This window comes from Mchenga conophoros, linkage group LG16 (assembly GCF_057382185.1).
Source record: "Mchenga conophoros isolate Kocher_MC1m ecotype Shallow Benthic linkage group LG16, M_conophoros_male_GT1.1, whole genome shotgun sequence".
In the NCBI taxonomy this organism is placed as follows: domain Eukaryota; kingdom Metazoa; phylum Chordata; class Actinopteri; order Cichliformes; family Cichlidae; genus Mchenga; species Mchenga conophoros.
This window is the reverse complement of record NC_140541.1, coordinates 31,541,483-31,613,093: the sequence shown is the minus strand read 5'-3', so window position 1 is coordinate 31,613,093 and position 71,611 is coordinate 31,541,483. Positions and strand designations below refer to the sequence as shown.

Here is a 71,611-nt window from a genome sequence, read left to right as displayed (position 1 = left end):
ATTTAAGGTAAATTTTAGTGGTGGTAACTACAACCGGTTAAGTAATAGCTTGAGTTATATGTTTAGTTAGGTCACTCAAAGTTGTTACACAACATTTAAGTTAGCTTATCAGGAAATCGTAAAAGAGAAAAGGTTCTTATCTAGCTAAAAATGTTGTTTTATCATATCTAATGCAGTGTTACTAGCATGCTAGTAGTGGATTAATAGACCATAGCTAACTGAACCGCCCCTTTGTTTTCATTATTCAGGTTATACTTGATTAACTTTAGCTTAAATTTTAGTCAGTGTAGGTTAAACCAGCTTTCTGCTAACTAACATCAGTGTAAATATGACTTTAGTTACAATTAGCCTTTTGCTAATTTAGCCAACACTTGAAACATAAGTTATAACATCCATATTTTCCTCCATCTGCTAACAGGTAGCCCCCCTGTAAAACAAATGTCTAGCATAACATTTTTATAGCATCATGAAGGCTATCATTTGGATCAAAGTGATTAATATACAAACAGTTAACCAAATATATTGTGTCCTCTATTGTTTGTAGTTTCTGTGTCTTAATTTATCTGTATATCTCATACCTGTTCATAGACATCATTTCAAATTATTAAAGAGGAGTTCATTTATTATATTTATGTGCTAAACAAGTCAAGTCCATTTTCTCACCAAACTTTCATCAGCTGGGTCAGTGGTTTTTGTGATAAACTTGTGCTGCGTGGTAATACCTTTTAGCGTGGTTTTTCCGCGTGCAGGTTTTTTTTTTTAACACAAGCTGTGATGGCTGCTTTTGTCTCTTAAGCTCAAATGAAAGCAGAGGTCTTACAACTCCTCCTCCTCACTGACTGATTTTCCTGTCATCTGGTGTTTTCGAGGTTCATTTTAGACTAATGTTATAATAGCAGTAAATGTGAACGCACTGCAGAAAATACAGGGAGTACAGGGTTCGAGAAGAAGCCTGCAGGGGCGTCGTGAACAGGTTTTATTACCAGGCAGCACCTTTAAAGTGTTAATGAGAGAGAGCTTGTTAACTCTTGATTTACCCCAGGTCGGGGCAGATATGTTCTGTCTCCTGGAGGCTGTGGGTGGCACGCATTCCCCAGAGGCCGAGCAGCTAACCTGGGACAGGAAAGTGGCCGAAGGGTCAGCGATAGGTCGCATACCCTGCCATGCAACACGGATACTGACAAGCCGAGTTTAAAAAGGCATAACAGGTCTGAACGCACAAAGCCAGCAGCTGAAGTTTTGTTCTGTGTTGTAGAACTTTGTGAGGACTTCCTGATTGTAAAGGATGGCACTGCAGGGAAATGAAAGACAGAGACAGCTGTCCAATGCCTGGCATGCTGTTCCCACCTATCAGGAGGCTACCTCGGGTCACGGAGGAAACAGAGAGACGACAGTCACACAGTCCAGATGGTGAAAGTGTATTTACAGTAGCACTGCCTGGCATCCAGAGCGCCTGGAGACTCTCAGCCAGCTAATTAGATAACTTACAGTTTGTGTTTGCCAAGAGTGTTCAACGAAAGGAGCCAAATGTGCATTTTTGATCAAGGGCATGTAGTTAGTGTATATTTGATTAAGTTTTAAAGTGATAAATGGCCATATTTGCTGCAGGGAACGCTGGTATTTTTCAACATTATGCCGGTGCAGAGGAAGGATAATTGCAGGGCTGTCAGTGAGCTTGTGCACCTCTATCTGTGCATGGCGTATGGGTCACTTCTGCTGCATTCAATGGTATTTAATCCTCTACATATGTGTATAAAGGTATATACAGTTTAACACTGCAGGTCAAAATCATTAGACCATGCTGTCCTCAGATGAGCCACTGTGACCTCCCCCCCAAAAATAACCTCTTGTATTTGCTGTTGTGCTTTTAAATGGACTACTTGGCATCATTTATTTGGCATGACAGTGCTAAAAACCTCTGCCTCGCCCACATTTCATCAGGTGTCATGAGGCCACTGGGCACGCCCCAATCAGCAGCTTAAAAAGCCGGAGTCACGGCGCTCATCCCGCTCCATACAGCCGTCAGTCACAGAAAGAAAGAAAAGGCCCAAAGGAGCGACCCGACGTGGCTGTGAGGTCTTCGGGGAATGCTGACTAATCAAATTCCAACACCAAGAGGATACTAAATGAGTCAGGGGACATCTGAGGGAGGCGAGGGAAAGAAATGATGAGTGCCAAGTGGGAGTGAAAGAGAAAAGGGCTGTGAAATGCACAAGAATTGATTAGTCACTGCCTTCAGATCTCTGGGGACTCAAACTCCTTTCTGCAGGAAGTGTGTCAGGATTGAGCTTTCACTGACTCACACGCCTCAAAAACCTCCTCAGACTGTCAGTGTTACAGACTTTATCAGAGCCTTTTTGTAACAGAGCAGAAACAGATGTTATCCATGCATCCATCCATCCTCTACCACTTATCTGATCAAGAGGCAGCCATGTAGGAAAGAGTGTCCTCCCTCACCTCCTCCAACTCCTCTGATGAGACACTTAGATATTCCCAAACCACCTGAGACATCACCTTTCCAGACTGGACATTCCTGAAGCACCTGGTTGGATACTGAAGCATCCCACCTAGTTCCTTTCATTGTGGAGGAGTAGCAGCTCTCCTCTCTAAGGCTGGGCCCAGACATCTTTTATTTTATCTTTTTCAGGAAATCTGTGACCTCCTTCGTTTTGGTCACCACCCAAAGCTCGAGGACACAGGTGAGGGTGGGAACACAGATCATCTTTAACATAATCTCCTGTTTCACTCTCAAACTTAAACTCCTTCACTGATGCAGAAACTCCTCCCTGTTCTGGATGAAACCCACAGCTTCAGATTTGGAGGTGCTGAATGAATGAAGCCAACAAGACTGGAACATCCATGAAAAGCAAAGAGTAAACTAGCAAACATGATACCCACTTTTTGTGCAACTGGAACTTCCCACAACAGGCCAGATATATCCATGCTCCCCCTACAGGGCATCCTGAGAGGTGCACCTAAATGACTTCAAGTCTTCAAGCACAGGCAAACACACCCTCAAGTATCCTGCTGAGGGTGGCATAACTCTTGTTCTAAAGGTGGATGTTCACATTAAACATTACTAAAGCTGTTTCCAATAATGTGGTCAGTATTTGTATAAGCTCAAAGCTTGGGCTTCAGACTGCTCTGAACACTTAGTTTCACAAAGTTTTTTCTACTCTTTGATCTGTGTGATGTCATAGAGAAGGATTATGCCTATACCTTCTCTTTGTGAGAAGTAGCTAATCACGAGAAAGTTGGTTTAAAGGTGGAAGAAGGCTGATAAACTTCCTTGTTTCAGATAGAGGTTGAACTGAAGACTGAGAACTAAACTAAAGAAGGATTATTTTGAACTGTGAATCATGCAAAGCTGCTGAAGTAGAGTCCAAAAATAAAACACAGAGCTGGAAAATGAACAGAATAGATCTGCTATTCAGGATGTTTAAGTTCAGCTGATATCTGCTGAAGGAGAACTTTTCAAACTCTGGGGGAAAAACATCAAGTTAAACATTGGGAGCGTTTTCATTGGCCCTGGGAGTGAGTTTTCCAACGCACCTGTCCCTCAAGGCTTTTATACGAGAGTGCACATGCACATCTTTGAAGCTTGGCAAACACCTGAATTAATTTACTGTCCTGAACATCAGCGTCTTTGGCTAACAGCTCTCCAGAGCACGGCTTTTACAGAGCTTCACTTTCCTGCCCTTTTCCACAGGAGCAGGTAAGCCTGCAGGGCTCAGAGGTTTGTCTTCGGAGGTGAGGGGGCCGCCCGAGTTTAGTTGCGCCCTGGAGAGGGAGCGAGTGTTTCAGCAGAGAGTCTGACAGCAGAGGCCTTCTCATGCAGGAGCAGCGAGCTCCATATTGAATATGAATCAGGGCGGGGGGCGTGCAGCCCCATTGTGTGGATAAGTGAATAGATTGTCTTTCATGTCCTAAAGTCTGCAGCCCTCTGGTTCTGCTGCTATCAGCCTGCTGATCTCAGAAAATGAAAATGCTTTTTTCTACCTGTCACTGATATGATAATTACAGATCTGTGCGAGCAAAGGCTTCCTGCTGCATCTCTGATGTGCAGCTTTATGCTTACAGGTACATGAAGACGCCTATCTGCACGTTTATTTACGGCTTTAAACTTTTTACTCGATTTCTTTTGCTTTATTTTACTTGCCTTTAGCTGTTTTTAGAATGCATAATTATTTAGAGGTGCAGGTGTGATCAGCTCTTTCACAGGTGTGCATAAAAACATTAGAGGAGAGACAAAAAAAGAATGAAGGAAAACGCTGCCATTGTTGTTCGCAGCGTGCTGGACACCGCTGACGGTGGGAAAAGTGACCCGGACGCTCCGGCTGGGTTTGATTAGAGCCACCATGGAGCGGTGACGGGACTGCTCGCTGGCTGTGGAAGCTTTCGGAAGCTACCATTTGGACTGGACTGTGCCGTGCTCTGATTGTTTCCCGGATTTGCTTTTTATTGTGTTCTAGTGTCTGTTGGACTATTTAGCCATGTTTTTGTCCTTCCCATGATTTTATTGCTTAGTTTAAACAACTTAATTCCCTGTAGTTTAAAATATCCTTCCCCCACGAGCCTTAGTCAGATTTAATTCAGGTTAGACTTCCTGGTTTGTCTCTATGGCGTCGGTGACGTTGAAGGTAAATCAGGATGAACTTTTAACTCATCCCTTTTTCTCCGTTTGTCCCTGTCCTCCTGAGCCTGGAACTCATTACCCACTTTCCCTCTCCACACAGCAGGGTCCCAAACCTTTTATCAAATTAGTCCTTACTGTTTTTGTGACCTGCTGAGATTCCCATGTAAGTGGGGGTAGAAAAATGTGTGTGTGTGTGTGTGTGTGGTCAGTGATTTTCAATTGTTTTCCTGTGATTGTCTCAATGCAGGGCACTTGTATTGTATTGTTTTTCCACTATCTCCACCCATCTGGCACTTTAGACAGGTTAAAACAAACAGAGAAATCTGCTCTCAGGTCTTTTTATTTGTTCTTTCCTCCTACAAACTGGCATTTAAGGCTGATGTCTCTGTTTTATTAGAGGTCATGTCGACTGTTTCAACCTTTTTGAAGAATTTCGCTCCAAATATCGGAGCGTATATAAAAATAAAACCTTATTCCATGGAATATCTCCCAATAACTTACAAATACACCAGCACACAAAAGAGAAAATTAAAAATTCATGGATGGAAACCCAAAGCGATCGCTTTAAAAACCAGAAGAACAATCAATCAATCGATGAGAGACAGGCATGACTAACATGAGAAGATTAATCATCTTCTATTGGCAGCAGTTAATACCAAAGTCTGCTTTCAAATCTCAGTCAATAAGCCTCATTAAGGTTCATCATCTGCAAGATGTAAAAATATACCCCTAAACATGGCTGTCTTGTTATCAAGGTGATGTGTCTTTTCCCCAAACACAAACTTCCGCAGTGGTGAAGTGACCTGAAGCAGCTGATGATGAAGTGTGATTTTATCCACTGACTGCAACAATCCAGACACGGAGAGATGACGACATCACCTAAAGGTTCTGCGTAGCTACAAGCTGCCGGGTTTGAACCCAGAAGAAGCAGCTTTGTGTCCAGATTCAAGTTTGTACTCACTGGTTTGGTTTAGAGCCAAAAGATCATGGATTAAAAACAAAACACAACGGATGAGTCTGATTATTGCTGTAACGCACAGGGGTCGAAGGATGAATCAGTGTCGATGTTAATGCTAATTTTATTCATGTAGCAAATGTCATTGCATGTAAACTCAGTGTACTTACTAAAAAAGCTGAAAACATAAAAACTTTGTGGCTCTATAATGTATTAATTCAATAAAAACAACAAAACAAAGATATAAAGTAAACTAACACACAGAGTTATTAACTGTGAGTCTGAAAACCAGTGACTAGAATAAAAATAAATAAAATTACATCACAAAAAATAAAATGAATTAAGTCCCGACAGGATGTGAGTCTCCATCTCAACAACCTTACACAGAATTTTTGCACTTTCTACTTTTTGAATGCATTACATCAGGTTTTGACTCCCAGGAGAAAGTAATTTGTTACTCGTTAAATTACTGCAAAAGTAATGTGATTACAGGCAGCTGCCACCCCTCCAGCCTCCTAATGCAGACTGTTAGGTCTCTGAAACTGGAACAATGGAGGACATCAGAGGCCACAGCCTCTGCCAGTGTGCATTACAGGTGGACATGTAAAACAGGCCGAGGTTGGTTTAATTAGCCTCAGTTGGCTCCAGCAGGTCCACAGATCCCTGCCATGTCTACCAGCAGCTAGTTTTTCCTCCTGTTCGTTTAAAAGACACTGTTTTGGTTTATGCCAAATCCAAACTTTTTAAAAAATAAAACAAGTGGAGGTGAAATTGCTCCTTTGGCAGCGCTCCGCTTGGATTTGTCGGATCATTTGTCTGAGTATCTCTTACACCTCTGGAAAATGTGAAGGGGCCGCAGATAGGTGTTAAACTATCCACCAGACAAATGGGTTTGGGACTCAGATCCACACTGAGGTCGACCCGGAGATGGTGGGGCGTCCTCAACAAGTTAACCCGGCTGTGAAGAGGCTTTCTCCTCCAGACAAGGCGTCCATACATGCAGGCGGGGCCTCCTGCTGCTCGCAGAGGGCCCGGCAGGAGAGCTCGGGGAGGCTACTGTTTCTGCCACTGTCAGTGAGATGGATGAGGGGGGAAACACAGGAAGAGGGAGAGGCTGTGACATCTTAGCCTGCTTTTGACACCTGAACACATCACACACACACTCACACACACACACACACACACACACACACACACACACACACACACACACACAGTGAACATATGCTGCCCCAACATTTAAAACACACATGCAGAAGGAATCAGATTTGAGCTGATGATGATGATTGAATTAGGTGTGTCACCCCCTCGCCGGGGAGCGCACACGTGTGCGGTACAAAGGTTTGAATTCTGCACAAAGGAGCAAAAGGACGACTCCATACTGAGCCAGAGGCAGGCGAATGATGGATATGATGGATCAATCACCCTCGCTGTTTAATCAGGACATCAGTCACCCAACTCGAAGGCAGGAGGGGAGGAGGGGAGCTGCAGGCTCTTTATAACCACATTTAACCCCCGAACGAGGAGGCCGTAAATCTAAACAAGCAGAGAGAAGTCCTGTTAAATCCCAGGAAGAGGCGACAAAGAGAGAAAGCAGGAGGTCAACAAGCTCAAAACTGATAACACAAAACATAGTCAGAGTTTGAAAACTATCAATCTGAGTGCAGAGATGACAGCAGGGATACTTTAAATCTGACTTTCTAAGAACAGTCTGGATCAGGAAATCACAGATGGCTGATTAAATAGAATAATATATACCTCAAGCCATTATACTTAAGAAGATAACTGAAATAAATAAAGTTATCTCATCTTATCTAAGATGGATTGTTGCTGTTTCAGACGACGACTCTGAATTTGTGTTAATAAAAAAAGAAATCCCCGTGTGGCAGCATTCAGTCCTTCGATCTGTGATTTCCTGATCCAGACTGTTCTTAGAAAGTCAGATTTAAAGTATCCCTGCTGTCATCTCTGCACTCAGATTGATAGTTTTCAAACTCTGACTATGTTTTGTGTTATCAGTTTTGAGCTTGTTGACCTCCTGCTTTCTCTCACAGATAAGATACCGAATGACTTTAAATAATGTAAACAAGTACGCAAAAAGCAAGTGAACTAAAGCAATTCAGAATCTAAATACATCGTTTAAAAAGCTGTATGGAGTAAGGAGCTCATTAATTTAGAATTTAAATAAAACTCAATAAAAGTGAAAATATACATAAAATAGTAAAAATGTATTTTAACAAATTAAAAGTTGAAGGAAATAAAATGTTGTATATCAGTCAATCAAGTAAAATACTACAAAATGTGCTACACATAATAAAAACATAAAATATATTAAAATAAAATAAATTCAATCAAATAAGAAATATGAAAAAAAAAATTAATTCTAAAATGACATGTTTGTGTAACCTGTGGTGGATTACCCTGAAATATGTTAAAAGGACAGGTTCATCGATAAATGCATATTTTTTTTAAATGAAAAAACAAACAAATCAAACAGTTTGTACTTGACGAAAAGCTAAAATAATAATTTAAAAACTATAATTAATTTAAATTAGGTTTATTATTTATTGCTGCTGTCAGTGTGACCTTTGCAGAAACAACACAAAGGACTGAAGGATTAAATCCTCCCTTCACAAACCATCACTGAGCCACTTCAATATTTAATAAGAAGTAAACTCAAAATTCAACAGCAGAACATGCTGATGTTCAAATAAACGAATGAATGAATAAATAAATAAATACGCAGCAAACGCAGCTGTTTGATGATCGACCTGACAGCTCCTCTGCTTTCCTGTGGAGGTCATCTGATGTGTGGCCATCATCATCTCCACACCGGAAAGGAGGAAACTGCTCATTAGCTGAGATCAACAGCTGGCTTTTCAGCTGACAATGACTCGCTGCCTCTGCGGCGTGTTTCACAGCATCGTGGGCCGCAGCTCGGGGTCCATGTTTTCATGTAGAGTCATCAGCCCGTCACAGCAGCTGCAGAGCCAACAAGAGCGAACTGAACATTTCTTCAGTCGCCTTTTGGGGAGCACTAAAGTAGATGATCAGGCATGTCGCTGTTTTTGTGAAGCTTCCTATAAAATCTGATGCTCTCTGCAGAACAAGAAGCCATGCATGAGCTGTACTGCACAGCAACCTAGGGTATTTGTCAGATAAGTGCAGTAGAATTGCTCAAAAGGTTACAGTTTAGCTCTAACGTTTCTCTCTGGTGTGCTCAAGAAGCTCAAAAATGATAGCGTGAAGGTAAAATTTTGCATAAATAAAGTTACTGTTCTGAGAAGGTCGAGGGAGCTGTTGTCAGAGGGGATGACCTGTATGGAGCGTATGGAACGAGGGGTTAAACTCATCTATTCATGTGAGCCATTGTGAGCTTTGTGAGGGTGACAGAGCAGCGCCTTTTCACTCAAAGCAAACTCGACAAAGACGCCAAGAAGGCTGCATTAAAGGCATCAGACTAATCAAAACGGGCTCCTGTGAGTCAGTCCCGATGAGGTGATTCCTGAACAGCAGCCAGAAAATCCACTTTTGAGAGTTTTAAGCTGTTCCGGCTCTGCGAGCAGATAGAGATCTGAGATCTGATTGAACCGAGACGTTTTGCATTGAGAAGCAGCAAAGCGGCGAGCTACAGCCGCTCCTGAAAGATGACGAGGAGGAAACGGGTGCAGAAATATGAAAGCAGTTCTCAGGAAAAAGTCCTCTGAGTGACGATTGGGTGTTGAGTAAGACCTTGGCTCCTTCTCGAGCGCTCAAAAACCGGCGACTCGCAACGTAACTGTGACCCGAGCCTGCAGGAAGCGGCCATTGTTACAGCGGCGAGCGTGAGTGTGCGTTTGGCTGTGATGGATGTGTGTCTCTTCCTGTTTGTAGTTTCTCAGGAGCGCACTTTCTTCCCATGCTGCGAGCACACACTCTGCAGTCGTGCTTTCTGAAAGAGAGGAGGGAGATGAAAGAGGCGCAGGAGTAAATCTCATCCCCTCGGACACCAAACACATACTCGGGAGGCCTGGGAAGTCTTTTAAGTCCAGTCCTTTTTCCCTCGCACGCTGCAGCTCATGTTCCTGTCAATCTTCTCGCCCTCGTCAGTTGAGCAAACACGGCCCTACCTCTCTGCATTCGCTCGCAGTTTTTAATTTCACCTGATAATTGCCCCCAACCTTCAGGAAGTGAAGCAGACACTCGTCTCAGATGAAGAACCCGACCCCTGACCTCAGAGTCACAGTCACCTGTCCCTCCTTAAGAAAGATGATCCCAGGCGCTGTCCACTGCCAGTACAGCCGCCGCTGCCATCTATACGCGGCGGTGACAGGAGGGGTCATCTCTGAAGCTCCTCTAACACTTAATTATATCTCCTCAGAGGAAGGAGACAAGCAAACCGTCAGAGGGAGGACATCGGGCATATGGCAGTCGAAGGGAATGGAGAGCTCTTTTCAGGGCTTCTGAGTCTGAATGGAGCCGAACGTTTGTGAGAAATGGTCAGTCAGACCACGGACATCTGGTCAGTGGCTATATGGAGGCTTTCAGGGCGACTTGGACGTTATAAAGTACTTTTTGCAACATTTATCTGCAGAGTCTTCACCTCTACACCGTCCAGCAGGTCACCGGAGACCCATCTAGGGTCAGAGTTGGGCCTGATTCTCTTTGTATGAAACTTTTGGATGTATGGATGGGTGGATTATCAGTAAAAGCTGTTTCAAGCTTGTTTAAATAGGCAAAAATTATAGAAAAAATAGGCCTAAAAGGTTAAGTTTAACCAAACAAATCTGTAATACTGGAAACCTGAAGCTCTTATAAGTTGGTAGTTTCATGAATATCATAAGAGAAGATTTCTAATTTTCACCTTTGGCCCCAAAATAGCCCACATCTGATATTTTCTTGGTCTCCATTGGGCCTTGGCTTACAGGGTTCCCTTTACACCTGGCCCACACAACATCTGTTAGTATTGTAACTGAGCCATAAGTGCCAAAGTAGCCCCGATCTGGTCTAATGTGGCTGCTCTCTGGAAATCCTGTTTTAGCTCAGTGGACTCACTTTATTTAGCTTGTTTTTGGTCCATTTAGTGCATCTGGTCTGTGTAGACCCACAATCAGCCTGGCACATGTGGGTTCACCTTATTAAGATCAACGGCTTCCACGTTTTAGCACCTATCCGCCACAGTGAGATGACACAAAGAGGGATCAATACTCAGCCAGAAAGAGTCTGCTTTGGCTTGCATTGGTTCACCTTTAATGTACTTCATTGTGGATTGCTTGAATGTTTGGTGTAGATTTTGCAGATTAATTTTGGTCACATTTGACCTGGATTGACAGTGTTCACCTTATATGAGTTAAATGTCCGGTGTGCTGTGATATTTAGGCCACATCCTGCCCACATGACATTTTCCACTGTTGTATTTTGTTGTTACAAAAGCAGGTGTTTTCTCGGATATCGTATTTTTGCACAAATAACATGAAAAACTATTAATAATCTGATCGTTCCATCCAACTTAAATCCTTTTTTTTTTTTTTTTTTTTTTTAAATGACATCAGAAACAGCAGTATGCGACATTACGTGATGGCAGAGCTTCAGTTCATCCTTTGTCATTTTTTTTTTTTTTTTTTTTTTTTTTTTTTTAATAAATAGGACAGGGGGAATGAATGAGAGAGAGAGGGGGAGAGAAAGAAAGAAAACCAAAGAGGAGAAGAGATGGTGAGAAGGGGGGGGAAGAGAGAGAAAAAAAAAAGAACTCCTGGGTCACCTGTATGGAGAAAAAAAAAAAAAAACAAACAAAAAAAACAAACAGAGGAGACAGCAAACAACAAAGAGCAACATAATAATAGAGAAAACAAAGCACCATCACAATAAACTAGCTAGTCATAGATATCAATATTTACTAAATAATAAACGATATTGTGCAGCACGCAAGATAGACAGCGCACAGTGTGCTTTGAGGCAGCAGCCAAGAAAGCTTTAGTCCGTGTCTGTGAATACCCATGTGTGCATACCTGTGTGGATCAGCATGCTTGCATTCCAAAGGTTTCTCCATGTAATGATCTGCTAGGGAGTGTGGGGGGGCCACAGCCCCGTCCTCCAGGGTGTGAAGCGGGTATGGAGGAGATCAAAACTCCAGACATCCAGAGGCCCCCAGAACACAAGAGACCATGGAAGACCAACTTAAATCCTAAAAAAAACATTTTTTTTCCAAGAGAAAATGAAAAAGTAATGACTAAAACTGTGAAGCAAATCACAAACTGCACGGTTCAGATAGAAAAAAACTTCCTGCTGTTCTTTATTAAGCGATCATCACGTCGGTGCTGTTGTTTATTTGCTGTCTTCCTCTTTCAGGCTTCTCGTTATAGTTTAATCTGGTGTGAGTCACGCCTCCTAACGTGGACATTTTCACAGTCTGAGAATGAAAAATCTAAAAGTAAGTCTGGGAAATGATGGTTTTACTCACTGCTGTGAGACTGTGTTAGAATGGCAGGAAATTAAGCTGAAGGTAAATTTTTGTAGCGTGTTTGTTGCCTAAAGCCAGTCAAAGGTGGGCGTATAAAAAGAAAAATCCAGTCAGTGGGAATCAGGTGGACCAGAGAGGACTTACAATACAACACCGCCAACATTTAACCCAAAAGAAAACGGCTCTAATGAGTGAGTAACGATTGTTTCCTGGTATCACTGCTCAGTCCTCCCTCCTCAGTTCCTTCCCTTTCCTACAACCTCCACCTCCACCATCCTCCCCTTTTGTCTCCTTCTGCTCCTCACCTCTCCCATACCCAGCCCGAGGAGAAAGAGCTGCTCTCATTCAGGCCTTTCAGGCTCCCCTCCTCCTCCTCCTCATCCTCAATAGCTCTTTATGCTGGGACCCCTGGGCCATCAACATGACAATGTGACAATGTGGCGGGGCTTTTTAAAAGAGATCCTGTGTTTGTTAAGTGTTTCTGCCCCTGAAGAGCCACCACGGGGCAGGAGAGGGGAGCTGTGAAAGCAGAGGGTGAACTTTGATGTGAAAGGACGGACTTTTTGATTAACTTGAGCCGAGCAGGCCGGGGAGGTTTTCTGATTTCCCGGATCAATGCTGAATTTATTTTAAAGAAACTCTTCAATCTGTACATTAAACAGGTCTGACACAGAACGGCTCACACTGGAAATTATTTGAAGGACATTTCATGTTAAATCCGCCAAATTAGAGGAATCATCCCACCATTTCAGAGACACGGTCTAAATGAGCTCATATTTTTTAAAGTAACTTTGCCAACATATATGAAGATGTCATGACTCACAGCCCTATGAATTCAGGAGACATCCACATTAAACTTTCTGGGCTAAAAAACACGTTTAAACTCTGCTAAAACTGAAACCAAAACAGTTTTATATCCACTCCAAGAGTCACAATATAATTTTTTTTCTATACTCAGCTTTGAGCATCAGTGTTGCTGAGGTTCATCTCAACACATGAATATCAATGGGATCAGCAGAGGTTTCCCCCCTGAAGCAACAGCATGCGCCATCTTTGAAAGCACTGTTTCCACTCATGCATGTAAACAGGAAGGGTTGTAATCAGGGGTTAACGTGGGATTTGCAGTACAGCGTGGGGGAAATGAATAAACTTAGAAATAAGTCAGATAATTTCAGTTGTTTTCTTTGTGGACGGGCTGTGATCAGCTTACCTGTGCTGTTGTTCTCTGTGGATTCATCCAACTACATTGAAAGTATACAGTACAAGCAGATGTCATGTGATTCATCACAGCTGCTTTCTAACCTCTATAAATGTGGAAAGAGCATCACTGGTTAAAATTCAAAGTGATGACAGTTGACCTTATATAATAATGATGATGATGATGATGATGGTGATGATAACAACATAGCTTGTACATGGTACCATTTACCTATTACAAACCACCCAGTTTAATTCTCACATAATCTTTGAATAACATTCAATTATCAGCTTTTAATTTATCAAAGACTTTTCTCAGTATGAAGTAACCGGTGACATCTTCACATCCTTAGTTTTGTCTGATCAGTAGTCCAAAATCTAACAAGATTAACTGGCCTGTCATGTTATTTCCTGCTGTATTGTTGTCTGTTGCTGGTAGTTTGAGTTTGGGTTATTAAAACTGGACATCATCTATATAAATGAAGATGGATCTATCTAAATACATATTATAATGGAAGCAGGCACAAAAAAAGAGGATTAAGAATAGAGCCCTGAGGGACGCCACAGGACAAGAAAGCAGGTGAGTCAATGGTGCTTTCAGGTGTGAAACCCATTTTTTTTACGTATCATTTTATTCCCATCGTGGTGTGATGGACACTGAAGCCCATTGTTGAGATTTTAGTTGCCCACTTCAGTGGATATTTTGCTCTTCAAAGGAGTTGGTGACATTCCTGTATCACATACACCTTTAAGCCTTGACTGACGTTATTATCTGTGACTTATCCAAACTGCTTCTCCTGAGATTACCTCTGAACTCTTTCAAAAGAGGATTAGAGAAACATTAAACCAACTCTATTGCTTCTTCTTCTACTTTCACCTCAAACCACCCAGAAGCAAAGCAGACAAACTGAGGCAAAGTCTTTCATTTACACATCCTCTGCTTCTCCAATCTGACTCCTCCTCTCCCCCCGACCGGAGTCACACTGGAACTCCTTTCCTCTCCACCTCCATGAAGCATTTTCTATTATTCATCAAAAGGGGGCTTTAAGCACTTCTGCCTTTTCCAAGTGAAAAACAAGACATCTCTGGTGCTTTAATGCCAATTCCTCTCATCTGTGGGACAGAACGCCGCGGATCATTAAAATAAAAGTTAAAGAAAATCGATTATTTGGCTTCAAGCAGAGGCACGAGGAGCAGAGAGGGAGGGAGGAGATGCTGTTCCTGGACGGATCAACTGCGACTTGCCCTCAATTTGTGGCAGTAAAATCACCTCATTTCTGACTTTGCTTTAATTCAGAGGAAATTTGTATTTCTGAGGAAGTGCTCATACTCAATGTGACACCACAGGCTCACGGATGAATGCACAGCAGCTCAACACAAAGGCCCTTTTCCATCTGTGTGGGTATATAAGTGAGTCATCTGACAACTCAGTTCACAACAAGTAAAAGTGCTTTTGATGTGCAATCGAGGCAGCACGCAGTGTGACTCCCTGTGAACAAATTATTTCTTTCTACTAAAATTAGATGCCGCTGCAGGTAATTAGAAAAAACAAAAACAGAGAAAACCCTCTGAAGTAAGAACACTTTCATTTTGAGCTTGAGCGGTGTGACCTTTTTGAAGCTGGGCTGGTGAGTTATGTGTTTTTAAATATAGTAATGGCAGTTTATTTTGAGCGCAGCACTCCGGGGAGAGTTATCACAATGGCCTCATTTTGCCAGAGCGTGATGGCAAACGTTGCGTGCAGGATTGTGTCATTGTCAAGTTGGGTATTCCTTTTTCCTCCCTCGTTCTGTCTGTTATCTGATGTTCGTGTCTCTATATTTACAAGCTTGGATAAAAGCGTCATTTTCAGCTCTGATAGTGCATGAAAACAGCTTTTAAAAATGGACACGGCGACGTTAGAGATAGGTCAAACAGGGACAAAACTTCAAATCGCTGTCGAGCTCCTGCAGCAGAGCAACACGTCCAGTCAACTCTTTATAACTTTTACTGTTTAAACTTAATTTTTGTCAAAAATGAGATCACCTGCCAAGTTGGTCACATATGATGTGGTTTGGGATTTTGTGTCAACCCCATATTATAACAGTAGCTTCACAAAAGGTATTGAATGACATTTAAATTTACTAACCTAATAGAGATTAAAGGCCCTGAATGACAGTGAGGTGGTAACATTTATGGAAAAAACCTCACATAACCACATGAAGAAAATAAACTGAGGAGAAATGAGTGAAAAGTGCCTGGGTTGGGAGTTCAGCTGGACTGGGTCTTTAAAGGCCTTTATAATTCAGTTAATTATAAAAAAGAATGAAAACTAGTTTATCTCAAAAATTTAAAATGACTGAAAATCAACACTTGGAAATAACAACCTAGCTTATTAAAATAAACATAATATCACAGAACTAAATAGTTCAAAAAGCTAAAGGAGCTCAAGTAAACAGAAATTACAAAAAAGTGAAGAACTCAGAAAATTAGAGGCAAATATGACATGACAATGAGTTTCAAATGAATCTAAGTATTGTGTATGAGGTGATGAAAATTTGAAAATATGTTTTGAGCTAAGTGAGAAAGAGTTCAGCTGCATGTCCAGTAAATGATGCAGAAGATGGTCTGGTTCCATTGCTTCAGTTCAGTTGTATTTACATAGAGCCAAATCACAACAACAGTCAGCTCAGGGCACTCAATATTGTAAGGTAAACCCCCTAAAATACAGAGAGACCAAAACAATCAGATGACCCCTATTAGCAAGCACATGAGCGACAGTGGGAAGGAAAAACTCCCTGTTAACAGGAAGAAACCTGCAGCAGAACCAGGATCAGGGAGGAGCGGCCATCTGCTGTGAACGGTTGGGTTTGAGGGGAGGTAGGCAAAACAAGAGACATGCTGTGGAAGAGAGCCATAGATTTTTATCCATTCATTATAGTCTCAGTATTTTGGATTACCTCTCTGTCAGGCTGAAGAAACCAAGCAGCATGTTGATTCAGACTGGATTCAATCAACAGAAATAACAAATTCCTTCACAGAGTAATATGGATGCAATCCAGTCAATGTCCAGTAACATGTCAGAAATTACACCACTTTTTACTTTTCACAACTTATTTGTTAGGAGGAGCAAACTAAAGCTAACTTGGTGTCTAGCAACCTATCGATACACCTGCCCTAATCAAGAGATCACTGGAGCTGAAACAGGGGCAGGAAGAAAGCGACTGATAAGCGACATAAAAATGTGTATGCATCTGACAATACAACCAGAACAACTGGAGACATACCAGATGGTACTCAGGCTGTTTTTTAAAAATACAAATACAGCTGTGTGTTGAAATGTCATCTTTATCGTTGGTGTGATGTTAAAACCACAGGCTAAATACAAATATAGATTTAACTGCCTTAACGTCACCCACTTGGTTCTAGACTCCCAGAATTGACCACACGTCAAATGTCATTAGTGAATAACAAACAAATACAAGTATACATGTTTTCATTAAGAGAAAAAAATAAAATCATGCGTTAGTTTAGAAAACTTTTTATTGAGTCTTCTAAAATCCAAAGTTCAAAATGGAATGCCAGAACTTTTCTTAAGCCTTCAATATGTGATTACTTCACTTGTGGAAAGATAAGTTTATGTATCCCAGTTATATATTTTATATAAAATGCATTTTACACTTTTTTAAAATGTATAAATTATATACAAATCATATATTCCCATTCATAAAGGACTTAAATTTGTTGAAATGTTTTGGCTGGTTTCTGGTCTTTTCAGTCTATTAGTTTGCTTTGAGCGGGAAATGCCGAAGAGCGACGGAAAATCCCGAAGCCCGCGGTGCCTGCTGGGAAAACTCATCAAACCGCCATCTTTCCTTAAAGCGAGTTAGTAGGGCAAAACAACAGCTAGTTTGAAGGGTTATTTCTCCAAAATTAACCCGCTGGAGCAGCGCAACATCAGCTGTTCGTGTGAATAAGAAGCTTAAAGAGGAGCGGGCGGAGTGGAGGGCCTGATTCGGTACACATATCAGCCGTAGAATCCAGCAGTCCGCAGGGCACCATGGGCCGCTCTCGGAGCCGCAGCTCGTCCCGGTCCAAGCACTCCAAAAGCAGCAAGCACAGTAAGAAACGGAGCCGGTCCCGGTCGCGATCTCGAGACAGGGAGCGCTCCAAGAAACGCTCCAAGTCCCGAGAGTCGAAGAGGAACCGGCGCAGAGAATCCCGGTCCCGATCCCGGTCCAACACAGCGTCGTCCCGCAGAGAGAGAGCAGCCTCACCGCCGGAGCGCATCGACATCTTCGGCCGGACACTGAGCAAGAGGAACGCGCTTGATGAGAAGCAAAGGAAGGAGGAGGAGGAGAGGAAGGTGGAGATGGAGCGACAGAGGAAGATGTGGGTATATTTAATACAGAAACCGGCACGTAAACTGTTACATAACGATACTGAACCCCAGCCCGTGTTCGGCTACAAGCTAAGCTAAATGCTAGGCTAGCTGCGGTCATTTGCATGGCGATCGTTAGCTCTCTGAGCTAGTTGGCTAACGCTAACAGGCTGCAAAGGCCGCAGCGCCTGTCAGAGGAAAGCTTTACCTGTTCAGGTGGATCACACCTCTAGTTCTACCGTCATTAATTCAGATAAACATAACTATAAACTCGTATTTTAAGCATCATGATAGAATTGTGAGGTTGTTCTCACTGACCTGCAGTTTTCACTTTGGAAAAAAAAACCCTAAAAAAAAAAACCCGGAATCGTGCTGGTAAAGTTGAACTAACGAAGTAATGCATGTTGGATTCTCTTTTAACGTTTAAATATGTCAAATGAGTGGCTATTGGTGTGCAGGTCTGTCAGTTAATCCTGCAGTCATAAACTTCCTGCAGCAGGCAGAGATTTGACTCTCTGACCTGCACTGAAGGTCAGATCAGTAGTGATGTTGATGCTTCAGGAGATGCTGATGCTCAGTTACCGACATGCCTAATGTTTCCATGCTGAGTGAAGAGAAAGCGATCTGTGTGGGTTTAGCTCCAGGTTCTCCACAGACATCAGGGCATCAATTTCAGTGCATAGATTCTTGAAAATCCTGCATTTAGAATGAGGATAAATCTGGCACAGTTAGTGATCTAATAACATTGAGCCCAATATTAAACCAGAGCTGAGGGTGTACTGACAACACCTGGAGTGCTCACTAATGAATGCATGCATACATACAAATGCAAATAAATAAATAAAAAACAAGGACACTGAAAGGACAAACAGCAGTGGAGTTGATGTAAATCCAGAAGAGCGAGGAGCATCACAGCCTCGTGTAAATAAAACAAAATCCCCACAATCTGCTCTAACTTGTATATAGGGCTGCTCGATTATGGCAAAAATGATAATCACCATTATTTTCACTGAAATTGAGATCTCGATTATTTGACGATATTTATTTAACCCTTTAAGACCTACCATAGAACCAAGTTCGCCAGAGCTTATATTATATTTTTACATGCTGTAGTGCCATTTTTGGGAGCATTTCAAGTTGCTATACATCAATACAACTGTTATAGCCCATATTTTAATAATATGTATGCATTAAGTCCATAGTAACTACATTAATTGCAAAAAAGTGTAATAAACTACAAAAAAAAATTGAAAATCGTTTTTGTTTTTTTTTTTACATATATTTCTACTTGGAGAAATTTAAGAGGCTTATCCCTCAAAACTTTAAATACAAAAAAGTTGCAAAAAATAGTTTACACCAACAGGGAATTTATTTTGAGTTTCTTCACAGTTTTATTTTGGAGATACAGCAATTTTTATATACTGCAGGAAAACCAAAAAACAATCCTATGATGCAAATTTGCAAAGAAAACAGCAGGTGCATCAAAATAAACTATTTCCAGCAGTGCAATTCAAGTTCTAAGCATCCCAGAAACTATTCAGAAAAGTATCCGATTGTTAAGTGATGACGTGACGAATCCTACTTCCGGGCCGAAAGTAGTCTGCGTTTAATATGGCTTTTGTGTTGTTAACATGTTTAATAATAATAATAATAATAATAATGGATACTTTATTGATCCCCATGGGGAAATTACCTGTTTTTCTCTGCATTTGACCCATTCACTCAGTGAAGCAGTGGGCAGCCCACTAAGCAGGCGCCCGGGGAGCAGTGTGTAGGGACGGTACCTTGCTCAGGGGTACCTCAGGGTAGCCGTTAAGTGGATTCGAACCGCCGACCTTCCGATCATGGGGCGACCACTTTACCTACTGAGCTATCCCTGCCCCAATGTTAATGTTTTGTATTTTCTTCTATTTAATCTCAAAAAGTGGCACGGTGGTTAGCACCGTTGCCGCACAGCAAGAGGGTCCTGAGTTCAATTCCACCATCAGGCCGGGGTCTTTCTGTGTGGAGTTTGGATGTTCTCCCCGTGTTTGCGTGGGTTCCCTCCGGGTACTCCGGCTTCCTCCCACCGTCTAAAGACATGCAGCTTGTGGGGATAGGTTAATTGGATAATCCAAATTGCCACTAGGTGTGAATGAATGTGAGTGCGAATGGTTGTCTGTCCCTGTGTGTTGGCTCTGTGACAGACTGGCGACCTGTCCAGAGCGTACCCCGCCTCTCGCCCTATGACAGCTGTGATGGGCTCCAGCGCCCCCCGCGACCCTGAAAAGGATAAGCGGAAGCGAATGGATGGATGGATGGAATCTCAAAAAGCTCCTAAAACAGTCAGTGATCACTGTTGACCTCCCTCAGCTTTTATTACCGCTAATCATTTATTTAAGCTCAGTTTTTAAAACCTTAGGATGTAACTACAGCCCAGCCCATGCAGCAGTATATGAATGACTAACCTCGTATTGTGGATGGATTATCTCAGTTGTTCTCCTGGCTGAAGTTTGGTCCTTTTACAGCATCCTGGCATGCGATTACATTTGTTCCTGACCACCGAGAACACTCACGATAACTTTTATCGAGTGGAAAAAAAGTTAGCTTGTTTATATTATGCTAACATAGCTGTGTCGCTAGCGGTCACGTAGCACATCGTTATATACCAGCTAGCCCAACTTCAGTAACCCTACAAACGTCACTGCTGTTTGGTTTTCTGTCTTCATTTATGCTGGAAGTGATAACAGAGCTGTACGTTTTAATTTGTTTCCAAAACCCCGCAGTCAGGACATGCTATATTGTATTTAGATAGAAGCTAGCGAGCTAACTTCCTGCTAACTTCTAACTCCGTTAAATTTCATAAATTCCATTTTCATGGATGCCTGGATGTTAAACTCAATTGTTACACCTGGTAGAGCAGAACGCTGATCATTTTATTAAAGATGAAAGACTTTAGACAGTTTTTCAAGTCTCAGTAATGCCATAGTGATCGTTTGATATATGGACCTGCAGCGGAGTTTAGACCCAGACACGGCTAGTGACGTCAGACTGAACAACCGGATAGAGTCAGTCATGACTTATAAAAACACCAGTATAGGCTTTTAAGGCCTACAAGTAAAAAAAACTACATTTTCCGCGAAAATGACGTCACCTCCGGTTTCGGACAGGAAATGGCGGACATGCGATAGTTCGCGTTGACGTCTTTTTCAATGTGGGAAGTGTTACGAACAGCTGATCGGATCGGCAAAGCATGTTTCTGGAATATTATGTTTTTGTTCCTGCAAGCGCTTTTTATGCAATTTTTGCAAAGCTTCATGTGGAAGGAAACTGTGACCTAGGACAAGCTGATGGCATAAGATGTAAGTACATCTCCTCCGGTTTCATATGCAAAACAAATTATTGCGCTAGCTTACGCGGTTCCGGTTCTACAGGGATTTAAAGGGTTAACAATAACAATGTATTGAAAAATGACTTTAAAAAATAATATAAAATAGTGTGCAAATACTGATAACAGTGCAAATGTTTGCAATATAAGAAATAAATGAAAAATGTAAACATCTGTTTAGTGAACTTTGCAGTGTTGCTCTGTGGTGGAGCTACGACACCGTAGCAAAGTTTACACACTATGTCTACTTGATCCAGTCTGACTCCGCGAACCCATAATGTTTCCACACCACTGAAGTTTTTTTTTTTTTTTTTTTTTTTTTTACCTCTCTTTTCAACCAACGGCAGTCACTCTCCTCTCCAAATAACTTCTGCTTAGCTTTCCGAGCTTCCCTCGGGCCCTCTTAATTGTTGTGACGGGTTTGAAATGCAGAGAGGTGCGCTCGATTTGCCACACGGAGCAGCACGAGAGTAAAGCACGAGGGAGAGGCTAATAATCGGCTCAATCATTTTTAATGATCGTTGAAAGCCCAGAGCGTAATCGAGATTAAAATTCGATTAATTGAGCAGCCCTACTTGTATAGATGAGTCGCTTTATTTTATTTTAAAGCAAAGATGCTCAGAAAAAAGTTTAAAGGCAAATTTAAAAGTACTGTTCATACAATAATAAAGTTCCAGCAGTGGGGCTTTTAACTTTCCCCTCACAGGTGTATTTTGGGGTTGAATTGTTCTTGATGATGCTCTTGCATGATTTCTATGTTGAATGAGTGTTTTTCCTCCAATAAGCACTTTGATTTCTCCTCTGGAGAGATAATTGTATTAACATATAAACTGGAGAGTGAGACATTCAGTGAAAACCTCTTGATTTATTGAATATTAACTTTACTCATTGATTATTTTATCTCACTTCAGCTGTAGCTGTACTAGTAATGAGTGTTTTTGTAGACACAAACAGCTGGACAGCTGTAGCTCTGAGCATTTGGAGAGAATGTGTTTCTCTTATAGAGAATAAATGCACAGATGTTGATGCCTGCAGTTAAAACCATCTGGATTGTTTATTATTAGTTAAGGCGGGTTTCTGTTGTGCTGATTTTTATTTTTATTTTTTTTGTGAGGGATTATATACAGGCTCACGTGGGTAACGACAGCGAGACCTGGAGGGGCGTGATTGGGAGGAACGGCCTCCCTGATCTGAACCCGAGCGGTGCTTTGTTATTGGACTTCTGTGCTAATCACAGTTTGGCCATAACGAACACCCTGTTCGAACATAAGAGTGTCCATAAGTGCACGTGGCACCAGGATGCTCTAGGCCGTAGGTCGATGATCGATTTTGTAATCGTATCACCAGACCTGCGACCATATGTTCTGGACACTCGGGTAAAGAGAGGGGCTGAGCTGTCAACTGATCACCACCTGGTGGTGAGTTGGATCAGGTGGCGGGGGAGGACGCTGGACAGACCTGGTGCACCTAAACGCGTAGTGAGGGTGTGCTGGGAACGTCTAGCAGAGGCCCCAGTCCGCGAGATCTTCAACGCACACCTCCGGCAGAGCTTCAACAGCATTCCGAGGGAGACTGGGGACATTGAGTCCGAATGGACCATGTTCAGCGTCTCCATTGCCGAAGCTGCTGCATTGAGCTGCGGCCGCAAGGTGGTTGGTGCCTGCCGTGGTGGTAATCCCCGAACCAAATGGTGGACACCAGAGGTGAAGGGAGCCACCAGGCTGAAGAAGGAGGCCTATCGGGCTTGGTTAGCCTGTGGGACTCCGGAGGCAGCCGACAGGTATCGACAGGCCAAGCGGAATGCGGCTCGGGCAGTGGCTGAAGCAAAAACTCGGGTGTGGGAGGAGTTCGGAGAGGCCATGGAAAAAGACTTTCGGACTGCCTCGAAGAGATTCTGGCAAACCGTCAGGCGTCTCAGGAGGGGAAAGCGGTGCTCTACCTGCACTGTGTATAGTGCTGGCGGAGCGCTGTTGACGTCGACTGAGAAAATTGTCGGGCGGTGGAAGGAATACTTCGAGGACCTCCTTAATCCCACTGACACGTCTTCCGGGGAGGAAGCAGAGTCTGGGGATGAGGGGTGTGACCCACCGATTTCCGGGGGCGAGGTCACTGAGGCAGTTAAACAACTCCTTGGTGGCAGAGCCCCTGGTGTCGATGAGGTCCGCCCCGAGTTCCTGAAGGCTCTGGACGTTGTAGGGCTGTCTTGGTTGACACGTCTCTGCAATGTTGCGTGGAGATCAGGGGCAGTACCTGTGGACTGGCAGACCGGGGTGGTGGTCCCCATCTTCAAGAAGGGGGACCGGAGGGTGTGTTCCAACTACAGGGGGATCACACTCCTCAGCCTCCCCGGGAAAGTCTATGCCAGGGTGCTGGAGAGGAGGGTTCGTCCGCTAGTCGAACCTCGGATACAGGAGGAACAATGCGGTTTTCGTCCTGGTCGCGGAACACTGGACCAGCTCTTTGTCCTCTCGAGGATACTTGAGGGTGCATGGGAGTTTGCCCAACCAGTCTACATGTGTTTTGTGGACCTGGAGAAGGCATTCGACCGTGTCCCTCGGGGCGTCCTGTGGGAGGTGTTGCGCGAGTATGGGGTGTCTGGCCCATTGCTACGGGCCATTCAATCCCTATACAACCGTTGCAAGAGCTTGGTTCGCATTGCCGGCAATAAGTCGGACTCGTTCCCGGTGGGTGATGGGCTCCGCCAAGGCTGCCCTTTGTCTCCGGTTCTGTTCATAATTTTTATGGACAGGATTTCTAGGCGCAGCCAAGTGGCGGAGGGCTTTCGCTTTGGTGGCCTCAGAATCTCATCTCTGATTTTTGCGGATGATGTGGTTCTGTTGGCTTCATCGGGTGAGGGCCTCCAGCTCGCACTGGAGCGGTTCGCAGCCGAGTGTAACGCAGCGGGAATGAGGATCAGCACCTCCAAATCTGAGGCCATGGTTCTCAGCCGGAAAAGGGTGGAGTGCCCACTCCGGGTCGGGGATGAGTTCCTGCCCCAAGTGGAGGAGTTCAAGTATCTCGGGGTCTTGTTCGCGAGTGATGGGAGAAGGGAGCTGGAGATCGACAGACGGATTGGGGCTGCGGCTGCAGTAATGCGGACGCTGCACCGGTCAGTCGTGGTGAAGAGGGAGCTGAGTGTAAAAGCGAAGCTCTCAATTTACCGGTCGATCTACGTCCCTACCCTCACCTATGGCCACGAGCTGTGGGTAGTGACCGAAAGAACGAGATCGCGGATACAAGCGGCGGAAATGAGCTTCCTCCGAAGGGTGGCTGGCCTCTCCCTTAGAGATAGGGTGAGAAGTTCGGCCATCCGGGAGGGGCTTAGAGTAGAGCAGCTGCTGCTCCACATCGAAAGGAGCCAGCTGAGGTGGTTCGGGCATCTGGCAAGGATGCCCCCTGGGCGCCTCCTGGGCGAGGTGTTCCAGGCATGTCCCACCGGGAGGAGGCCCCGGGGCAGACCCAGGACACGCTGGAGAGATTATATCTCTCGGCTGGCCTGGGAACGCCTTGGTATTCCCCCGGACAAGCTGGAGGAGGTGGCTGGGGAGAGGGAGGTCTGGACCTCTTTGCTTAGGCTGCTACCCCCGCGACCCGACCTCGGATAAGCGGATGAAGATGGATGGATGGATGGATTATATACAGGCATCTGCACAGGGACTCAAACCAGAAACCTTCGATTTACAGTTTGGCTCATGGTGTTAGCAGGTATGCAGGTGCTGATTCCTGCTGTTCTTCAAACTCAGCTGCTACATCTCCATTGAAGCAGCTGGCCATCTTTTCTTTGGTCAAACACTCAGTACAAATACTGCTATAATCAGTAGTTCACAGTTGCAGTCGAAGCGAAATAAAAAGCTAAAAAACATCAACTGAAACCAAACTCAGTAAATGTCTCACCCTGTAGTCCACATGTGAACACAATGGTCCACTGAGAGGAAAAATCAAAGTTTTCATTAGTGAAAAAACAGCTATTCTTCATGTCATTAGTCTGCTCGATTAATGCAGTACTCCCACAAAAGTAAGTAATACAACTTGTTGAATTTAAGAAACACAAATGTGAGTGAAAAGTGGATACTTGGCTTTAACAGGAAGGCCTATTTTAAAGTCAAATTCTATTGATATTTAAAACTTATTTGGTTTAAACAGGATGCAGAGAGAATCAGGACGCATTGAACAACCACAAAACCTGCTGCAACAGCTAAACATCACAAACTGACTTAAACACACAGCTTAAAAAAAAAATTGAGTAACTGTGTTAACTTAATCCTCGTTACTGAAATAATCCTATTTCAGATTTTAATGAAACAGCTGTGACCGTAAATACATCCATGTTGACTGCAGCTTTTCAGGTGCGTGTCTGTGTGTGTGAGAGCCTCCAGGTAATATAACACACAGCCCACACCTGGCTTCCTGTCTGTCTGTCCCGTCTCCTTTCTCCTGCTGCCTAACAGCCACAGGGCCCATTAACCGGGCATACAAATGTAAATATAAAGGATGCTGGGCAGGGCTGGGTCCAGTTTCTGGTTTCCACAGCCTGACAGAGTGAAACCAGATCCCTGAGAGGGTGGAGAGTGTGTGTTTACATCGCTACTAATAAGTTCCTGTTCACACAAAAAGAACAGTTTAAAGAAAAGATAAACAGGAGGGCAGGTGACCTCCATCTAAATTCCACAAAGCACTCAGAAAAACAGTCTAAATTGCACCCAATCTCACATTTGAAATTAAAAATGTCCTCATTGTTGAATTATGTATATTTAAGAGCGGTTTAAAGCAGTTTAGTAAATTCTTAAATATCCATTTGAACAATAGCCTTTCTGTTAATTTTTTTTTTTACCTGATCAGCTGTGTTGTAATATTGGGTTTGGTATGGCTCGTAAAAACCACTCTCAGGTATGATGAATTAAAAACTGGTTGGTTAGCTTTGGGTAAATACAGACTAAGCTTTTATTTTGAGATATTTCAAAGCGGTTCGGTGTGGTTTATTTGATTAGCAATTAAATAGTTCTCCGTTTTAAAACCGAAACACGAATTAGCGACATGCTAACCTTTTGTTCTTTCCTTTAGCCGGCAGCAGGAGATTGAGGAGAAGCTGATCGAGGAGGAGACGGCGCGGCGAGTTGAGGAGCTCGTGGCCAAACGTGTGGAGGAGGAGCTCGAGAAGCGGAAAGACGAGATTGAGCGGGAAGTGCTGCGACGCGTCGAGGAGGCGAAGCGCATCATGGAGCGGCAGCTGCTGGAAGAGCTGGAGCGGCAGCGGCAAGCCGAGCTGGCGGCACAGAAGGCCAGAGAGGTAACGCTCGGTCGTTTGGAACGCAGCCCCTCCCTTACCCCTACACCACCCCGTACCCAAACCCCTTCAGCTCCCTTCACCTCTCAGTTTCCCACTCTGACTGGGTCTTTGGTCTTTTATTTTAACTGTTTAAAGTGTAACCCAGCCATGGCACAAGTTTCACACAGTTGGATGCAGCTGTGCTCAAGGAAAGTGGCAGCTTTCAGAATAAAAGGAAAAGGGAGTACCTTGGCTTCAGATACTAAAGCAAATCAATATATCCAAGGGTATAATGAATGTTCTTCATTGGTGTAAATTACTGAAGTAATAATAACAGCAGTGACGAGAATAATAACGAAATTCCTGTCATTCACTTTTTTTTTTTTTTTTTGCAGTAGTTGCATTTCAGCTCAGTGTGGGAGTCTTTCAGGCTGTTAGCTTAGTTTCTCTTTTCATTAGTCAGTGAGTGGACCTCTCATAGTGAAAAACCATCCAATGGGTTTTAAATCGAAACAAACTACCATGTTACCTCAACTCTCCAGCTGTTTATCCAAAAAATTTCACTTATTCCTGAAATCATGGGTAAGGTGATATGTTTTTACACATTCGAGTATTTGAAAAATTATATTGTTTATGTGTTTATCTTGTGTCTACCCTGAGTTTGGTAGGATGTAACGTGCTACAGTTAAAAGGTTAAAAGTTGACATTTTATTTCTGTTTAAAAAAAAATTATAATTTAAAAGAGATTAGAGGATAGCAGTGCATTTCTAACTTGCTGGTGAGAGTTTTGCCATGGCGGGTTTCAAAACAATATTCATTTCTTTTCTGGTTTACTCAAATTTCTTAGTTTTGTATTTAAGGTATAAATTTAAAAGAAAATATATATATATATATAAAGATTAAACTTTACCAACTAGATTGCTGCCTGTCAGTGGTTATTTTAGGGTTTCTTTTGTTTTTTAAGGCTTTTTAAAAACATACTATACTATGCAATTATTACAAGTCTGACATTGTAACTGCCATTATTAGGGTGGATTTTTTTTTTTTTTCTTTCCCGGGCCCCAAAACAAATTTTTCTGAATCTAACAATCGAAACCGTGATATAAAATATTCAAGGCGAAAACAAAACTTATAGAGGCAGTTACATAAGTCCTGTCTCACTGCTGGAATATTTATTAAACTGAAAGTTTTTTTTCTTCCGACTTTTATCAGAATAAGTGAACGTAAGATTTACAGACGTTCTATCTGCGAATCTTACGTTCAATTATTATCAGGGAAATCTTCAGTGGTGTGAAACGTGTTATTTAACTTGTTTCTGTGCATAGTCAAGGTATAGACCATGACTTTTTAATAAGTGGAAGAGAGACTTCTGGATTATTCACTTAATCAGCCAGGGATCTGAACTGATTTAGTTATTCATTTTAAAAAAAGCCCACAGGTTTCTAATTGAATAATGAATAGCTAATTTGTTTGAATACAGGTAATTAGTCTTTTGAATTCAGTATTTCACAGTGCAGTTTTTATTTATTTATATTATGTAATCTTTAGCTCTACAGATGTTTTTGTTAATTTAAGTGTGAGTATTTTTATTCCAAATTTTACCTTGTTGAGATGTTTGTCATTGTATTGCACTTTAGGCTATTAGGCTAGGCTGTGTTTAACTTCATTTAGCTGATAAAGCTGGATTTTTCCAACTCTTGGGATTAAGTGTATTATTTTAATACATACAGACTTATTTTAAATTACCTGAACTTAACTTGTCTTAACTTATCTGAACTTACCTCAAGTTAACTTATCCAAAGCTTAACTTCTAGAACACAGCTGAGCTGAACTTATTGCAACTTACTGCACAGTAACTTACTTTTACTCATTATACTTGATAATAATTTGTGTGAAACTACTTGAATTTAAGTTCAGATTAGTTAAATTGGCTTTAATTCTTAACTTAGCATAAGATGAGTTTAGATAGTTTCAGCTTATTAGTTGGAGCTTATCTTGATTTAGGCTAAACTAATCATTTCAGGTATCTGAACCACTACATGGTTGTTACTATATACACATACCAATTGTTTTGGTTGTTTTAGTTTGGTACTTGTGTGACATTGTTTGGTTCATTTGGTATTCCTGCTCATGTTTTAACTATCAAAATGTTTTGCTTTAAAACCTGATTTGTGCTGTGAATTTGTTGAATTTTGGAAGGTAATAAGCAGATTAATGTCGTTAGTCTTCAGTTGGTAATAGCCTGTATACCTGATGAAGGTCAGATGGACAAAAACATTGTAATTTAATTTGTTTTCCAGCAAAAAGTGAGAGTTTGCACAGGAAAGATGCTAGGACATCTGCTAAGTAAGGTCTTCTGGGGTCTTGCCTTTAACTTTATTCAAACTGATTTCTTTTCAGATGCTTAGTCGCCCTAAAGGTTCCTTTTTAAACTAAGAACAAACAACCCTGGCTCCCCTCCCTGGGCACTATTAAGAAAAATGGCGTTTGTTTACATCACAGTATTGTGAATGAGCGGTCCAGCTAAAGCGCAGCGGCCATTGACTCGGGACTAATAGGCTAAGAAATGTACCCCCCAACTCTTTGTTTACCCTCAGGACTAGGAAGAAAGGTCAGCGATGTGTAGAAATGTTCATCACATCTGTTTTAATCCACCTCACCTGCTCTTTAACTCTTTGGGGGAGGGGAACATTACAGGGACGCTTCATTTCCTGTTTCCTGTCCTGACAGGTTAATCCCCTCTCACCTGTGTCACCTGTTGATGATTTTTGTGGAGCTTTTGGAACAAAATGTGTTGATTTATTTTTGTGCTGACAACTTGCTTCTCCTGTAGGCTCAGTTTGGAAATGTGTTTGTGCTGTTTTTTTTGTTAATTTTTTGGAAACACCACCTTCCTAACTAGCATTGACCTGCAACCTTTCAGCTCAGCCGTGACCCGCGTCCTGTACTGTAAGTGTACCGTGGGCGGGTCCACTTCGAACACACACACACACTCTCTCTCTCTCACACACACACACACACTTACATACTTGCACAAACACACACCTGCACACAAACACAGACAAACATCTTTGTACTGCACTCCTTCACCGCGGCTGCAGGCTAAGCCGTAAACTGATCAGTAATAAAGAGGAATGGCGCCGTATGGCAGAAACCCCCATATCTACCTACCCACACCAGGAGCGCTCCTGTCTCTGCAGGGGCCACACAGTCCGGACGAGACAGTAAATATTCAACCGTTTAACGCTTTCACCAGTTGTGTAGGTACACAGGAAAATGGTATACGTGCATTGGTGAGCCAAAACTATTCCCTCCTTTATTTTTCTCTTGCTTATAAACATGTTAAAAAGCAGCAGCAGCTTTGATTGTCTGTCTTTTTTATATATGTCTTCTATTGATGAGTGTAATCATGCAGCACTAGGTGTGTGTTAGTCTTTAATTTTTCTCTAGGCAGCATTAGAGGGATTTTTAAAAATGTGTGAGAGGCTGAACAAACTTGTCGTGAGTGTGTGAGTGAGCGCGTGCGTGCGTGCCTTTTGTGGCCTGTTCGTGCGCTAACATATCATCGTGTTGCTTGTTTAGGAAGAAGAAAAATCGAAGCGGGAGGAGCTGGAAAAAATCCTGGAGGAGAATAACCGCAAGATCGCAGAGGCTCAGGCCAAACTGGTACGCCAAAATGGACACACAACTATCTGTCGTTAGCATCCACTGAGCAGTGTGTTCTCACCATCAGCAATAATTTTACATTATCAACACATAAAAGTTAACGCAACTTAAAAATAAGGCAAAACTATTTAGCTTACTATTTAGATTACTCATTTAGGGTTTGTGAATAAAATATTCAGCTCGCACTAGACACTGAAAACTGTTTGATTATCGTGATGAATCTTCTCTTATTCAGAGAGAGATCTCTTTGAGTTAAAATACAAAAATTTCCAATTTGTCATCAACATGCAAAATTCTGCAATTTGGAAAAACGTTTAACGTTCTAATTATGCTAACAAGAAAATGGCTTTCTTTGGCCACGATACTGGGCTGTATAAACAGGTATCGATAAAATAAATTGTGAAATTTCAAATCAAAGTAATGTTCAAAACCCCCCCAGAGAAGTGTATGTTCTAGAAATCCTTGCACTGTTGAGTCGTTGCATATTTACATGCAAGAACATAGTTTAAACATTATTTGGTTTTGATGAAGGGACCCCGGGTCAGAAAGAGGTCTAGTGGTTAATTCAAAGACTGAAGTTGGATTGAAAAATTGGATTGATTTGAGAAACTGACATTCATCAGCTTTTAATGTCGTGACTACATCTTTAATCCAAAAATCAGGACGGATTGAGACCTTAAGGCTTTTTGCTGTGACATTACTGGGTATGGCAACACTCCACTGGCAGGAAACAGTGTCTACGCAGTGGCTTTGAGTTGATGGTTATCAGCCATGGAAACGGATCTGCAAATAAGTGGGACAGGGAAAAAATAAATTCTGCAGTTTTGTTTATTTGAATCAGGGTCAAACTATAGAAAACCAGCATTCCTGTAATACTTCAAAAACCAAAATGAATGTTTAAGAAGAAAAAAAAAATTAGGACCAATCAAAATTGTGTATTGTGGTTTTTTGTTTTTGTTTTTTATTTTGCTTTTACAAGGGAGCCGTAGAACAAGTTACACAGTACAATAATGCTTCTATGATGGTGACGAGAAATAAATCTAATTACATAATCTAAAAGTAAAATCACGTGTTGTCTAAATCTCAGTCGTATTTACTATTTAAATTGAATGGAATCGATTTTAACAACTCAATCTAACGAGTACGTGTTTATTGTTTAATAAAATTGATACGGAATTAATTAATTAATTAATTTCATTGTTTAAGTGTAATAGAAAAATAAATAAATAATTTATTATTATATTATAGCAGAATAAATAAATAATCAGCTAAATCTAACAGAATAACTTTTATTGCCTAAATTTAATGAAGTAATTTTACTGCTACTTACTACTACTATTTGTTAGTATGGGGGGAAAAAATACAAACACCTGTTGTAGTTCCTTCAGCAGCAATATTCTTGGAAACACGGCACATTTAAGGAGCTTCATTTACTTGGATTTACTTGACCTGGCGGTAAGTGTAATCATGGCCTTACGTGACCCCGCCCCTGATTCCTTTTTTGTGTCTGTCCCACAGGCTGAGGATCAGTTGCGTATTGTGGAAGAGCAGAGAAAGATCCACGAGGAGCGCATGAAGCTGGAGCAGGACCGGCAGAAGCAGCAGAAGGAGGAGCAGAAAATCATCCTCGGCAAGGGCAAGTCCAGGCCCAAGCTCTCCTTCACCCTGAAGGCCACAGAATAAGACTGCTCCCCCTTCGTCCGCAGGTCATCCCCCTCCCCCATCCAGCTCCTTTCTCCTCCTCCTCCTCATCATTCAGCCCCACTCCTCCTCCTCTGTGGAACGCTCGCTTCGTTTTGGAAGTGCTGAAAGAAGGGGGGGCGCAACCAGCGTGTTAACTCGCTCCCTCCCAGCTTTGAAGAGGAGGCAGCTCTTCACCCTAGGACCATCGCCCCCTCCTCCTCATCCTCACCCTGCTGCACAGATGACTCTTGTGCTTCTGGGTTGTTTTTGTTTGTTTGTTTTGGTTTTTGTTTTTTTTTTTTTTTTTTAGAAAACTTGAACTTTTTTTGATGTAGATGCTCTAACGTGTCCCTCGCCCTGCCACCCGGTTAAGTCTTAACTCTCGTGCTCTTCTTACGGCCTGAAAGGCAGACCTGATAGGCATCTGACTGTCTAGCTCGGCTCGGCTCATGTGCAGCATGGGAGTCGGCCTGTGGGTTTCCTGTTTGCAGACTCTGTGGTTACCAAATCACAGACTTTAAAAAGCACAGCAAACTTCCCGTCCAGCTCGCCCTCCATTTTAAAAATCCTGCTCCTCTTCTTCTGTGGCTCTGCTTCAGCTCCGCCTGCCGTATGCATTTTGGCTTTTAAATGTTGTCCTAAGAGGAACAATTTAAAAAAAAGAAATAGAAATGAGGTGAACCCGCCGCTCGACTCCCAGACTGCCCATGATCGAACTGCCGGAACCTCCTGCAGGAAACTGAGGAGAGATGGCATTTTCCTGTCTGATGTAATATCATGTGCTGCATCTCCCTCCTCACTCCGAGTTAAAGATAAAAATGTGTAGGAGACAAAAAGCCACAGTCTGTGTTCTGTCCCTCAGTCATGTGCTAGTAAATTAACGGGCGAGGTAAGTGTTGATTCGTAGAGGACTGATTCGCACAAGTTCAGGTAAGACGAGGATTGAGGTCAGCGCGAGTGTGGATGTGTTTTAAGTGTGTGTGAATGTGAGTGTGTGTGCGTGTGGCTGACCTCAGGTGGGTATATAAAGACTTTTTGTTATGTTGTGGCATTTTGAATTTGTCATGTAATTTCCCCCCAATTGTCAAGGGACTGAACAGATCAATAAATCCATTGAATGCCTACACTGACCCGTGTGATGCTTTCCTGAGCTTCTATCTTATTTAATTCAGCCCTTCACAGTTTCATCTTTAATCAGGTAGCCCGATCAGTGACAAATTTTAATGGCGCCGTTGGCACCACTTTGGAAATTTATTTATTTTTTTCTCAGCGGTCCATTTTCTCCTCTCGAGTCAATACATCACTGTCAGGTTAACCAAATCCCTGTAACAACATTGCCTAATTAGTTGGCAGCTGCAATTTGAGATTTTTCTGCAGCTGCTGGTTTGTTTCCAGCTCGTAACGGCAAGTGAGGTCGCTGCAAGCCGACCGTTCGCTAGATTACAGAGGATGACAAATGACCTCGGCAAACCCGCATTTCAATGCAGCTCAAACCCAACTCTAATGAATCCAATCGAAACTGTCAACCTGCGTTTGAGGGTGTAAGTGAAGCGGTGACGGATGGTGATATTAATGTGGCGAGTTACTAAACTCGGGTCACCAGGCTGAGCTCTGCTAATCGGAGGAACAACCCAAAATGCTGCGGTCCATTTTAAAACGGGCAAACCCAAAGTGCTTTCTGCTGAATGGAGATGGACCAGCAATATAAGCATAAAACCAAAGAGCAAAGCTTTACTTAAAATAAATTAAAAAAAAAAAAAAAAAAAAACAGCTGAAGGAAAAATGTAACCCAAAACTTGACAGTATATACAAGAAGACCACATTTTTCTTTATTTTACTCTAGAAATGTTTAATATATTTGGAAATGTTTGGATTTCACATAGTACCATAAAACCAGAAAAACACCTGAACAATATAACATGCAAATAAAAAAAATTAAAAATAAATTAATAAAACTACTTTTTTTTTTTATGATGAATGTCAGTTTAAAGCTTTAATATAATACTAAAATAGGTTTTATTTATTTATCTTTAATTATTATGGCACAGGAAAGCTGGGAGACCGAAAGCAATGGAGTAGACGGCAAATAACCCAGAGCAGATTCAAACTGCTTATCCTGGTGAACCTACTTGAATGTTTAATATTTTTAACAAGAAGCACTGAGATTTCACAGGATATAATAAACTTTTTCCGTGTTTAAGCTTAGTCTTGCTAGCTAACACAATCTGGAAAAAATGTTTGTTAGTAAATTATTTTTATATTATTTAATTAGTTTTGAATGTCTGGTTGGGTTTGGGCACTAAAGCTAATTACTAAGAAAAAGATGGTGGTTTGATTTATTTATTTATTTTTTCAAGTGAAATAAGTTAGCTTTTGATAGCGTTCACTGTAGCTTAGCTAAAATGACCATTTTCCCTCTTTAAAAAAAAAGATTCATTTTATTGCTGAAACAATTTTGTGATTCAGTTCTATATCGCATAAATGGTACTAAACAAAGAACGAAATATTGCTAAATTAGCTTAGTGAACAGTAACCTAGCCGACCTTAATTGCCTCTATTAGGAGTTTTACCTGATTTTACATAAATAATTTATTTATTATTTCCTTTGTGCCTGTCCTTGTGTTTGTGGGGGTTTTTTTTTTTGTTTTTTTTAATGAGTACATGGGCTGTTATATTTATGTTCATTTTAATTTGGTTTATATGGCCGAGGATACTCTTTGGAAACAAATGTCGCATTGGTTGCTATTTTCTAAATAACTTGGCTAGGTTAGCTAGTAATAGCTGTAGCTATAGCCTTGTTGCTTTTTTTCCCGCACTTTAAAAGTGCTGCTTCTGTGCTTTTCTTTTTTTTTTTCAAAAAGAATAAAAATAAATGTTTTAAAGAAATTAGCACCAGTAGCTTAAGATGGCCTAGATTAGCTAAATTATCATTTAAACTTTAAATTGGGAGTTCATTTGTTTCAGTTTACCTCCTTTCAAACTAATAAAGCTCAAATCACAAGTCAGTCTGAGAATTAAATATGTAGGTTTAGTTTTAAATTAGTAAAAAAAAATTTAAATGTTGAGGTTATGGACAGTTACATTGACTTGCTGTTTATTTACACATGTTATGCAGTTTGAATTATTTTAGCATGGTCAATGCACATTACATATATTTTGACAATAAGCGTTCATTTCTCAAAGTAAATCGGGAACTAGAAAAGGTGCTGTGAGTGTAAATGTCAGAGGTAAATAACTACTGTGTTTAAACATGTAAACCACCTTCAGACCTCACCCAAGTGTCTGCAGGCAGAACAAAGCAGCGCCATTAGGGCTCCACGGCTTTTATAGAGGCACTAAATAAAATTATTAAAACATGAATGGATGAAAGCTTAATTTAAGCCTTCAGTTTAAATGTAATAATATTTACAGAGCGGTGAGAATAGCTCATATGATTCAAACCGAAACCAAGCCTGCAGGTGCAGGTTACAACTTACTTTGTTATTTTTGTTAATGCTCTCCAAGCGGTGCACAGAACCGGAGCTAAATAAAATATTGGTTCATTTATTCATACTGTGACTTCCTGCCGGAGTCAGGCGGTCCCTCTGAGTCTGGAGCCACACGTCGGTGAGACTGTCACAGAAGCTGCGAAAACATCCACCGCCCGACCCGGGTGCCCGGCGGACCCACAGCCCGCGGCGGTGCGCTCCTCTGCGGGCTGAGCGCTGCTGCGTGTCCCGCTGCAGCTGACCGGAGCCCGGACCTGCTGGAGCAAGTTTAGGGTGTAAAAACACAACTGAGCCTTAGTAGAGTTCCTTAAAACACAGTGAAACGAGGGAGTTTTTAAACGACAGTGTGTTTTCATAGTTTTTGGATAAGAGACACATCCCGCACTGTTTCCTTTTACCTGGAATGAACTTATTTCCTCTTCCTCCTCACCTGTCTGCAAGAAAGTAAAAGGTGTGCAAGAAAAAAAAGGTGTTTTTAAACTTGAATTTCTCTTGAACCGAACTTACACGAAACTTAAAACCACTTTTATTTCCACAAACTTGAATGAAATTAAGTTTCCACGCAACTCCCTACATCTTTTAACTGCTGAAAAAAACAGAGGTGAGTTTAAATCCTGTGCAGACTGACCTCCTGTTTCTAAGTGTCAGACAGTCACTGGTAAGTGCGTGCGTGTGTTTTACGCTTGTTTTGGCTGATCTTTGCGCACAGACGCTTTCGTGGCCCGACGGCTTCAGGAAGAGCTTTTAAGACTGGCAGAAGCTTCCTCTGTCCTGATTCAAACAGAAACAATTAGAATCATCAATAAAAACAAATAGTGGGGATTAAAGGCTGCTCATGAGGACTTTCAGGTGAGAAAAGGATATTTTTTTTCCTGTAGGTTTGTCACAGACTAGAGGTGCAGCAGCAATAATACAGTAAAGCATATTTAGAGCTGTGCCCATCCGGCATCTAAATTCAATTAAAGTGAAGCTCTGACAATAAACATCCAGCTTCGAATGCAGCTCTGTGTGTTGATTCCGGGCCGGCAGAGGAGAGGGGAGGACGGGGGGACTCCTCAATTATCTCCCGGGTGAAGATCCGCAAAACAAACACCCGCAATCCACTTTAAAACCGCAGATAGCGTGAAGTGTGAGAGAGTGTGAAAACTTCACAGAGCGGAGTGCTCATTAAATTAGAAGCTGTTTACCAAAAGTCAGCAGGTGTGACTGTTTCATTTCAATAAACAGATAAAACAGTAATAATAATGTTTGTAGAGTTAATTGAACGAAGGCTGAGCATGTTTGACGGCTGGAAAATATTATTTATTACAGGAAAGGAGTCCTAGGACACAGCAGAACTAATTTTTATCCCCTGAAAATGTTTATTTAAAGGTGTGAATGTGTGTAAATTTAATTTACTGGGCAACACACAGGCGGGAAATAATGTTTTTAGAAGTAATTATGCAAAGTCTGAGCATATTAAATATTTTTATTAAAGGGGGAAGTCCTGAAACAGAGAAATAAACTGGTTTGGGGCCTCTAAAGACGTTTCAAAATGGTTAAATGTTTGTAATCTCAATAAAAGGGGAATAAACGGGTAAAAAGTCTCGTTTTTATTATTTAAACCAACTGTGAGAATGTCAGAAGGCTGGAATTTTTATTTATTAAAGGGGAAAAACTTTAATCCTGTAAAACCCTTTTTTTTTCATAAAAGTGCGAATGTGTTTCATGTCAATATACAGGTATGAGATAAAATATAAAAAGTGAATTAGACAAAGTGTGGGCATGTTAACAGTCTCTAAAATGTCTCCATTGGAGGGACCGAGTCCTGAAACGTCATTCCGAGCCTTTAAAAAACGTTTTAAAGGTGTGAACGTGTTTAATGACAGCTAAGAGTGAACATGCAGGTCATGACTCATGTTAATCAGTCTGAGTTTCTAGAAAAGTGGAAAACGTTTATTAAAGGGCAAAAAAACTGCACATAGAAAAACTCCCTTTTAACCTTTAAGAGTGTTTAAATTCCTCCTTTAAATCCATTAAACTCTGTCCCGAGTCACTCCTTCTTAATTAAAACTATATATTTTATCCTTTTTTTTCCTTTTTAAACTTTAATTTAGAAGTAAGATAAACCTAAATCTTTTTCTTCGGCTGTCTCTGATGCAGATTTTCCGCTAGTGGGCGCTCTTGGCTTGCGGAAAAACTCGACCTGCTGAGTTCGAGTGTGTGTGAGTGTGTACGTGTGTGAGCTCCTGCAGCAAACACACACACAGTCCCGTGTACGAGCCTGATGGGAGCAAATGTTTTCATGATGTTTCTTTTGCAATGAACGCGCTGCGGAGCAAAAACGCACTTTATTTACATGGACTCCGGTGCGCTGCGTAAACCTTTAAAAAGGTGAGATGAGGAGCTTTACGCTCGCACTCCCTCGTTTTTCGGTTTATACCTGATGCTAAAATGTGGGTGAATTTGCACGGACTCCGGCTGGACTGTGAGTCGGTGGGTTTTCGGCTCCCATTTCTGCGCACAGTCGCCCCTCTGAACTGAACCAGTTGCCCTCTTTGAGTGACAGCCCGGCTCCAATTGACTTCCCCAACCAAACGAGGACCAATCAGCGGCCGCTGGGGGCGGGGCCTATGCTCAGCAAATATTCCCAGTAGCCGTCCCTTGCAGTTACTTTCCATCCAGGTTTCGGAGCAGCCGCTGAGGCTTCATCCTCCCTGCGCGCTTTGGTTTATTTTGCGGGAGGACGGATCTGCAGGATTGCGCCGCAGCAGCAGAAACACTTTGGTGTGTGTGTATGTGTGTGTTTATATCCGTGAATGTGTGCGTTTTTTGGAGGGGTGTATAGTATGAGAAGTTCCATCCCAGCTCCTTTTATTTCTTTCATTCTCACATGTGATCATTTTCTTCATTTTGACCACCCGACCTCATTGTTTCGCCCTCCTCATTTCTCTGCTGCTGTCACCCACAGTTTGTTGCTCACCAGCTGAAAGAAAGAGGGAATATCTCACCACCACCACCACCAACAACAGCCACCACCAACCACCACCACCAGCCATCTCTCCTTTTCTGTGCTGCTGCTGGATTTTGCTGGACTATAACGCAGAGGGATTTATATTGGTATTGATTTGCTCTCTGATGGGATGTATTCCAGCCTTTACGCGCTGAGCGGGGAGAATACAAACGCACTGTGCGCCGAATGAACTGCTGCCGTTTGGTTTTTGGTGCATCTGGAGATGCTCTGATCGGGGTTTGTGGTCCGTGCGCATCCCCCCTGGATCGGGATATAAGCTGAAAACACTTTCCTCAGCCCTCTCTGTCTCTCTGGAGCCTTTTTTTGTTGTTGTTGTTTATTTTTCCCATTCTCCTCCCAGTGTGGACGTTTGGCTGGTTTGAAGGCGCACAGGCTCACCATGGGGGACTCGATGTGGAGATATTATTTTGGAGTTTTGTTTATTGCCTTGAAAGTGGACCTGTGCCGGGCGCTCATCCTGGAGTCCATCTACTGGAACACAACAAACACCAAGTAAGTGCCGCTCAGAAACCCCCCCAGACGCAGTAGTAGTAGTAATAATAATAATAATAATAATGATAATGATAATAATTAAATAAAAATTATAATAGTAATAACTAGACTGAAATCCATCCCATGAGCGCGCAGAGGAGCGGAACAAAGAGCCTCGGATTTTAATCCTGGGCTGGTATTCTCAGGGTCTATTTGACTGGGTTTCTGTCTCGTGTCGAGCGAGAAAAGCTGGGGTTTTTTTCGGAGTTAACCCTTCGTGTCAGCTCGCCTTCGAGCTTCACGTTAATGGTTGGTTAGAAAATAGCCCGCTTGTGTGCTCTCGCACTCCTCCGGCGCAGTTTCTCAGAGGTTAAACTCTGATCCGTGTCAGATTTGCGGCTCGTCGGGGCGTCTTTACGCGCAGCGTTCGGCTCGGGCCCGCTCGGCCGTGCGTCACGGCGGCGTGTTTGGGGCAGATTTCTGCGGATGAAGTTAAATTTTCACGCTTTGTTGTGATAATAATCTGCTGCCACGCGTGTTTGTGGTGACAGGGGAGAGGACAGGAGCTGTTTCAGTGGCTGAAATGTTAATGTTTCATTTTACCGAGAAGCGGGGAGTCTCCGCGGGGGCAGCCGGGACGCTCCGCCGGGCCTCAGATGCTCTGCTGCGGGTTGTGTGTGTGTAGGAGAGTGCGTGTGGGGGGTAAATATAAAACAGTGAATTCAACCCCCTGAGCAATGAGGTGGATTTTTAGTTTGTGGGGTAAATGTGTTTAGGACGTGAAAAGTTTTTCTGGAAGTTGGAGTGAACCGGCGGCTCCCCAAACGCTTCCAGCCGCTCCTCGCTGCTGCCAGACGGACAGAAAAGGCCTCAGAGGGGTTGAACTCTGCTCTGGTGAATATTCAGAGAGGCGGTTAAACTCTTCTAATGGAAATTAAAAAATAAAAATAAAAGAGGAGAGAGAGGAGGTGGTACTCCTGCGTGCAGCCCGGCGGGGGGCGCCCGTCTTTGTGGCCGTTTGGTCACGGGCGAACTCCTGCAGCTAAAAGGCTCCAGAGCGGGAACGTTTTCTGGTTGGTGGTCGCACTAGAACAGGTGTAAGTCACGGAAATGTGCGCCTTTAACCTGACTGGCGCTGTGTTCCTTTGTGACGCAGAAAATCAGCGCAATTTCAGAAAAGACGCGCAAAAAATGCGCTTTTTAAAAATTCATTAAGGCGAGTGTTGGTGCAGGGCGCAGTTTAGATGCTGGTTCAGTCTGGACCTTTAGAGGCTAATCTTGATCAAAAATATTATTTTATGTGTGTGCGCACTTTAAATAATTTAATTTATTTTTATTTATCTTCGGGTTATTTCAGAGATTGCTGTGATTAATCTTTAAATTAAATCTTTAAGTATTTGAAGTTTGCACACCTGAGACAGTGTTTAGTAAAAATACTTTCAGTTCAGTTTTATTTATGTAGTTATTTTAAAAAGACGTAGGAGCACCCTCACCTGCAGGAACTGGATTAGTTTGTTTTATTTATTTATTTTTTCTTATTATTTTTTAAAAAGTCAGTTTTTATGACATTTGACTGAAAATGTCAAACGTTTCCTCCTAAAAACTCCCTGATTTGGATCTAGATTAGCTCTGGAAGATCATCACGTCTAAGTTAAACTCAGTTCTTCAGATTTTTATGCAGACCTTTAAGAATAATCCTTCTGATAAGCAGACAAACAGGAGGGGGGGAGAAAGCAAAAGTATTCCTGTGTCTGAGTGGAGAGGTCAGAGGTCACACAATGATCTCATTGGCTGATTTTTCTTTTTCTTTCTTTTTTTTGGTAGTTTTTAAACTCTCCGTCTTTTGCTTGGGTTAAATAACACCCTGAAAGTCCTTAGTGTCTTCATCAACAGGTCGAGCTCCCCCTGCCTCCTCTTCCTCCTCTTTGACTATTCAACTGAGGATGGATGTTGGAAATCTGAAGGATTAAGCCTCATTGTTGTAGCTTTACTACTTTACTGCCCTCAAAAAACAACACCAAAACCCCCCCCAAAAAACAAGAGAATGACCCCCTCCTCCTCACCACCTCCTCCTCCTTCGTGTGGTAATCCATTTTGTAGTTGGGAGGGAGAAACAAAAGCGAGGCCTGCTTTACATGGTTTTATGTAAAAGAAGCGCTCCCTCTCCTCCTCTGCACTTCATTAAGAGATTACACAGCAGCCCCCGAAGGCCCTTTGTGACCGGGCAGCGACAGGGGCACCTCTCAGGGTCCTTTTGTGAATGTGGAGGGATGCAGGGAGGAACGGAGGGAGGGGGCGCAGAGATGCAGAAACCTCCTGAATGAGTGACGAGGAGTCCGATTCTAGTGTTTTTGTGTCTGTTTTGTTAGAGCAACTGAAATATAACTATACTACAGTAGAAAATAATTTAAAAAAATTGTTAGTAGTAGTATTTTTGCTAACTTATTTTATCCTTAACTGATCCTAAATAACACAACTGCTTTTTGGTAAACTGAACCATGATAATTCAAAGATTAGCAAACCTTGCTGATCCTAGTTAACTGATCCTGGCTAACTTAGCTGGTCCAAGCCAGCTGATACCAGTCAACTTAACCTCTTCTAGCTAACTTAACCTATTTTAGCTAACTTAAGTAATTTTAGCTAACTTTCATTATCCTAAACTTAGCTTATCCTAGCTAACTTAATCTGTCTTAGCTAACTGCAGTTAGCTAAGATAGCCAGTTTTAATTAAGTGATCTTGGCTAACTTAACAGATCCTAGATAACTGAAATAGTAGCAAACTTAACTGAGTGAGCCAAACCTAGCTGATCCTAGGTAACTTAACCAGTCCAGGCTAACTGATACTGTCTGACTGGTAAGCTAATTGAGATGACTAAAGTTAGTGTTACTTCCTTGAGGGCAGTGGTGTAAAATAATTCATGTTTTATTTGTCATTAGTTATGTTAGTTGGTTAAGTGTTAGAGGTGTTTAATAAAACCACGAATGATTACATATACAGTGTAAGTAAAAATAAAATGCATGTGTTTGATGAATATTCAGTTTTTAAGACATTACAAAATAAATAAATACTGGCCTGACATATTTACAGAGGAGGTTTATGTGTTGCCTCAACGTTGTTTGTCAGAGAAACAGATGCTCAACCAATCACAATTACAGCAGCTATAAATCAATGTTATTCCAGCGTCAGTGTCAGCATACTGGCTGGATTCCTCTGCGTTTTAACGCCAACCCAATGTTTATTTAGCATTTCAGTCTCAGGCATAAAGATGATTCAGATGAAAAGTTGGAGAAGCAGTTCGTGATTGCCTCTATATAATGAAAGAACAGGGAGAGAAGAAGAAGACGAAAATCTCTCTGGGTGATTACGATGGTTATGTTTAGCTGCCTAGGGTCAGATGAAAGATACGAGGCCACTACGTCTCGTCCGACAGAGGGCGATTAACCCTCGCTGCAGCTAAACATCCAGCTCCCCTCGCCGTTTGCTCATGACTTAAGGGCCGCAGGAAGAGGTCAGCGGCTCCATTTGGTCACACAAATCCACCAGAAAGTCTGAAAATAGAGGGAGTGGAGGGACAAACAGGATGCTCCTCTTTCTGTTTGTTTTTCTTCTTTTACCATTGAGCTCCTTTTGTTACCCTGCCCTCCACAAACACTAAAAACACTTAGAAGATAAACGAGAAAACAGATGTAAGCCTTTGAAGACTCACTCAAGTGTCGCCTACCTGTGAGCCTGATTTATGTCACTTTCATCACAGCAAAGTTAAACCTTTAAAAATCTTGAACTCCTTTTTGCTGCTGTAGAGATGAACCCCGTCTGTCCTCGCCTCCTCTCTGCGCCGTCACAGAGGCCCCGTGAGGCCCGGGGTCTCCATCCAGCTCCTCTCCCTGTGATTTTCTGCCTGTTCACTAACAGTTGTTGGGGAAAAACTTTTAATAGTTAAGTATTTTAACAGATAAGTATGTGAAGTAGTAAAAAAGTTGGCAGTTTGTCACAACAGAAGTGTAAAGTAAACTAAGTGTGTCGGGGAGGAGTGAAAATCATTAATTTATGCCTTATGTGCATATTTTTAAACTAACTCCATTCTGATTTTATATTTATTTACATAGATTTAATGAATTTTAACATTTAAGTGCCTCAAACAATAGAAACTGCAAAAACTCTGACACATAAATGAAAGAAATCCTTTTCAGCTGTAGCTTTCAATGTCTTCAGTGTGATTTTGTTGAACTAAATATAAAATATGCAAGTGTTATTTTTCTTCCCGCTGTTTTAAAAACCCACCTTGTCCACCTACGTGTTTGTGGTTTATTGTTTTGTGTTATTTGTTTTTACCTGCGCTTTACTCCAATCTGACTGTGTATCCAGTTATAACAGGAACAAAAGAAAAGTTGGCTCTTTGACTTTGATCTTTTTTTACCTTCTGAATATGAATTTGTAAAGCTGTATGTGTGATAGTAATGATTATTGCTGTATGGATTAGAATTTTTGATTATTTTATTTAAACCGGTTTCTCTGGTCAGGTTTTGTTGCCCCGTAGGAAACTTTTACTGTCGTTTAACGGCTTCCTAACACCCTCGGTCCTTTTACACACAGCAAGTATTTGACTTTAACAGGTTTAAATTGTTGGTGTGAGGGTGACACAAAGCTTTTCTGTAAACTTTGAAATTACTGACAGAAATCTAGCTGCTTTTTGCTGAATAATCAAACAAATAAACGTAAATATAGAAGATTTTCCACAGTTTTCTGGAGGGTTAAAGGCTGAGACGTTGTGTTTCAGTGGCGCAGGCAGTGTTGGGATGTTTATTTTTAGATTTTTATTTTCATTTTACCAGGAAGTCGCAGTAAGATTAACAGACAGAGACGGGGCCAAGTTAGTAGTGTTATGAACTCCATTACATGCCCTTTAAGAACTTTTCTTTTCACACCTTTACTTTTGTTCTTTGCACTTTTAAATTCACGTAACTCCTCTGACAGCTTCAGCTTACAATGAAAATTCAGATTTCCACAAAGAAAACATGAAGACGTTGTTCTCTTAAATAATTTCACTATGAACAGCATTCACTTGTTTACAGACAAGTCGGTTAATAGAGGATCTAATCAGCTCATTTGTTAACAATAAAATCTATGTAAAATTCAAAATGTGCTCCAGTGGTGCAAAACTGGGAACTCCTGTTTTATTATGAATCCGATATGAAAAATCAGTCATTTGAGTCACAGGGACATTTTTCTTTTGATCAGTTTCAGTTTTTCTTGTCAAACTCGTGTAAAGTGCGTTTAGAGTGATTCCTGAGAAGGCACGGTTATTGTTCAGTTCCTGTTCGTGGGTTCAGCAGGTACGTGTAAGGATTTTCAGGTTCTTTTACTTCATCTTTTAATTTTGGCTGTTGCCTGATACTTTAACATGTTTTCTCCACCGCTTCATGACTGAAGTGCTGTAGTTTGTTGTGCTCCAGTACATCACCAACACAGGAAAATACTGAATTTTTACTACAGTACGTTTTTCTGAGCGATTTTCACACACAAACATGTGAAGATCATTGAGTATAGCATATAACAAAGGAGGGGATTAGTGATCTGACAGAAAATTGGCACGTTAAGGGCTCTTACCACAGTGTTTTTCACAGTTTCAAACATTTTAATGAATCGTAACTAAAATTCGTTGATTCGATAAATCATAATCGAAGTCGTCATTAGTTGCAGTTTCAAATCCTGTTTTTAAAATGAATACGCAAGTGGGAAAAATGCAGTCATGTCATCATCTGTCTTTTAGTACTTTAACTGATGTTTTTGAGATTATACCTACATGTTTTTACTGCCGTAACATGTTGAATGCGGGGTGTTTTGAGGCAAGTTTATTACAGTTTCAAACTCAAAATGCTAGTTAGATATATTTGAAAAATAAGATTTTTGCACACAGACTGAAGGGCGAAAACAACATTTGGATTAGTGATTTTACAGTAAATTGATTATTTTAATGTGCTTTTGATGTCAGAGTTTTCAACCCTTTAATGAACCATAAAATCCAGTTTTTTATGGGTTAATGTGAGATAATAATCTAGTCATAGCTTCATGTATCTTTTAATACTTTAATGTGTTATTCTGGATAATAGTTAACTGCTTTTACTTACGTAACATGTTGAATTCAGGGCTTTCACTCTGCGTTAACAGTACTTAGCTTCTCCCTCCCGTCATAGAAAAGGCATTTCTGTTTTTATTCCATGTCAGTGACTAAAATGGAGGCAGTAGATTAAAACACACTTTACATAAAAAATTTCCAGTTGATCAAATGACATAAACTAAAATAATGTGAAGTAAAGGTCCTGTTTAACCACCGTGGTCAAAAAGAAACAGACTTGTTTAGCATCATGTGACTTTTTACTGCAGAAACAACAGCAGTCCATTAAAGGTCAAAGGTCATCTTTTTAATGAGGAAATCAGCACCCTATAAGCTGGTAAACATGTTGTGGAAGTTCTTTTCTTTTATTCTGAAGAATGCGTGCCAGAATACTTGGGGCTCTTTTGGTTCAGGAATATTTATGATGGCCGGGGGGGGGGGGGGCACTATAGATGGGGTGAGGGGCCTTATAGCACGGTGGGGGTCAAATGCATTTACAATCATGAGGTGGAGGGGCAGGCTTGTTTTTGTGTGTCCCCATTTGGCATTGTCATCAGCCTCTCTGTATTCGGCCTTACCTGCCCACCGGGGGGCCGGGTATCCGGTAACACCGTGTTGTTGTCCTTTTGTGTTTCTTTTTCAGCCCCTTTTAAGCAGCTACTGGTTTTCTTTTTTGCTGAACTCTCTCTTTATGAGCACTTTATCTGAAATATGATGGATGATTGTGTTTTTACCTCCGGCTAACGCATAAAGTGGTGACAAGGATCCCGCTGGACTGAAAATGACTCAAGTTTCTCGTTAACTCACTGTAGGCATTGCATTTGTTGATGGTGTGTTTAAGAGAAAGTAAGATTAATTATTTGAGTTTTTTATCCCTTAATTATTATTTTATTTTGAGATATAGTTGTTTTTCTGTGAGTACATGCATGTAACTAGTTTTTTTATTTTTTTTTTTACAGATTAAGGGAAATAAAAGCAATGTAACAGCAATGCCACCTCCAAAATTCAAACTAGGCTTTTGTAAAACACTAAAAATATAAAACCTTCCTGATGTCAAAGGTCATTTTAGATCTACAGTCCAAAATCTCCTAAAAAGATTCACTTTACTGTCACTTTACTGTGGCAAATAAAAGCATCAGATAATGTCTGTTACATGGACTGTAATATGCTCTTTTGACAATTGCTGGGTTCTGTTTTTATTTTGTTGTCTTAAACAGGATTGCTTGTGATTTTTAAAACTGTACAGTAGCCCTGGGTGTTGCTATTTGTTTAAATTATGGGGCTGAAGTCATACTAAAGTGGGTGTTTGAGGCATAAAAGGAGGAGCCGGCGAGGTCTAATAACTGCTTAATGTTGGCGTTGCAGTGTATTCATGTGGCTCTTAAATATCTGAGTCATGCTTGATTTCTTGCTAGTAGCTAGCTTCCTGTAGAGATAGCACTGATGGCAGCAGAGCAGGAGTTCCTACACCCTGCTTGATAATATTGTTACACAGGGTTTGATCAAATTTGCTATCGGAAAAACATCGGAAATTATTAACTCGCTTCATCTGTGTATGTGTGTTCAGGAGGCGTGTGCCTGTGTGTGGCAAAACACACGTTTTTAAAATATTTTATGTGAATTTAAAGTCGTGTTTCAGGTTTGTAGCTAGAATCAGGGTGGGTTTAGTCTGATCTAGCATAAAGGAGGTTTAATTGTTGTTTTTGAAGCCTTGATTTTGATCTTCTGGCCATCATTATCTGCCTTAAATAATGCCCTGTTAACGGGGAGCTTTTGTGCTCTCAGATACATACACAAAACAACCGTGTCCGTGCCTTTCAGCTGCTAACGTCACTGCAGCTCTTTAATAAATCCCAAAGTCGGTTTTCCACGGGTGCAGGCCTGTTAGTAAATCTGCCCTATAGACGTTTAAAATGAGCACATGCATGCCTGCCTGCTTTTACCCCTGTACAAACACACATGCCCACTTGCACGCATGAATGAACACTTCCAGTCACACACACATATACACGTCCATGTTTTTAAAGCGCACAGCTCTACAGTATTTGTGTTCGAGTGAAGCCCTGAGGCTCTTCAGAGGACCTTCCCTCCCTCCACATCCTCCCTCACATCCACACACGAGATGATGATGCCAGATGGTGCTGCATACCCTTCCTCTCTCCCTCTCCTCTTCTTCACTGTCTGTCCACCACTGGTCGTACTGTATCTTCACAGAGTGTGTCTCTGGAGGGGGGCGGGGGGCATAGAAAATATTCGCTCGGCCTAGTTATCCACTGCATGTGTGTGTGCTTGTACTGGAAGCGGGGAAGATGATGCAGAGGAATAATGTATGTGTGTGTGCATGTGGACGTTTCAAAGACAAAGAGAGAGCGATAGAGACAGGCAGAAGAAGAGAAGCAGCCACTGTATATGATATGACATACTGTACAGTAACAGCAGATATCTTTCAAGCCTTGACAGATTTGCAAATTTCTATATTTTTTTAAGCCTAAGAGAAAAGATGTCATTCTCCATACTGAAGATGTTTTATTACCAGCAGTCTCATGGAAATTCGTGAAATAGTCATAAACTCTAAACTACTGAATAACGTTTCTGGACACAGATATTACGGGTTTTTCATGTTGCTGCAGTTATTGTTCTTTCTAGTCTAAAATGTTCCTGATTGGTGTTTGTGTACATTAAATGAATATGTTCCCTGTTTAAAAGGTCAAAGAAGTCCACATTCAGAGATAGAGAGGACGTGGCTCACACCTGAGACCATGTTTTTAGTCCTGGATGTTGTTTTAGCATGAAAAACAGGGAAAATCGATTATGTTTTCGTGACTACAGGACTTTACGAGAACTGATCATTGCTGTGGCAAAGATCATGGAAAGTTGTATGGAAGTACATTTTTGTTTTTTAACATTGTTTTTTTTTTCCCACTTAAACGTGATGGCTAACAGACCAAAGTTGCAGGATTAAAGCGTATAATAAAGCGTAGAAGTCGTGGAGGATGGGAAAAACAGCTCGACTATAACGATTCGTTTTGATGATGCTCCTTTTTGAAAGTCATATTTATGCGCATTAGAAAATGTAATAATATTTGCAATAGAGAAAGGAACCAGTATACTTATGAGAAAAGAAACAGAGCCATTAAAACACGTATTCCTGTGTAAAATATGTTAATTATGAATCAGGTCTCCTGTGTAAAGGTTCTGCAGCTGCCCTGCGGTGCCTGTCTTTGTAGTCAGCTTTAAAGAAAAAAAAACAAAAAACTGAAATCCTGGAGCTCAGAGGACTGTTTTCCATCTCAGTGCTTCAGAAATGAGCCGACCCTTCAGGCAGAGGTCAGAGTTCACTCAGAGATGCTATGTTTACTGTAAATATGTATGAAGGGATGCAGGTTTGTGAGGGGAAAAACATGATGAGAATGAACGTTAACAAAGCAATTTCTCAAATAATATTGTTTTTAAAATCTTTTTGTTAATAATTTGTTGATAGTTTAGGGTTAAGAATTATTAAAATATTACCGTGTCCGTTACAGTATTGGTACTTTATCCAAACCCAATCATTTTTTTTATCCTACCTTTACTTTATTGCTATATACCATTATCACCATCCCAACTCTACCGTTTTGCTGGTTCATGCAACTTTTTCTATATCAATAATTCATTCCACATTTTCTTTATTGCTATTTTATACCATGTGTGCCTTAAATTATTTTATTCCATCTTCAACAAAAGCAAAAGAAAGATGCAGTAAATGATCAAGTAGCTTTTGTATCATTTGTTTATTTTTTTGATAGGAACTGTGCATATTAATGGTCAAAAATAAAATAATTTAAGAAGGAAACTTGCGGCACTTACACCCTTAGGCAAATTATACAAAATACATTAGAGAGACACATTATATACATGACAAGCAGAGAATACATGTAATGAGTCATGTCAAGTAAGACTCTCTGTTCAGCTCCATTTCTTTGGGGTAAAGACCCATTTTCCTGGTCGTAAACCCAGAGTACATTTCATTATTTGCTTTGCCTTCGTGTGTGTTTACGTGCACCGGTATTCGCAGCACACCGTAAAAAGCCTCCAGGGTGTCCGTGGTTAGCGCTCCAAATTGTGTTCGAGCATGGGGGAAAATTTGTTTAGCAGATAAATACGAGGCTTCACCTCTGAGTGTGTGTCTGTGTGTGTGTGTGTGTGTGTGTAGTCACTGGAATGCTGCAGGGGCTCTCATCACTCGGAAACTAAATGACAACATTATTTTACTTTGGGAAGAAATTTAGGGAAATTCAGCTGCAACCCTCCAGGCTCTCTGCCTCTCTGTGACAGTATTGTTGTGGATTTGCTGAAACTCCGAGATGAGCTTTTACAGTTTTCTTTTTTTTTTTTTAATTTCCTGTTTTGTATTCTAGCGATGTTCCACCATTTTCTCAACCGTGCCGCCTTCTCCTCATTTATCCAGTTAATTATTCGCTCTTTCCAGAAAAGCTCAGTGATTTTTATCTGCAGATACTGGGGTCACTTTGTACCACACACACACACACTCACACACAGCTCCCATTCCTCCATTATCCTTCATCATCCAAAATTAATGGACACAATCAGTAATTACCACATCAATTATTAAACCGACTTTTCTTTTTTTTTGTGAGTATGGAGAGGCTCAATGGCAAACACTCCAATCCACAGTGCACAATGAATGACTTCTCATCAGTTCTTCGGTGCCTCACTAACATCCCTCTCTCCTTTCAGATTCGTGCCAGGCCAAGGCGTGGTATTATACCCCCAGATTGGGGATAAGTTGGACATTGTGTGCCCACGTGTGGACGGCGGGGTTGGCGAAGGTGTGGAGTACTACAAGGTGTACATGGTGCCCAGGGAGCAGCTGGAGAGCTGCACCATCACCAAGGCCGACACGCCGCTGCTCAACTGCGTCAAGCCCGACCAGGACGTCAAGTTTACCCTGAAGTTTCAGGAGTTCAGCCCCAACCTGTGGGGACTGGAGTTCTTCAGGGGAAGGGACTACTACATCATCTGTAAGTATCCACAGAGGGGTAGATTATAGCTTACATAAATTAAAGGGGGAGTTAACCTTAAACAGAGTCTAGTTTGATCTCTGTAGATTCTTCAAATTCAGCGCAAAGACGGTGAAGAAGACTGTGGCTGATTGGTCCCAAATAGCCAATCGTGTTGTTGCACAGTACAGGTTCATGAAATTGTATCAAGGCTTAAAGTTTGCAACATTAAAGGTGTGGCAGTTTTTTATTTCCATGTTACTTGTTAGATAATCACTTCTGGCTCAAAATCAACAACATGCTAGTTGCCAAAATGTTAATGTTTAAGCTTGAATCCAGTCAGTGATGATGTTGTTCGTTTTTATACAAAGTCAGCAAACTTTTTAAGTCTGGGTTACCATAGAGTTAAACCTGTGGCTTTATCCTCATTCATTCATCGTTTTAAAATAACTGCCCTGAGGTGTTGCCAAGATGGCCATCGAAACAGAAATGCTTCCAGGAGAAGTTAGGGAAAATCCAAAGTTCCAAGAAAAATCCAACTATTAAATAAACATATTGGATCCGTTTAAATTTAAAGTTGGGTGTTGTTTCCCGTGACTGTAAAATCATCTTTGATTATCTTGATGGTTGTAGTCCTGTGGGTGCAGGTGTGGCTGCTGACTGCTGGCGATGTGCAGCATTAACACCATCCTGGGAGGAAGCTGGTATGGGGCTTAGCGAGGGCCCCCTGGTTTGAAACACGGGAGGTGGACTGAACCATCTGTGTGGCGCTGACGGAGGGTGGAGGGTGGGGGGACCATCTGTGAGTCTCTGCCACTGCCATCTGTGAGCTGTCACAGAAGGGGAAGGCCATATTTCTGAGTGAAGGAAGGGGAAGAAAGCAGGGAGAAGAGGGGATGAAAGGAGAGCAGGAAATACTGCTTTTTATCCAGGAGGCCGAATGTTTGCAAAACAAACGTGCAGGTAACAGGTTTGCAGGTACAACACCCTCCTCTTAACTTCAAGCAAACATGTAAGAGTAGCTGCTCTAACAGGTCATAGCTGCAGGTTATTTGCATGGTGGGGCATGCCTGACAGGTACTTGAACTGTGTTGCAGGTGAGGTTTGTATTCAGGTAAATATAGCAGGTTAGATGTTTCTTTTAGCTTCTGTATGCTCACTTTGGTGTTAGAGGAGGTGCACATGGACTACAAAGGCTTCTGACTGACGCGATGTCTCCTCCTCGGCTCCCTCCACCTCAAAAGCTGATGTTAATTATTGATGAGCTGGTGTTTACACAGCGCGGAGCCCGAGGTTGCGTCCGCTGTGCGTCCTTCTCGCTCTCTAAATCCTTCAGTTTCACGCTAAAGAAACTCAGCGTCCTGCCGAGTCGACAAGTTGGAAGAGAAAGGGGCGGTGGGAAAGTTCAATTCTTAAAAAAGATGGTCGGAAAATCCAATTTTGCAGTTCTTGCAGATTCATCCTCGCTCCTCCCTTCACAGCTCCCCTCAAAATGCTAATACATAGCCCGAAGAGGGGAGAGAGGGAGAGTTTTACTTTTAATTGCCTCACTTTTCTCCTCTGTTAGCTCTGGTCCCACTTCTGCAGCTTTAACAGCTGCATGGTGGTGCTTTGCACGAGTAAACATCAACAACAACAAAAAAAGAAAAGAAAAAAGATGCGTGCAGTTGCCATTACCTTGCAGCGCTAAAGCGAGCCAGCACCTGAGACAGTGCTAAGTGCTTTTCCCGCATTTGGCCTTAAATGACGGCGCTGACTCAGGGCACGTTTGGCAGCCGCACCTGAGCCACAGATCCGCCTCATATGAGCCAGATGTCAGGTGTGGTGTGACATCTGTGTTCGTTATTTGATATGTAGCATGATTTAGCCCATGTAGGTCCACAATATGTGTGGTTCCACATTTGGCCCACATGTCAGCCTTGACTTTTGGGAGCATTTTAGCGCACATTAGCCACCATGTGGGGTTGACACTTAACCCTAATCAACACCATTCCAGATACAAATTAATGTTTGGCCCAGATCCACCTTACGTGGATCAAATGTCAGGTGTGGTGTGGCCCACAAAACACTTCCTGTAAACCTTAACCCCCGCTTGAACTGAAGGTTGTCCGGATTTGGCTGAGTAGGTCTGCATCTGGGTAATCTTGATAAAACCGATTCAGGTCCACATTTAGCCTGTGTAGGTCCACGTTTGGGGTGAATCTAGGATAATACTTCCAAACATCCTTCTTCTACTTTTAGGAACGCTATAGGTCGTTTAGTCCACCTCTGGACCAACTTTGGACTTGGAATTGGTCCAAATGGACTGAATGTTAGGGCCAAATGTGGCCCATACTTGCAGTTTTCTTGGAGTCATGCCTGACAAGTGCCATAGCTGGGCCTAAAGTAGCCCTGCAGTCTGGCTTGTTTAAACTGAAAGCTCCTGTGTGTGTGTTTGTCAACTGATATACAGACTTCCATCGAAGTGTGACACAGCTTCGGGAAAGTTCACGCCGAGCATTTCATTAGTGTTTTGGAAAGCAGCGCTTGATACGTAATTAATTAAGCGCTGTTTAATCCTCCATTTCTTCTCACAATTGCCGAGGCCCCCGCACCAATGCCACAGATTTGGAGTCTCAACCAATTGGATTAGCTAGCGCTGCCTCGCGTTGAGTATTGTGCCAAAGCTCGGCCGAAATTAGACAGGCACGTTCGACCTCCCTGCTCGCCGCCCTTTACGTTCGGGGCTTTCTGGTCGGATACGTTTAAAGATGCAGCTGTGTGTCCTGTATCGGCCTGCGTGCCTCTTTGAAGCAGCCGCACACAATGCTGCTGCAGTTGGGAGCAGATGAGTTTGATGTGATTGTTTGCGGCAGCGTGGCCTGCAGCCGAGAAGCTTGCGAGCGAGATGATTACATGAGCTGAAGAGGAAGAAGAAAGGGAGAGAGAGATGAATGTGGAGGGAAAGGGGGCAGAAAGGGAGCTAACGAGGGAGAAAGGGAGGATAGCAGCAGACAGAGTAAGGGAAAGATGAGCTAAAGAGGGCAGGAGGAGCCAAAACTCCACCGTCACCCTTCTCCTCCTCTTTCTCGTGAGAAAGACTTTCCTCGTTAAATGTCTGATCGAAAGAATTTGAATGCATGCGTCAAAACGTGGATTCTTTTCTTTTTCGTGTCACTCTGCTTTTAAAATCGTATTTGTGAGCGAGCGTTGATATTCACGATGACCCGGCTCTGCCGCGACCTCTTTCCGAGGGTCACTGCCGACCCTTCCTGTCACGATCCATTAGGACACGCTGCTGTGATGGGCGCCAACCAGCCCGTGACCTGCACGACGGCTGGTAATCACATCTTCTATCCATCCATCCATCCATCGTTTTTTTCCGCCGTCTGCCGCCATGTCTCTGTTCTACTATTTATGGGCGGCCCAGCTTTGTCTTTCGGCAGTGGATTGTGTATTAATTATACTCAGGGAATCTGGCAGCATGAGCGGGACAGTTTTACAAAGCTGAAATACAAATAATTAATCTTTTTGCTGAGAGTTACGTAAAACCAGATCAGGGGAAAGGCTCAAATCGGGACTCGGAAATGTCAAAAGAGTGGTAAATCCGGAATTAGAGGAACATTTTTGTTTTGAATGATCTTCAAGACCTCATAGTGCCACATTATCCCAGTCTGCATTTTGAGTGATGACATATCGACCGTGTTTCCGGATCTGAGGGTCTCTTCATCGTTTTTCCAGGAGTCATTCTCAGACAGCTTTTTTTATTTATTTATTTTAATTTTTTTTTAAATGAGGCCATTCATTGTGCAGCACATCTTTAGAAACTCACGGTGTCGTTTCAGAGAAGAATCTCACTCGGGCAGACTGAGATTATGATCATGTTGTAGATGGATCATCTTAGACGTTCTCTTTTCTGAAGTTAGGTCTGTTTTCAGCATCTTCTTCCTGCCATGTCACACGTTTGTCTCAACCCACTGGGGAGAGGTGAACATGAACTATTTTACCCTCTTTCGCCATCCTTCCCTGTGCTAATGTGTTCATATTAGTCAAACCACAGCGGCTCTGAACCAGCAGAATCCAGGTAGTTATCTTCTGTCCCTCCTCTGCTGTAGTTTGTTCTTCGTGGTCTCTCTAAAGCATCACATGCTTATCATAGAGTCAGCTGAGAAATCTGGAGCCCTCAAGGTTTCCTTATTTTTGTTCCTGCTGTTCGCTGTTTAGGAGAAAAGAAATTAAAACCAGCTGAGAGCTGCTCTCACAGTCTTTATCTGGATTGCAGCTCAGCTCACAATTGACTGTCTCGTTAAACACGGGGTGATTTTCCACCCTCTTGATTTGATAAACAGGAGAAAATGAAGTTAGGAGGGTGAGGATGGGGGATTTGCTTGAGGCTGATTTCACTGAGTGAGGACTCTTTTCGACTCCCATTTGTTGTGAAGGTGTGTGACTTTACGAGCTGTCACAGTCTGGCCTTTCTTTTGCCAATTCTGAAGGAAAATCTGACCTTTTCCGCTCTTTTTCTCTCTCCCCGTGCTTCCCGAAGGTCACGCACCTCCTCTTTCTAGTGGTAGTTGGTGACTAAATTAATTTTCTGAGGGGTCTGTCCCATTCACCCCCCCCCCCCTCCTTCTTTCCACCAAGCAAACCCCCAGCAGGATGGATTAGCTGGTTAATGCTAGCCAGATAGTGGGAAAAAGTGGCCAATTGCCGGGCTGGCCGAGGAGGGCCTGGTCATTCAGCCAGCCTGAGCCGATTCAACAATCACATTCTGTTTAAATCCAAGTCAGGCTCGCCTGGACTGCAGCCTTGGCACACGGAGAGTGTGTGTTTTCACATTTAAAGGGGAAGAAGAAGAATTTAAAAGTTTAAAATGACTCCAGATTGAAGTGTGTTTTTATTTGGTGCAGCCGTGTTTGAGAGGGATTAGATTACAAAGGGGTTTATTTTAAAAAAGAGAGGTGTTTCAGCTACCGATGGGTTAAATGGTGATATGGGGCAAAAAGGGGAGAAGAAGAAGAGGAGGTGACAGTAGTTAATGCCTCACGGTGGTTGAAGATACTAAAACTCAAGCGTGTTGAACTAACAGGTTTATAAAATCAGCGCTCACACTCTCACGAGGAGCCTATAAGGAGCTTTGTCTGTAATGTGCTTTTTGGACTCTCCTGGAAAGCCATAGGTCAGCCAGAGAGGAGGAGGAGGAGGGAGTCCTTGTTAACATGCTCTTTGTGTCCGCTCTCATCACCGTCTTATTGAATCCAGTGGATTTGGATCAAAATGATTGGTGCCTGGGCAAGGGAGGAAAAGAAAAGAGAGGAAGGACGAGGAGGAGGCACAGTTAAAATTTCAGACCTGTTTCGATCGGGATGTGATGATGTTTTTCAGGGAGTAAGTGGCGCTGAATGCGGGCCACTGAGCGCTGGCCGAAAGCCAAGCTACTAAGCCCCGGCAGCTCGTTAGCTCTCTGTGTTACTGACCTGATAGACCACAAGCTCCACTAACCCCTCCTCTTCATCCTCCTCTCTGTGTTTGCCTGTTCTCTGTTGTGATTCAGCGGCAACTCTGCCAGCGTCCTCCAGAGGCAGCGGAGAGGTGAAGCAGTGGGCCATATTTGTGCATGTCCACCTTTCCAGAGTTCCTGTTTCCTCGTATCTAAACATTTTTTTAAGATCTCGTAATTCATTTCATTTGAGAGCCATCCAAATATTTACTGCCATTAGCTATATAAAAATCAGGAGGTACTCGCTCTGAAGGTCAGTCTTACTGTGAGGGAGCCAGAAGTCATTTTTGGCCAGAATATACCTTTTAGCAAATCTGTAGGTAGGCTTGCCTTAGGGGTGTAGCCACTTGGAGTTGCACTAAAAAACTACTTCATGCCTTAATTAATATAATTTTTCTGGAGGTTACCCGAACTCCCTTTTATGGTTAAAAGGGAGTTCTGAATCCCCACCCTCACCAGGTGTTGCTCTCACGGACGACCGGTCCACGTATAGTTACGCCTGTTAGCTAGATAGAAGCCTGTTCTTCTTATTTCTTGGTATTTAATAAACAGCATTGTATTTCAACCTGGAGTAAATTAAAACCCACCCCACAGTCCTGGTGATGTTCCTTTGGAAGAAGGTCAGAACCTATTTGGTGGGTGCCGAAATATTTTTATATGTAGGAAAAGCCGAGCTTTACTTCTGGGACTGGGACTTTGGTTTCTAATTTCAGTTTTTGTTTTTTAAAATATAAATATTTAATTGTACTTGTGAACAAATCATTTAATTGTCTTTAATTTAGTTCAGTATTTTATCATACATTGAAGCATTTAATGTCTTTCACTATCTAAAAACTGTGTTCGTCTTTAATAAAGGGCTTACGGCTTACAATATTCCTGCCTCCGAATTTTCAGCATGGGCCCTCTCATCCCAGTCCTCTTCTAACTGCCTCCGTGTCAGCACAGTTAGAGACATTACTGTCGCATTTACTTGAGCTAATACAGTTTGTAGGAGGTGATGAACGGCAAATTGTGATTTTTATTAACGGGGGTGTGAGTCGTGTCTTGCCGCCGAGCTGCTGCTGTTGTCTTTGGCTGTTTTTGTGAGATAGCTTTAAGGCGTTCGTGGCTACAGATTTTTCCCTGGCGCTGGTGGCTAATTCAGACCTTTCTCTTTTTCTCTTTCTGCAGCAACATCTAACGGCACCATGGAGGGCATTGACAACCAGGAGGGTGGCGTGTGCAAGACCAAGTCCATGAAGATTGTCATGAAAGTGGGACAAAGTGAGTATTTCATAGTTGGATTGCAGGCTCGTGTGTTAAAGCATCGTCTCCATGACACCTGGGGCTGTGATGGGCCAGGAAATGTAATCTAGCAGAAGTTAATTCAACCAAACAGACACACGTAATCCCGTATGCTTCCATGCACTGGTAGCATCTGCTCCTATACGCTCTGGTCGAAGGCTTTCCAGTTTTCTGATCTGTGAGCCTCTGCATGCAACACCTCAGACATATTGGACCAATAATTATTCACCAGTCTGTCACCAGAGAGGTAATTTCCCGGGGTCGACCCTCTCTATTGAGGGTCAGGAGGAATTAATCGAAGGAAAGACAGAACAGACGGTGAAAATGGTTTTCTTATAAATGTTGACGCGAGCTCCGCATAAATCACTGCATTTATTGAAAGCGATGTTCGACAGAGAGCGGTTCCGGCACAGAGTTCAGCCCGGAGATTATAACAGCAGATGCTCGGCGAATGACTCCGTCATTTAGTGTGTGTTCGGCGTTTAAACCAGAAAACACGTACGCTGACAGACACTTTATCAGCATTTAAAACCATATGGGTTCATTGTGGAAGCTAAAACTCAACCATTAGCAGCTCTTTATGGTTGATTACAGTCATATCAGAGTCATGAAGGGAAAACAGCTTGCCTTTATGTGGAATCAGTGGAAAAGATTTGGCTGTACCACCATGAGAAATAAAAAACTCTTTATAGCCTAGCATTACTCCTTCTGTTAGTTTTACCACCTTGTTTAAACCAACACAGTCTCACGAATGTTCGTGAAATAATCTCAGCTTTCAAAAGTTGAACTTTTTGATGTCTTTTGTGTTCCAGTCTCAAATCTGCTAATTTATATGAATGCACTTTTACATTTTTACTTTTAAGGAACATCTTGCTTCTCACACCAGAGAGCAGTGCAATGAATCTTGCATTTCTCCATTAAAAGTATTACGAAAAGTATTATAAATGGCACTATTTAGGTAATAAAAACCACGCGGTATGGTAAAAAATATACATACTGTTTAATACTGGTAATAAAAAAATTTTGGTTAGGTTTAAGTATTAATACGTTTAGACAGTAAAAACTATCCTGTTAGATTTAGAAAAATATTAGGATTTGAGTTAAAATTCATGTTTTCTCATGAGATTTGGATTATAACAGCCCTGGTTTAATCCTTGTGCTTCTTATCTGCATTTTTCAGATCCTTCTGACCCCGTCTCACCCAAAGACCCTACCAGAGTACCCTCCTCCCCCAAGCACCCAGATAACAAGGAGCCCTACAACCCCAACGACGTGCTGGAGAAATCAAGTAAGAATTACTCTAAATACAGAGACAGGGAGGTAATCGAGGGGAGGATTTATCGAAACAATTTGGCATTTGGGGCGCATGATTGTTCGCCCATCTCAGAGCAGATAGTGCTGAGTTAGTGTGTGTTTGTGTGAAGGAATGAAAGGTCAGCTAGTAATTGAATGTTGCCCATAAAACTGATAGGCATCTCCAGCCCCTTCAAGGACTTGCACAGTATCTCCAGACTGGCCCCGCTCCAGCACCAACCCGGGACATTAAGAGACATTTTTCGAGAAAATGATCTGATTGCTGTTTGCCGTGTCTTAATGACCCATTCTGACTCGGTTCTTGCAAGTTTCTACAGCTCTTATCTCTATTACAGCACAATCTCCCCATGTAAAAAATAAAAAAATGATACATTAAAAAATCAGGACTGGGCAATCAGGCAATTCCTGCAGTGAAGTAACAAAAAAACCAGGAAGGAGTTAAGAACAAAAACAAGCTGACCTACATAAGCAGTCGTGGTTCAGTGAGGGCGTGGCCTTGCTCAGCTTCTGCTCTCTGTGGGCGTCAGCATCTCGCTCTCGTTTCTCATTTTCTTTTTTTAATATCAAATCCTTCCATCCTATCGGAGCATATGGGTGTCAGGGTGCTACAGGCTGAGGCAGCATAATCCTCTTGTAAAACAACCGAAGGGTCCTTGCTTTGGGCTGCCTGCCATCCCATATCCACCTCCCTCTTGTTACCACAGCACTTTGAGGCCCTATGGGAAGTAGCCACAGACGAGGGGACACGATTATTCTGGCCTGCCCACGAACAAACTCCCATCTCGAGAACAGGATCTCTTGGGAGCACGCTCACCTTAGAGTTCTATTCCCTAGGAGTAAGAGCAGCTTGGCTTTCATAACTGATGTGCCATGATGATAACCTCAAATATTTCTTTATGATTTTCTTCCTTCGAGGGCAATTAGTCTGGAAAATTAAGTTGTTGTTTTTTTCTTTCTAAATGCTATTTGTCTAAGTGCCGTTTTTGCCTGCGTCTCCCCAACCGTTGTTTGTCCCATCGGGCTGCGTTTGCCCTACTTCCAAGGTTGCTGCTTTCACTTGCTGAATCTGAATGGCCACCAATCGAATGTGACCTTTACAGAAACGCCTTCAGTGTATAGGCTTCACTCTCAGCTGCTCATGGCAGCAGCATGGTGAAGAGAAACACCTTATCAGCTTCGATTTTAACATTGAGCTATTCTGCTTTTCCTTATTTTCCCTCATATGCGTGATGGGAATTCTTATTACTGACGGCCAAAAAGCTCTCAGTTTAGAGACTGCAGTTTTTTTTCTATTCTTGGATCTGTATGATGTCATAGGCACGGAAGCCCCACCCACCTGCTGTTGAAACCTACTGTTTATAAGGGCCAGCCAATCAGAAATGTGTCATGTTAGAGTTGGATGCATTGTAATAGCTTTTGGATTTTTGTCATTAGGTTATAAGAAGTATTACTAATAATGCTTTATTTGACTATTTCTTTGCTTTTCCTGGGATCTGGCAGACTATAATATGTTTAAAAAAATTTGTAGTCATAGTTACGGTTTTGGGAGGGCTAATGAAAATGATCTTAATATGCTGTTTTACCGCTTCTGTGTTTTTGAGAAAAAAAAGCGTGCACGACAAATAATCTGACATCATCTTAATCATTCCTTCCTCTCTCTCTTCTTTCAGGTCCAGCATCCAGAGAAAGCAACGAAAACAACGGGAGCGACGGCAAGTCCTCAAACGTCATGCCTTCCGAGGTGGCCATCTTTGTGGCCATTGCCTCTGGCAGCGTCATCTTAATCATCATCATCGTCGTGCTGGTCCTGCTGCTACTAAAGTACCGGCGGCGGCACCGCAAGCACTCACCACAACACGCAGCGACGCTGTCTCTAAGCACCCTGGCAACTCCGAAGCGGAGCGGAGGCGGCGGGAACAATAACGGCTCGGAGCCCAGCGACATCATCATCCCGCTCAGGACTGCTGACAGCGTCTTCTGCCCGCACTACGAGAAGGTCAGCGGTGACTACGGACACCCGGTCTACATAGTTCAGGAGATGCCGCCTCAGAGTCCGGCTAACATCTACTACAAAGTCTGAGGCGGAAGCAGGAACTGGAACAATTCACGAAGCAGAGCGGGTTTTTGGCTTCGGCAGGCGCGGCCGGCACACCCTGCTAATGAACACTCTTTTTCTCTCTCACTCTGTCAACTCCTCCTCTCCTCTGATGTTTTGTCACTACTTTATTTTTCTTTCTGGGAGTTTTGCTGACACCTTGTCGCTCTGATTTGGCATGGACGGGAACGCGTGGCGGCCCTGTAGTGAAGCCCACCGCTGCTGCTGCTGTTGCTGCCGCCGCCACTGCTGCTGCTCTCCGGGAAGCAGAGAAGACGTTCTCTTCTTTCCCTAGTGTTGTCTTGTGTTGTGCACTGCGGCAGCCGGCATTCCTGTGGGAGTGTTTGTGGGATCGGGAAGGTTTTTTTTCTTTTTGGAGATGGACAGACAGGTGTGAAGGTTTTCTGAGGAGGATGAGATAAGGAATTATTTTCTCCTCGCGTAAAGAGAGACTTCTGCTTGGAAAGCGAGAAGGAGAAGCGATGGAATAAAATGAGGAGGTGAAGAATTAAAAGAGGATATGGTCTGACCGTGGACTCACCAAACGGCGGCCTCCTCGCCCCTTGACACTCACTGGCCGGAAAAAGACTCTGTGGAGCTTCTCGCACCCATCAATCCTCTCTGGGACTTTTTCCTGAGTGACTCACGGACATCACCCCATTAATCCTGCCACCCACCATCACGCACACACATCCACCCTCGGGCACAGACACACTGTCTCACCTCTCGATGTGAACTGTTTGGGTGTTAGTGTGGATCACCTCATTCCCACATTTTGTCACTTCTCTTACTTGAAGGTTTTAAGAGAAAAATAGACCCCGCCCACACTCCTTTTACGGTTGACTGTTTTTCATATCCTGGTATAGTTCAGGTGACTCGGAATGGCAAGAGTGTCCAAAAAAGAAATAAACCCAGGTGGCTTCTGGGAAGAGTGGAGGACTTTCACATTATAGTGCAGCACTTTTAACCCCCTATTTTTTATTTCTTTGGCCCCTCCACTCTTCGCAGTCCACAGAGAGGTTCGCAGTGACGGATGGAGATGGGAGAGCAGCTGTATCCCGGCAGATTTAGTCACCTCTGATCTGGGCCTTGACACGGAGAAGTGATGGAATTAAAAGTCCAAGAGGCCCGAGATCTTGCAGAAGTTAGCTGGCTGAAACAGCTCTAGGTACTGTAACGTTTACCCCAAGGGGTCCAGTGATGAATAAAAGGGCCCCCTTAAAATAAATGGCCCCAAATCAGTGTGAACGGTGCTCTCCTTTAAAAAAAAAAAACATGTAAAAAAAAAAAAAGCACAGGGACATCTACTTACATCGTTACTGTTCCTTCATTAGCATTTCCATATTGTGAGTTTTCGATTTATTTCCTTTTTTTATTAAATAGATGTACATTTAAAAAAATAACATTAAAAGATGAAAAATTACAAAAAAATAAAAAGCAGAATTTATTTATGATAAACACATACAGAGCACAGGTGTGGTCAGGCGGTAAGGAGAAGAAGTAATGTTAATATATTAATGGTATAAGTGCACAATATGCAATCTAGGTTTTTGATTATCTAATATCTCGGAATCCTGCTGAGGTCCGGAAAAGAATACGGGAGTCCTGTGTTGTTTCCCGCAAGTCAGCCGCTAAGTCCTGTATTCTTTCCACAAGTTAGCTGTTGAGTCCGTTATTTTTCTTTTTCTTACTCGGTTAAAAGTATAGTATTTTTTCCAGAATAGAGGTGTCTCTTTCCCAGGAGTTGGCTACCGGATCCCATATTTTATTTTTACCAAAAAAATCCTGGATTTTTTTCCCCCACTTAGTAAAATAAACCAGGAGCTGGCCACTGGCCCTTGAACTGGCTACCAAGTCTCAGATTTTTACCCACTTGATAAAAAAAAAAAATCTGTTGTCAGCCACAGACCACCACAGTTTTTCAACTCAGTCAGCTACGAATTAACAGATTATTAGCAAGTTGACTGCGAAGATGGAAAGAATGGAAAGAATACAGGAATCAGCCGCTAAGTCCCATATTTTTCCGGCTCAGTTTACGGTTGTCGGCCGTTATATGCGTATATTTTTGGTGATAGTTAAAGGAATACCAAGAGTAAACGGTTTTAATCTGAGTCCCGTATTCTTTCTGGCTCGGTCCTGGGAAGGAGGACCAGGGGAGGAGAGTTAACCTGACCCTAAATAGCTCACATTGGTGTACACAAGGGCAGAGTAGCTGTGTCTCCCACGCTCACTCAGTGTAGCATCTCCCAAAGGATAACTCCCATGAACACCCAGTGCGCCCGAATCTCCTCATACACACCCCTCATGTTCTCCGTGTGATTGTGCGAGTGTGTGCGTGTGCATTTCAGTGACTTCACATTCATGAATATCTTTGGCGTAGGCCTGCCCCCGAGCATATATCATCCTCATTCGTACATGATCAAATTTCACCGAAAAAGCCAAGCCTTGTATGATCTGAGGTTTGTGCCTCTGAGAGGCTACAAAATCTGCAAATATGCAATTCTTATTTATTTTTTTAAATTGATTCTGAGGAAAAAAAAAAAAAAACACCCATGGAAAGTGTTCTTAACCACTGAAAGATGTAACAACAAACCAACACCACAAAACACAAGCCTGCTGTTAGCTTTGAGTTCCTGCATCGTTTCTAGTATTATTTGAACCTCTTCTGTTCTGACCGTGTGCCGTAGTACAAAGGTAAACTGTGAAAAATGAAACAATTAAAAAGCATATGTATCACACCCAAACAGGTATTTAAGAAAAGAGAAATGGCTGTTTAGTTGCTGTCTGTCTGCGGCAGAATATGACAATCTTATTAGTTTCTTTGAATCTGGCGTCCTTTTCTTAGCTTTGCTAACGCTTTCCCAGCGTCGACAGGTGTGCTCCGACCTGCTTGGAAATATCGTAGCGATGCCGTGAGAGTCTCAGCACGCAAGCTAAGAGAAGCACCTCAGGCTACTGTAAAATGCCTTGCTCGTATGGTCAGCCCTTGGTCACTTGACTCAGTAATTTTGCACCGTACTTCTGTAGGTAAGAAACTGTAAATACATTAATGTTTGTATTGTATATGGATCCTGGGTTGTTACAATAGCCTTATTCACCTTTTTAGGAACGTAAATGGAAGCGAAAAGTACAGAAAAATGGAATTCACTTCAGTAAAACAGAGCATACTACTTTTTTGGTAAATAGCTTATGTAAATATTGACCAGAACCCAATAAAATCATTTTTATAAACTCTTAAAGTAAGATGTTTTGTATAAAATTTGAATTTTTTGCTATGTATTTTAGCTAGCGCTCGATGGAAAGCCCGTGTCCTCCCCACTCCCTCCCCTTTTGCACTGTTTCCATTGTAATTTGGTTTAAAAAAAATAAGAAAAGAGAGAAAAGTTGCCAAACTGACTGCTGCATATTTGTGCCATAAGTGTGTACCATAAATATTTATTGAATTAGTTTCTTTTTGTTTCTTTCTTCTTTTTCTTCTGTTCTGTTGATAATTTGAGTTCAGTCCGGTTTGTCAGTAACACAGTATTATATTTGCATTGTTTGTTCGTCCCCCCTGGTTTTCTTTAGTCATGTCATGGTTCTCCCCTTTTCCTCGCAGTATGAGATGGCCAGGCTGTGAAAAATGGTTTTAACATTCAAAACTTTAAAACAAGTTCAACGTGAGGATAAATGACACACATTCCACCAGTCTGTTACAAACTGAAAATGTTTTTCAATAAAATGTTTTTCCTATGGATGCGCTGCTGCCTGCTTTGTGTTTCTTACTGCATGAATAAATAATGTCTGTTTTTGACTGTTTCACGCGGCGACTTTATTACAGTTTCACTGGCTTCTTTTAGATGTTTATCACTGCGGAGTTGCTCTAGAGGACAAACTTCATCGCTCTTTGTTCGTTCTGTCGTTTACGTTTTTATTTATACAGTATATCTTCCTGCCAAATATTGGTGGGAAGTGACTGCAGATAAACGCTTAAAAGATGTTGGATTCCTGCAGGGATATGCTCCCATTCTGCCACAGGAGCATTACTTATGTCCGGGTGTTTAGATAAGGTCTCACTCAGAGTGTGTGTTCCAGTTTATTAAAGCGGTCCTGAATGGGTTTGAAGTTAGGAGTATTGTGTAGGCTACTCAAGGTCAAATTAAAATATTATCTACAGTGCTGTTCAAAAGTCTTGAGTCACCCCTCATTCCTTTAATATTTTGCAAGAAAAATAGGAAATACATGAGGTGATTTACTGAAACGTGCATGGAAACACAGTATATGAAAGCTATTCTGTTCTAGCAAGCTGGTATTGCATGGTGGATCAAAATATGACAGTAGTTTTTAATTTTTCATCGGTTTTTATAAGATCCTCAACACTGGCTGAAACTCAGTGCCAAACCGTGACAGAGCCTCCACCGTGCTCCATACATGACGACTCGCTCCATCAGACCTGTTGTCACTGATTTTCAGTTAGTTCTTGTGTAATTTGGAACTTATTTTTTTTAGGGCAAGTACTTCTAACACTTATCAGATACAAGATATGGCTTGAATATGAGTGAAAAAGTAGTCAGTTTTGAAAGAAAGACCTTCAGAAAGCCTGGAGAACCATTACTTAAGACTACTTTAAAAAGTTGTAAGAAAGTCTGGCTCTTTAGAAGCAAAATCCAAAGAAACGAGGGGTAGCTCAAGGCAAATAATTTTTTTCAGAAAAGTTGGAGCCAGTCACTAAAAATAGTGGGTAAAGGGCTTAAATGTTAAGTTAGCAGCTATAAGCTATAACTAAGAAATATTAAGGTCAAAGTTGACTTGATCTTGTTTTTATAACGAGAGTACAATTAATGTTGCAGTTGTAGGATTTATATTCCACTACCTGACCTAAAGGTGATGTTCACGGGGGTACAGCTGTATGGTCCTACGTCAGTAATGGAAAGAAACCCATGTATCAGCACATGACAGACTAGCAGCATCCTGTTTCATTTATGTAACTACATCCTGGCGCCATTTGTGATATGAGTATAAGCAGTTCTTACACGTCTCCTCTGTGAATGGGCCCAGGTTGGGTTTTGGTTGTTTTGTTGCGACACATGGAGCAGGGTTAATCTGTTATAAATGAAACAGAGAAGGGTGGTGCAGTACTTAGTCGCCTTTCTGGGTTGGAACCTGCCAGCTGGGTTTCCTCCAGGTGATCAGTTGTCCTCCCACAGTCCAAAGACCTGGAGCTAAAAGGCTGACTGGCTCATCTGAAATACCTGTGAACATCATGAATGCTTCCAATGCTGAATATGAAACGGTGTGAAAACAGCTAACAAATCTAAGTTTCAACATGACCACTGCACCAAAACATGAGCTTATTTGTTAACATGGCCTGAATAAAATGGTGAAATTGAGACCTGCTGGCTTTTTTTCAACACTGGAACTGCATGACTTTGGTTTATCTCCAGAAAGATGCATGTTTTTCAAAGATTTTACTAGCATGAATGGTGGCTGGTCTCTGTGTCAGACCTGTGGGTTGTTGGTTTGCCTCACTGGCTCAAAGAGTTGGCAGGTGTAGTTAATGGTTTGACAAACAAAACAAAGCAACACAAAGATTTGACATGTTATGTAAACTTCAGGGTTTTCATTTGAGAATTACCAGATTTTGTTTTGTTTTTTACCTGATTTATGTTTCTGAGAAAATGAGATCCACATATGAGGACATTTGTTTTAAATTTCGATAGAACAGTGGCAGTATAATGTCCTCGTGAGTGGATATCAGGCCCTTGTAGAGCAAAATGCTGTATTTTGGTCTAGACAACCCAAAATGTGATGTCCACATATGTGGACGCCAGGTCCTAGGAGGTTAAAGACAAATTTCATGTTGGTATAGTTGATATGTCAAGCAATATATTGTATTTTCTGAAACTAGACTTCATTAGCATGTGGCTGAAATGCCTCCTTAAGCCTAAATCTTGGATTATACTCTTGTTGCAAACATTGACAGCTGGGGACCCGGTGGCCGAGTAATCATTGCTGTTATACTTGTTTGAAATTTGTTGCCTGGGCACATCCCTAGCTAGTCAATTGTAATATACATTCTCTGTAGAACAGTCTTCGCGGTCACAAAAAACAGGCAGCTACACGGACATTTGTGCAAAGCCTTGATGATGAAATTTATGTCGTTGGGACCCAAGCAGACACAGACACGGAAAGTATAAAACCTGGTCAAGTGGTTCTCTGTTTACCAAGTGGATATAACAATGGACAAACAAGGAGATGTCTGCAACAATGGGATTATCATTGCTTTTGGTGATGCCACGTCCAGGAGGAAGGTCCCAGATAATCACCTGCTGTACTCTCACATAGACACAACTGGACATCAGAGGAGTCTGTACTAAGAAGGTAGTAGATTCTCAAGATCACTGTCCGAATGTGAATCCAAATGGAAAAGGTTTTTAGCAAAAATGCCAAGGTCACTGTGAAAGGCTTAATCTGAAAAGTACTTCTACTTTCTGAAAACCTGCCCATTTAGCATGTGGCAAAAACAAACCCCAACCCTACCCTTAATCCAAGATGAGTTGATGAAGACCTGGTGAATTGTGAGAAGTTAAAGACCACCATGAAGACATCTGATTCCAATGAACATGACATTTATATTCTCACACGAAACCACCATCTGAAAAGTTCAAGGCTGTAGTGAAACCAGCTTTTCAGCTTAAGGCACAAAGATGCCCCGGAAGACATTAAACAAACCCAAACCCCAGATCAGTCGCCCATAATCTGGCAGCTTCCCCATACTGAGTTTCACCAAGCTGCAACTTGTATTTATTCAGACATATGACAACCAATGGACTTGAAACAGGATCTATATCTTTCTCTTGTATTTCCTGCACCATCTTATTTCCTTTCAGCTCTGTAACATAAGAGATATGACGGTGGAATGGTTTTGGTTGCAGGTTAATGCACTGTTAAGACTCACAGTATACTGCACAACATTGCAGACGAACGCAGTCTGTATGAAGGTGAGGGTGTGTCGGCTGGGTAGGTTGGCCCACTCTGTTGATGTAATGTGGACACAGTGATTAAGGAATCCTGTTTTCTATCAGCGGGATGATGTTACTCTGTGAAACAGCACCAGCACAGGGCCAAATTGTCGCTAAGCCGGTGAGTCAGTCTTATTTTGTCGTCCAAGATATCCAGGCATCTAGCCCGTATAACCAGCCGCGCTGCCAGTGAGTCAGGACAAGGACCTGCCAGAACACAGCCGCAGAAAGCCAGGCATCACTTCCACTATAGCTGGCTAGAAACCGCTCACCAAATCAGCCGTCAACTCGCCACCATAACTCTCTGTTCCGCCAAAGCTTGCAAGGAGGGGTATCAAGCAACAGGCAAGATTACTGCTGTGACAGCCAGGCATCCAGCAGGCCAGCATTTATGGCCAAATCTAGATTAGGGCAGTCAGATTCTTGGCTTTACTCTTGTATCAACACTAAGTCACAGAGTCTCTGTTTGCTTTCTGATAAATGATGAAGCACAGAATTTCAGATTAAAACCTTGTTACAGGGTTGGAAGCATCAAGCATAAAGTTCTAAATGCAGCCCTGAAGCCATACCTTTTGCTCTGGTCTCTGCTCATGTGGCTGTAATCAGCCACTGGATGATTAGGATAAGAAGACCATTACAATTTCCACGATTTCAGGAACCAACAAAATAACAAACATCCGACTGTGTAATGTAAACCACACAATAGACCTCCAACACATAACACCTGTGCAAAACAACCCCAGAGTGCAAATGGTGACTACACAGGAAGTTTCTGCTACGTTACGCTCCACAGCAAGTCATGAATACATCCTGTCACTCCTGTATCGGCCTGTTCAACCGTGCCCAGTGCTGTACCAGAACCAGAACCACCACCCAGAGCACAGTTCAAGTTTCTAACACTGAGGTCTGTTTTAAGTTCATCCTCGTCTCATAGTAGAAAGTTCACTAGTCAGGAAAAGTCATTTGTTTGATACAAATTTTCCGAGGACTTTAAAAAAATGTGGTTTCAGTTGGAAGTAGAATGCTTAACAACTATTACAACTCCACCCAAGGTTTATGTCACAGCTTCCTTAAATTAACAGTGTTAGTAATTACCTAAAAAAATTAACCAATATACCAGTATTCCCAAGCTTTTTAATCAAAACAATATTTTTAATGCTAATTTTCAAATTTACTGTTTTACAAAAAAGCAGAAATATGTAGTAAAGCATATTATTATTTAAATAAGATGCCAAATTACACTTACTTTTGTTCCTAAACAGAAAAAAAAATGTTTTAGTTGTTGGTGTTACGCTTGAATTATTTCTGAATTCTCAGAGGAGCCCAATGTGCCGCCTTAAATTTGGGTACAAAACATGAATTCAGTCTTGGCAGTCTTGGCAGCCGGGGGTCAGTCCGCCAGGGCCTCCGCTCCTGGCCGCCACCCGGCACACAATGCACCCGACCCCTATGGCGCCTCCTGCTGGTGGTGGGCCTGCGGGAGGATGGGCCCATGTCTCCTCTTTGGGCTGTGCCCGGCCGGGCCCCATGGACTAAGGCCCGGCCACCAGACGCTCGCCCTCGGGCACCCTCCCCGGGCCTGGCTCCAGGGCGGGGCCCCGGTAACCCTATCCCGGGCAGGGTAAACTGTTCCCTCGATGTCCTTTTCATAAGGGTCTTATGAATCGCTCTTTGTCTGGTCCCTCACCCAGGGCCAATTTGCCATGGGAGACCCTACCAGGGGGCAAAAGCCCCCAGACAACATAGCCCCTGGGATCCCTGTGACACACAAACCCCTCCACCACGATAAGGTAGCGATTCAAGGAGGGGCCATGGTTCTCAGCCGGAAAAGGGTGGAGTGCCCACTCCGGGTCGGGGATGAGTTCCTGCCCCAAGTGGAGGAGTTCAAGTATCTCGGGGTCTTGTTCGCGAGTGATGGGAGAAGGGAGCCGGAGATCGACAGACGGATTGGGGCTGCAGCTGCAGTAATGCGGACGCTGCACCGGTCCGTCGTGGTGAAGAGGGAGCTGAGTGTAAAAGCGAAGCTCTCAATTTACTGGTCGATCTACGTCCCTACCCTCACCTATGGCCACGAGCTGTGGGTAGTGACCGAAAGAACGAGATCGCGGATACAAGCGGCAGAAATGAGCTTCCTCCGAAGGGTGGCTGGCCTTTCCCTTAGAGATAGGGTGAGAAGTTCGGCCATCCGGGAGGGGCTCAGAGTAGAGCAGCTGCTGCTCCACATCGAAAGGAGCCAGCTGAAGTGGTTCGGGCATCTGACAAGGATGCCCCCTGGGCGCCTCCTGGGTGAGGTGTTCCAGGCATGTCCCACTGGGAGGAGGCCCCGGGGCAGACCCAGGACACGCTGGAGAGATTATATCTCTCGGCTGGCCTGGGAACGCCTTGGTATTCCCCCGGATAAGCTGGAGGAGGTGGCTGGGGAGAGGGAGGTCTGGGCCTCTTTGCTTAGGCTGCTGCCCCCGCGACCCGGCCCCGGACAAAGCGGATGAAAATGGATGGATGGGATGGATGGACATGAATTCAGTAAGTTTTGGTTTTAGACAAGTTTGTGATAGATTTCTAAAATATTTTTCTGATCGTCACTAATAAAGGAGTTTCAAAAGTTTAAGTCTGAAAGTGAGTTCAATGGACTAGTGCCATAGACATATCATGATTTCACTATTTAAAAGTGAAAGATATTAATTTCTTTATACGTGAACACATTTAAGTAGATAGTCAGATGAAAGGAAGCATGAAAAGTCACGACCAGTTCATGATTTCTGTGCAATGACTTGTGGGACTTGAGTTTGATTAACATCCACCTCATTTTGTAGAATTCTCACGTGTAAACCTGAATGGAACTGCTTAACATTCTAGACCCGTACTAGTTTCCCAGATAGCAAACAATAACTCAAAGTATGTTAAATCGGTGTTATTCCAATGTAATTACTCTTACACTTACACTTATCCAACATTTCTTTAGCACTGAGATTTCAATCTTTACCATAATGATGATTCGGATTAAAAATCATCATTAATTCATCATATCATGTTGCTGTCTGAGTCCAGATTCCTGAGAATTCTCAGAAGAAAGTGGAAATCTGAACAATCTAAACAACTGAGTATAGGTAAAAAAGAAAAACAAAAGGTAAACATTGATCTGACGACCTGCACTCACTATAATAATGGTGACCACAAGGTTTGAGTTAACATAAAATATCAAGAAATATTTAATTGTCACCCTTTTTGTCATGATTTACTGCTAAATGTTAATGTTATAAAAAATGCCACAAATATACAAAAACACTTTTGTACACAAACAGTAGTACATGCATCTTGGCCCATCACGGCCATTATGGGGTGCAGGGGGTTAACTAAAAACAACAAGAAGGATTATTAAGACAAAATGAATAATTCACACTTAATTTGAAAGTTTGAAATTTTTAATTTCTGAAAAATTATTGAATACCTTTATTCCAGGTGTTCCTGTTATTTTGGCTTCACCCTGTATTAAGCCTGATAACGGTAAAAAGCCACCTTGTTATTTCGGGGTGAAGCATTACAGGCTACAAGAAAAGTCCCTGAGGAGCACAAAGCTCTGAGCTGATGGACTCTTTTTTCTTCTTTTTCATCATTATCCAATACACCCCTCCATGCTCTGCCACATCGGCGGTGAGCATTAAAGATATTAAAGCCACAGGCTACATATTCATCATTTCTAACCACATTGTCTTCACAGCCCTCTGTTTATGAGGCGGCAGCTGAAAATGAAAATACCTTCATGACGGCCGCAGAGCTCAACTCCTGTTTATCGGGAGAAAAAGAAGGAGAAGAAAAAAGAGGAAACAAAAAGAGAAAACAAATTGTGAGCCTCAAATCATGGCGGTCTGTCATCTCCTAGCATCTCGTGCTTTGATGAGGAAGAGGGGTGCTTTCTGATGTTTTTCCTATTTAACTTTTCCTTTTTATCTCCCTCGCCTTCATGGCTTGGACCGCCGAGCGCTGCAGAGAGGCGACGAGGCGTTGCGGGTGTTTAATGGGTTTTTCGTTTTGAGGAGTCTGAAGAGTTTATCATCAGGGAGTAGTCAGATTTTTAGGCGCTAACCTCCCTCCACATGTCTGTAATTGAACATTGTTGAGAACAGAGGGCCACAGTCTTAAAGCCCAGGAGGCTCCAGTGTCAGCGCTGATTACGAGCTCGGTGGGAAATGAAAGTTTGAGCCTGAGTGGGATGAAATCTCTCTGGAGGCCATTGAGAACGCAGACCTGTGCTTGCGTTGGCTTGCTGTACATTTCTTGCTTTTTCGAGCGCTCTCTTTGCATACCAAACACAGTAACTTCAAAATGCTGCGCTCGGAGGGAAACTCCTGTATGATCCGAGATGCGTTTGATTTTCAGCGTTCTCCTTTGCAACGTTCGTGGGTAGATACAAACCAGACTCGGCTGCAGCTGAGTGAGATAATTGCTCAGTCATGCATGCGGCTGTGTCGTGTGTAAACAAGTAAGTAAGTCATCAGGGTGCATCTCCGTCGCACAATAAGAAGATAATCCACACAGAAACTCTTGATTCCTGTCGTGTGACTCATCCAGGAATACGGATTCCAATCATGGGTGAGCCCACGTGGGAGATATTCATCATGTCAACGAGCGCCGAATGCGAAGAAGCAGACTGTTTGTGGTCCTACGCAAAAATCAATCCATTGTTGCACACTGCTGTAGCTTTGCAGAAGAGCTTTTCAAACACATGTAGACATTTTGCCTCAACATACACACAATGGTCACTGCCGAGTTAAACCGAAAAG

General features: G+C 42.3%; 2 protein-coding genes across 3 annotated transcripts; both read left to right on the top strand.

Annotated features, from left to right (window-relative positions):
- Positions 1-17,044: 17,044 nt before the first annotated feature.
- LOC146557087 (arginine and glutamate-rich protein 1-A-like) lies at positions 17,045-32,695 on the top strand. Of its 2 annotated transcripts, XM_085248912.1 has the most exons (4): positions 17,048-17,598; positions 26,016-26,241; positions 29,803-29,886; positions 31,405-32,695. In XM_085248912.1, exons 1-4 carry the CDS (start codon positions 17,267-17,269, stop codon positions 31,567-31,569), a joined length of 807 nt encoding a protein of 268 aa, XP_085105038.1. In that variant the 5' UTR covers positions 17,048-17,266; the 3' UTR covers positions 31,570-32,695. The 2 variants fall into 2 exon arrangements, 1 of the variants encoding a protein (XP_085105038.1); XR_014888903.1 differs by having other exon boundaries at positions 17,045-17,598; positions 26,016-29,886; positions 31,405-31,470.
- A 4,878-nt stretch (positions 32,696-37,573) lies between these two features.
- efnb2a (ephrin-B2a) lies at positions 37,574-63,565 on the top strand. Its single transcript, XM_085248851.1, has 6 exons — positions 37,574-37,823; positions 38,008-38,562; positions 49,395-49,678; positions 56,307-56,399; positions 57,601-57,708; positions 59,405-63,565. Exons 2-6 carry the CDS (start codon positions 38,450-38,452, stop codon positions 59,812-59,814), a joined length of 1,008 nt encoding a protein of 335 aa, XP_085104977.1. The 5' UTR covers positions 37,574-37,823; positions 38,008-38,449; the 3' UTR covers positions 59,815-63,565.
- The last annotated feature ends 8,046 nt before the right edge of the window (positions 63,566-71,611 follow it).

Bases quoted from the DNA above. Each gene is read 5' to 3' on its own strand.
- LOC146557087 (XM_085248912.1), top strand. From the start codon at position 17,267: ATGGGCCGCTCTCGGAGCCGCAGCTCGTCCCGGTCCAAGCACTCCAAA. The intron at 17,599-26,015 runs GTGGGTATATTT...TCTTTCCTTTAG, and splicing joins ATGGAGCGACAGAGGAAGAT to CCGGCAGCAGGAGATTGAGG. The intron at 26,242-29,802 runs GTAACGCTCGGT...TTGCTTGTTTAG, and splicing joins CGGCACAGAAGGCCAGAGAG to GAAGAAGAAAAATCGAAGCG.
- efnb2a (XM_085248851.1), top strand. From the start codon at position 38,450: ATGGGGGACTCGATGTGGAGATATTATTTTGGAGTTTTGTTTATTGCC. The intron at 38,563-49,394 runs GTAAGTGCCGCT...CTCTCCTTTCAG, and splicing joins TGGAACACAACAAACACCAA to ATTCGTGCCAGGCCAAGGCG. The intron at 57,709-59,404 runs GTAAGAATTACT...CTCTTCTTTCAG, and splicing joins CGACGTGCTGGAGAAATCAA to GTCCAGCATCCAGAGAAAGC.